Here is a 72,089-nt window from a genome sequence, read left to right as displayed (position 1 = left end):
ACACTAGCCAAACAACAGGCACCCAGAAAAGCTGCTCCCTCACCCTCCCCTGCTACAGCTGGGCAGAGGAGAGGTTCTCACCTCCTCTTCTTCTCTGGCTAGCAAAAACTGTACCCACTTTGTTTTGATTTTTTTTATAAATATGTTATCACAGAGGCATTACCAACATCTCAAATCAGTCCAGCCTTGGCCAGCAGCATGTCCATCATCAGAGGCATCAGGAATTAGTTCTGTCAGACTTGATGGAAGCTTCTGGCATCTTCTGACAGAAGCCGCCTCTGTGGCCCAACTTGCTACCAAAAAACAGGCTGTGCAAAACCAACAGACAGATTTAATGTGTACCTGAATAACTTGGTAGTGTAGAAAGGGAAGGAACACATCATGAGTCATTTCTGCAGAAGTCAGCATGAGGCTTTTATATCATGGTTTCATAAGACTTAAGTGATGCACTGGCTTTGTACTGGTTTTCATGCAGTGGGGACTGTAGGTCAGACTCTTAAAATTATAAATCCCTAGCTAAATATAAATACCTAGCTCTTCACTGGAAGTCAAACAGCTTCTGGGGACTTTAGCATCTTATTTATTTTTATATGTCTTAAACATCTGGTATCATGTGGCTTTCAGATTTGGGATGTTAAGATTATTGTTTTCTTATCTTAAAGCTGAATTAATCCCACTTGAAATCTGGTGAAGGCAGTGGTGGCTATCTAATTTGTAGTTAATTCTTCTGTAGGTCAGTCCTTAAGGGTTCTTTTACTTTCCTGAATTAAGGGCTATTGCACTATGTACCTTCTATGTAACATTTTCTATATGAAAAAAAAATAATGGTTTGTGTTATTAAAGACTATTTTGTTAGAGAAATAAAGGTCACAAATGTGTCAAAAAAAGTGTCACAAATACAGCCTTCAGATAAAAAGTTCTATGTCAGCTACAGATAAATTGCCATGTATCTGCAGCCAATGACATGGGAAGAACTGATGGGTGGTAAAGTTAGTTGCTGCCTCATGTACCAGCTCGGCTTTTAATTCTCTTTATAATTATATATGAGAACACATTATACAAGCAATCAGGCTCAGGGGAACTCCTCTTATTTCTTATCTGAATAAAGTACATTGACATTAAATAACTATCATGAAGAACTAAGTCATTGTCTCCCACAGGAGACCTGTTCTTTTATCTTGTCTCAGAGATTGATCATTTCAGAGCCCACAGACAGGTCTCATCTTCTTTACCATGTTTTTCCATTTACATATGCTAATGGCTACTCTGTAGATGGTACCACTTTCCTAAAGCCATTCTTACAGAAAATTAAATTTCTCTGAATTGATTGATGGCACAGTTAAAAATGTAACTTTATTATAAGGTATAATTACTAATATGTGAGCTAACCTTGACAGAAAAAGTATAGCATAAGGAGTAGACCTAAATAAGTGCTATCACAAAAATAAGCAATACAATACATTTATTTTGATACCTCAGATCCCATACCTGATGAACAAAACAGCTATTCTGCTACTGTAAAGGTTAGCAGTTATTCTCCTCAAGGAAATAAAATTAGTCCTTGATTCTTGTAAGTGGAAACATAACTGCCTACTTCAAGTTTTATAAGGGTATTTTAAGCTTTCTAGTGTAGTAGTCATAGATGCCAATACAATTTATGGTGTTGAATGAGGAGGAAAGAAACATACTATGCAGAAATGCCTCCTTCACTACTATGTAATTTAATGTCATGTTTATTTTCTGTGGAAGGTGCTGTGCATTAGGGTTTAAATTTCTCATATACACATCAAAGAGAAGGGAGAGAAGAAAGTAGTGTCTCTGTGTACAGCTGAATCTTTTACTGAAACTTGTGTGGCACATACATGAATTTCCAGAATCCAAAGAACCTATTGGCAGGGAGAAGATAAAGTCGCACTACACCTTTTCCATCTGTGATGTTTTGCTGTCTATAGTTCCTATGTTCAAAGCTCTCCAGTTGCCCAGCTCTACAGTTGTGCAGAGTTCAGTAACAGATTCAGCAGTGTTTCCCTCTTGACTTTGCCAAATGCCAGCTCAGTGACAAACCGCAATCATGTTTCATTTATGTTCAAAAGCTGAGCTTACATTTAGAAGCAAGATACCACATTACAAGAGGTGGGGAAGAGAATGTCCTTAGGAACATTAATGTCCTTAGGAACAACTGGATAGCATTGTTTAAGAAGTCTGCAGTGGCTAGAAGGAAGAGAAGACAGGTTTTAACTTATGTCTAGGGTTTCTACCTATCTCTCATTACATCTATACATAAATGGCTTAAATATATTTGAATTAATCAATGCTGAAATGGAATTGCTCAGACAAGGTACTTAACTAGGCTGGTCTTCATGCTCCAAAGGAACATGTCAGTAAGTTTTAATCTTAGAATTATAGAATTGTAGAATGGCCTGGGTTGGAAGTGACCTTACGGATCATCTAGTTCTAGCTCCCGTGCCATGAACAAGGAGATGAAGATTGGACTGTTTCCATGGCCCTTCATCTGTTCTGTGATAAGACTGGACAATACTTTCCAGAACTAACCTTTTTTTGTGATTCGTAAAGGCTACACAAAGAAAAAATACACAGCAATTTTCTTATAGAAGATTCTGAAGATCTTAGCAGAGAATTGATAGTATTAGGTCATGAATGCAAAAAAACACCCCATATATATTAAAATTTATTGTCTGTAATGTGACTTGGATTTAACACAAAACTATGGTATCATGCCGTAAAAATTGTGCATAGTTGCTTTAGGCAGATTTACAGTTAAACAATAGGACAAAACAATAAACCTATTATATCCACCATTATCATTAAGTATGTTTTATATGTGAAGGGTACATGTGTATGCAGTTACACAGACATGCACAAGTATATTCTTTATATGAACTTATATACACACACATATAAGTCATGATGAACTGCTTCAGACCAGCAGTTCATCATAACTTGAATGGAGGCACAGAGACGTAGAGACAGAATTTAAGATGAGATGAAAAAAGGGAATATTTGGTGGATTTAACGGTTTTCTAATTTGTAAACTAAATCCTAGTCAATAGTTTGGAATATTGAAAATTGCCTGGAGCTTTGCTAGGCAGAATAGAATACAAGGAAGCAGTTAGGATAGTTTATAGAGCTGGACAGAAAACAAAATGTTTTAAAATTTCCACAGAATGGGGGAAAATGATCTAAGAAATATTTGGCAATTCCTTTCTCTGCCTGCTTTTTTCCCCAGCAAGCTTATTCTTGTCATTACTATGTCTAATATGTAAGTTCATGAGTACACACATACACACTAAGGAGATTAGATCACTCAAACAAGATGATAAATCCCAGATGCAAGCCATGGATGTTCTCTGTTTATACATAAAAGACAACCCCTTGGGGAATCTAGCCACTCTTCAACTGCAAAACATTTAATGGTGCAGGGAGGATGTGGATCTTGATCCTGCAAACACTTAGTGTGCTGCAGTGTAAGCTGTTAAATAGTCTGAAGAAGTCAAGTGTGTAAAAAGCTAAGTACATAATGTAGTTGCAAATTGAAGGTTTTAAAACAAAGCAGAATGTATTGCTTTTAAAACTGCTAATATTTTTTCCTTAGCAATACCACACAAAGAAGGAAGAGATAATTACAGCTTGAAAAATCTTTTAGTAGAATTCTTGTAAAACCAAAGATTACAGTCAGAAGGGGCAACTGTCATAACCTTTATGCTCACAGATGCCAAAAAGATGCTGGTGGTCTAGGGATTATCTTTAAATACACAATGCTAAGACTCCGGTTGAACAGCAGGATGTCTGTTCTTAGCATTGCAGCAACTCTGGAAACAGGGAGGTAAGAACATCACAGAGTCACAGATCTGTAGAAGCAGAATGTGTAGTTCTGCAAAACAGCAAATGTAAAAGCTCTAGATTTACGTCTGTGTCATCAAAGAGGAAAGATGAGAGTAAGGTCTGACTGATTAGATTGCCTTTGCAGAGAGGGCTTAAAGACTGAATGTTTTAACGTCATTAAACATGCTGTTAATGGGTTGTGAAGTTTAAAATGACCCTTCATCCTCAAAATGAGGATGAAGCTGAGCTTCAGATGAGCTGGCTTCTACATATGTAGCAGTATTCTGAAAAGAAAAGCCAAGGAAGTTATTAAGGACTGTGTGGGAAAGAAATGCTACAGAGGACATTTGCTTAAAAATATGTTCTTAGTTCTAAGACTGCCACTCTATGCAAGGCAAATAGCAATCTTTTAGCCTCCACTACATTATATTCCTTCTTCTTGACTGACAGTCCCTTTTTCTGTGAACAAGTAGAGAAAAATGAACACATTTTAAACCCTGTTCCTTTGTAATATGTGTAAGCATAGACCAGTCTAAATACAATTGAATGAAAGGAAATATTTCATTGTATTAATTGCTTTTACTTCTAAACATCATCAATTCTGAGTGATAATCACATTAGGCTAGTAACTAAACAAATCGCATTTGCTTTACGACAGTTAAAGAACAGCATTGCCCAGGGTAATTATTCTCTTCATTGGAATGCAGAGGGCATCAGCTTGGAATAGTCCTGGTGGGACACAGTAGATGTGTTTGAGATACATTTTATCCATCAATCTGTACGTGAAGCTTTAAACTCTGATATTTTACATTCTCACAAGGGACTCATAAGCATTAATTTCCATCACATTTCAGGGCAGGTTACAAAACAAATTTTTAACAGGTGTTTGAGGGCTGTTGAAGATATGGGAACTTTTATTATCCAGTGCTTTTCATTACCTTGTTTTTTGTATTTATATTCACAGACTGTATTTTAAATTCACGATAGTGGATTCTGTGAAAGTACTATATGCAATGGAGAGCTAAAAACACACAAGCAGGACTGAAAGAAAACCCACTTAATGCAAATTATTTTCCTAATTTCTGGAACTGCATAAAAATGAGATAAATCCAGCAGCCAAATTTTATCAGCACAAAGTCATGTAGTTCTGTGGGGCCCACCAGTGTAACAGGGACTATTACAACAACCAACATTTTCCATTCTTTTCAAGCTTTTTCCATCAACTTGCAATCGGACATTTATGCAGTTTAACAGTATAATTTGGCTTTGATTTTTGCAGGTTTTTTTCTGGTATCTTTTATGTTGATTTCATGTGACAGTTTCAGCAATGACATGCTGAAAGTATTCTCCACGCCCCTGGGTGGTCTCTGAGCCATACAGAAAAGGAGTTGAAAACTGAACAGTATTATAGAGCAATAGGCCTAACAGGAGATTATTATTAATAGAGCACATTTATTTAATTTTATATTTTAATAGCTCAGGCCTACAAAGATGAAGATTTAGAATACCAATGGCAGTAGGATACTACAGTAACAGTAATTCTGTCTCTCCTTAAAGCACTTCAGCTCCAACCTCTTCCAGGTGATGAATTTTATTTAACTTTAAATTGAGATATGGCAGGAAATAAGTCTGTTTTTTAGCAGCACTAGCCTTTCCATTGCTGACAGAAGAAACATAAGGGCTTGTGGCTTTGCTCTAGTCACCTATCAAAACCCTCAGGTATTTGTCAAAATCACATTTCCTCATCAGAAAGATCACAAGCTGCTGACATCTTCTGAATATTTTTAAGTTTGAAGAAGTGTTGTATGATACCATGTATATGATACCTTGACATTAGTAATTATGCAACACCTATGAACTCAGGTTAAGAATATTACCTTTTTTAAGGCAAGGGAGGTGAGTTGCTCCAACAGGCTGTAGAAAATCTTTGCTTAAGGAACACAAAGAAGGAGGTCACTCTTAACTCAGCTGCTTATGTGTTTTCTCAAACACAAACAACACTCTACCAAGTGTAACGTCAGCCATGATTTCCCCATGTCAGGACCACACATGTAGCAGCTCTGAAGCCAGACAGGTATGGTACAGAAAGGATGCACTTTTAACTGGAAAAAAACCCAAGAAATTATGTTATGAGCATAGGGTTTGGGGAAGGATTAAATCAAAGACAAATGTCTACACATAGTTTCTGTAGGAGACACGGTTTGGGGGAAGCAGATTCAATATAACCTTGTGCTAGCTGGAGAAACAAAGTAGCTGGTTTGTTGGGTTTTTTAAATAGTGGTAATATCTCAGTCTGGATTTTATTGATAAAGTTATTGTTTTATTCATTCTTGCCCTGTGTAGTCATTGGAAGAAAATTTGTATAATGAAAAAAAAAAAAAGAAGCTATAAGGATTTATTTGTTCCCCCACTGATCATCAAGCTTTCATTCTCAGATCTACTTATAATCTATTGCTAAAATGACAAAACTGAGATAATTAACAATATTAAATGTCAGAATACAGAAGTTAATATTTTATCCTTAAAAATCTGTTTCCATAAGCCATTTAATTACCAGGTTCTGTCCAGTCCCATCTGGGTGCCAGAATAACACTACATTTAATACAGTTCATACCAAAATTCCTAACTATAGACGAAGAAAGCCAGAGAAACAGAATCTTCATGTTACAGTAGCATTGAGAGAGTTGCCGAAAAGACATAAAATTTAAAAAATTACATACCATTACATAGCATTTACCGTAGTTATACTGCCAATAAAATGAGAACTAATATTTTAAACTAACATAATTTTTTTCTGTATCTCTCAGCATAGCTTTCTTTTCATAACATTTCTGTTCCTTCCTATTGTTAGCTTAAGAACCTGAGGTATAGATTCACGAGCCAGCTAAGGTTCCCCATTTAAATCTGACAGTGGTTAGGCAGCTGTTTACCTTGTAATTTTATGTAACTATTTTTTTGCATTTCTACTCCTTACTAAAGATTAAGAGCATAGCAAAAATCAAGCAACGTATTGCTCAATACCAGTGTCTGAGAGAGACCAATACCATCCTGCTTTGAAAAAACAGAACACAAAAGTGGAATAATTCCTTGTCCTGTTCTTACTTTTGTCCAATCTGATGCTTTGGTTTTCCTGGGCCAGACACTGTAGCTGTGTTTAACACTTCTTCATATCTAACACTTCATCAAATTAATAGCCCTCAATTCAGTGTAATTAATTTAGCACCAGCCTTTTAAATCTGGTATACTACTGAATTAATATTTTAGTAGATTTTAAGACTTTCTGATTTTTTAGGAATCAAATTAGCAGCACTACTTTGCATGAATTTGTAAAACAGTTTTTGAACATTTTGTTCACTTCTTTTTTGAAATCAGGTCTGTGCTTTATTCCTGTGTCAATAGACTTCTGTCAGATCAAGTCACGCTCTATTTTTTTAAGCATAATAAAAACCAGTGGTGTTAACCTAGAAATTGAGATGGCCAAACCATTGGAGAGGGAAGTTAACAGGACACCAGGCAGAGATTGTCCTTCCAGTTTCTTCAAACTACAGATGATAAAAAACATTTTCATAACTTGCTGTGCCAAGAAAATTCTATCTGTAGTGAGATATATTACTCCTATCCAAGTGAAAGACTTCATTTTATCTGAAGAACAGACAGGAAATGTATTTTCCATTAGAGTGAGGCAGGGGGATCTGTTTTCCTGAAAATAGTTGTTTAAAGCCTCAACAAAGCCCAGGAGGAGGGGAGGAAAAATCACATCTACTTCTCTCTGTGAGGACACTTCCGTTTTTTCTTACTGTATAAAGATACACATGAAAACAGGCATGCTGGGTGAAATCCTCAGCAAAAAATGGTGGAACGTCACACAGTAAAGATAATCTCTGCTTCTCCTTTAGAGTGCATCTGTTCTTACTGTCCCATCCCATATTAAGTCAATAAATATTGTCTTTCTCTACAATGCAGGAAAGGCTTATAGAAAGTCACAGCTTAGCTCAGTGTAGTAGTTAAGGCCTTTGCATGTGCTTTCTTCCTTTTATGATCTTTAGCTGTGAACTCCTTCCTTCAGACATCACAGAAACCTTTTCATAAAACAAAGGCAAGGAATGTGCTTTTCCTGGCTTGATGAATGCATCTTTTTCTTACCAGAACAGCCACAGGTTGTTTTTATATTTAGGGTTATCAAATAGCCATGGATTGTGTGTAGGATGTGCCCCTTATCAGGGGTGCCATGTCTGTATTTGGACACAGCCAGAGGTGGCTGCTTAGTGACCTTACTGACTCACTACCCAGGAAGCTGTTCCCACATATAAAGTAAAAGCTAGGAGGAGAAATGATAGGCCCAGAAAGAAGGAACACAGCTTTTAGCACCGGGATGTGGGATTTGTGAGATTTTTAATCCCTCTTCTACTTGTGGGATTTTACTAAAACACAGTTTAGTGTCTACATGATCAAAGCTTTTGGTACTAACAAAGGTAATCAAAGAATTTGAGAAAAATATTCTTTGTTTCTCATCTGCATAGGTTACATATTTTAAGAATATTTTTTCTCATCTGCATCTTAGAAGACCACATAACTTAGTCAAGACTTTTACCCAGTAATGTTAATTTTTATTTCACAAATATTAGAAATAGTGGTGCAAATACAAATAGATGGAAGTCAGTAAGACTGAGTATGAAGTACACTGTTAACTACAGGATCAATGTAGTTTTGCACCTTATTCAAGTAGCATTTATTCTATATAGGGTAAAGAATTAATTCTATGGTATCCTGCTTTTTAAAAATTGCTACTAAGTGAGCTGTACACACACAAAGACAAACTGCATGGGAGACAGAAAGAGATGAAATAGTTGTTGAGAATTGTATAATACTCAGCTTATCAATGTAATTACACATGGGTGCTACATTTTAGTATGCGTAAAACAAAGATAATTCCATTAATATTCCACTAGCCAAGGGACTTCCTAGACTTTAAAATATTCTGGAACATTCTGAGTAAATACAGCTGACAGATCATGAATTAAGGATATAAAAATAGTTGAGAAAAATAAAAGAGTAAGTGGTTGATCCAAAGATGATTGAAGTTAATAGAAAGCCTAACACTGATTTTATTTGACTCTTATTAACTCCTGGAGACAGATCTCCCATGATTTACATTAACTGCTTATCAAAGCCAAATTACATCAGATTTTTAAACTAAGTCCTTTACTGGATAAGTCAAATATAGTATATACAAGAGGTCAAATATAAAAGAGAATTAGGGACTTAAACATACTAAAGGTGTCATTACTTCTGAAAGTTAAACAGACTGTCAATGCTGAGTACATTTACATGGCAGATTAAAAAATACCCTCTACAAATTTTAAAAGCATTTTGGAAAACAAATGTCACTCAAAAGTCCCTCAGTTTTCTGAAAACGCCGCCAGCAGAATAAACATGAGTAAAGTTAACCCCCTGTGATGCTGCAATATTAGCCACAGAATGACCAAAATGAATAAATGCACATGACCATTACCTATTCTCTGTTTCTATTTATTTGGTGTCAAAGATAGGAAGGGGGATAGAATCAAATCCCTCATTCTGAACTGGAATAGGCAATGTGTCTTAGTGTGTCTTCCTATGTTTTAGTGATGTTTCAGGACATTAGTTTCAGAGCTGCTAAACCATGTTTTTAAATCAAATGAACCTTAGCTAAGTTAAAAGTCACACAACCTACAATTTGAAGGGAAGATTGGAATTTGACTTTAAGGGCAGAATTGATTAGACAAAGAATGTTAACAATTTATTGCTCTGGAAAGGATGAGTTCACCTACCATTTACATACATGAACTGGCACAAGCAAAAAGAAATTATTTTTACACAAAGAAAGAACTACTAACATTAAGGGGAAAATGCAAGAAAACTCATCCCTCTCTGATACTTTTGGATCTGCCCAGGGCTGCAGGCTATCTATCAGCCATCTGCTCCTTACAGGAGGGGTATTATCTGCTGAAGGCAACTCTTTCCAAACATTCAGCACTTGGCAATACTGCAATAACCCTTTGAAGCTTTGCTGGGAAATTTCTCCCAGCTTCCAAGTTCTGCTCACAGCTTTATTTGGAGTTATCATCCATGCTCTATCTCTGCACAGATAACAAATACAGCAACATAGATTTAAAGGGCTTATTCAGATTTACCTTGCCTTACACTACAGACATGCTTAATGATACAGCATGAAAGATGCATTTAAGAAAGACTTCCATTTGTACTCTTAGCTACACAGTTGGAAAGAAAAGGTTTATAATTAATTAGATATAGTGGGCAATTTTAGCTCAAGCTTAATCAGATTCTTCTCTAAGTGTTTACATGATTTTACAAAACCTGGCTTAGAATTCTGAGTGTCAGACCGAGCAAATCCCAAAGTGTCAGACCTGGGATTCATTGTTCAGGACAGCATCCACCTACCCAGCTGTCTTCAGCTCTCACCCTCTGCTTTCCCCTGCTTGTGCCCTACCATTCACACCAATTACTTATTATTCCAAGGAGCCTACCACAAGTACTGCCTTTCTTGTAGGTGATCCCCTTATTTACCTTCAAGTTGAGGGTTTGGATACAACTGAAAAAAAAAAGAAAAGATTTGTTGCTTTGTCTAGAAACAACTACTTTTAAAACTCAAGGTGATTTTTCCTTTCCAGTTTACACCTGAGCAGCTATGCACACCTATTTGTACACATTCTGGCAAACACTGCTGATTGTTCGTCTTAGCTGAGTTCCAAAAAAAAAATCTTTAATCAACCTGCTGGCTACTTGGCTGCTGCTCACTCTGGACTGTTCCCCTAAATGCAATGTGAGATAATGACATCTTGTTAAATAATGTATAGACATGTACTTTGTATACATTAAGTTAATGATCTGAGGTGTACTGCTACAAACATCCCACTGGCATGTTAGCAATAGAAGTGTCAGATGACAAAGTTGCTATGTTGGCTGTGTTTATGAGAAAATTCCCTTTTTTCCCTTGGACCTTTTTTTCTGGGATTCCTGTTACCCATACACACATGCTGGAGCTGCACAGTCATGAACTTATGCAGATAACCCTTAAACCAGAACAATCTAGTTGCAGATCCAAGAACTTAGCATCACCAGAGCCACCTTCTTTGTTATCTGAATTTTTAAACTCTATTTTCAGCATTGCCCAAGTTGTGTTCCTTGTCATCCAACACGTCTTGTTTCTTCAGTTTGTCACTGTGCTCTTCCCTGCTTTATGAGACAGTCATGAGTCAGCAAAAGCACTTCTGCTCAGGTTTTGTTCAAATAATTAATTTAATTTATTCATAGACAGGACTTCAGAATCCACCTTAAAATAAATATATATTTAAAAGCTTCACCAAACAGGCTGAGATTACTAAACTTTAAGTTAGCTTTGGAATAATTTTCAAAACCAACATTAAATCTTTCTTTCTTCATTGTTAATCATAAAATCCTCTGGGAAATGCTGCTTTGTGCTGCAGAGTCTAAATGCTCTCTAGAATTTATATTTCTTTGTGCCATGTTTTCAGTGGAATATTAAGCAATGACTTGGACTACATAACCATGATAGTATCTTAAATTCTTCATTCAACACTCTTGGTTTTCCTCCCAAACATCCTGCTTTTTAATAATATACACATAGAAAATTGCAGTTTGACTTCATATTCCATTGTAAATGAAAGAGGTGTTTTCAGTAGTGCAACACAATTTTACCTAGCCTATGATTTACTTAATTGAAGCTATGGAAATTACTGACAAACTATCTGAAATTTAACCTGTTGGAAAGCTCTATTCTCCTATTATAAGCCTGAGACTGCCCTAGAATTACTTTAGTTTTCCATAAATTCACTGTCACTGACACAACTCTGTTACCATGAGTACTAGTACATGCCAAGTACTACTTTTGGCAAGTTGTCAGCTCTTTCAGCCACAATATGCTCTGTCTCTGCTGTCACTGTAAGAGGCCACAAGGCTGATAGTAGCAGAGGGAGCTGGCAGAGGAAAACCAGTCTAGAAAAGATGAAAGGTGCCTGTGCTCCAGCAGCCATTATTGCCTCCTCTTTCTATCCCCTGAATGATCCATGATAAAAGGCGTTAATCCTCCTGTAAATACCACTCTATCATGACTAGCAGGGGTCAAAGAAGTAGCACAATGTTTAAATTTTGTTAAAGCTTCTCACATCTCTCTTTCTAGGTCTTGACTTTGTAACTTGTATTGTAAAATATCTCTTTCAATCCTCTTGTTTTCTTTATAAACATGTGGTTTGGAAAAAAGAGAAGTAAAGCCCAAATTAATTTCAGTCATATGCATTATCTCAGGATAAAAGTTTGTTGTATCTGCTGACAAATAACCGAGAGAGTTGAGTAAACAATTAAGAAAACATTGTTAAAATTTCCCTGAATTTTTAGGACAAAAGTAACTTCCTTAGACAACTGAGAGGAATTCAAGACACCAGATTCAATTCTCAGGCTGTGCCAGTGATTTCCTTTTAAAAACTCACTGCCATCATAGAGCTGAACTGTTTCTTGCAATGAAGAAGCTCAGGGTATGTGAGCAAACGATGACTGAGGTTACCCCAACAATGCTGCTCTGCCTTTGCCTTGACTCCAAGCCCTGATACCTCTTCCTGCAGGGAAAGCTGCTCTGCAAAGAGCCATCCAGGGCAGTACCCCACGGAAGCAGTCTTTGTAGCCTGGCAGATGTTCAGTAGATGGCAGTAAGGTGTGATTTAGTGTCATCAACTTTTATTTTTTAGACTTAGGCCTACATATGCTACAGATTGTGAAACATTTCTGTGGACTGATGCATTGCTTGGTTTGTGCAAAGGAGTTCAATGACGGCACAGCCTCAGGCCTACAGTGGAAAATACCTGCACTGACAAATCTTAAATGCTGAGATTTGTCCTCTCTTTGTCCTCTGACAGACATCTCTGAAGAGGAGCATCTCTTAGCAAATCTTGAAGCTTGGGCTCTTGGAACTGTTAAATATTTGCTAAACTCAGTCTGCATTAACGGTAATGAAGATTACATATAGTAAAGGTTCAAGAAATATAAAACACTCTTTGTGGTCTATAGAAGTACCTGGCTCTTCTTTAGCATTTTACCGTACATCAGAAAATAAATACAGTTCTGGGTTGGAGGACAATAGGACATTGCTCACGATGCCAATCTGCTTTGGGTCTGTTTGGACCTCTTTGGGCTATGGGCAAGCATCTTCACAGAACTCCCGACAAGAACCAAGGACGGCTTCGTTCGTTTTCTTGCAGCGAATCACATGAGGGAGCCACAGGGGCAGGGGATGCCTCAGGGGCAGGAGATGCCACAGCTGCCCGGGCACAAACCCCTGGCTGTGGCGGCCCCAGAGCCGGGACGGGGCACGGACGCCCCCCCGGCGACCCCGGCGGGGCCGGGCCGGGTCGGGCAGGGGGCGGGCCGAGGCCCCCGAGGGAGGGGCTGCGCGGAGGAGCGCGGTGGGCGCGGGGAGCGGCCACAGGCACAGGAGCTGCCGGCGGGCCGGGAGCGAGCGCGGCTGGGAGCGGAGCTGAGCGGCGGGGCCATGCCGGGGGCCGCGCCCGCAGCCCCGCGCCTCTGGCTCGGCGCGGCCGTGCTGGGCTGGCTGGCGGCGGCCGGGGCCCGCCGGAGAGGTAAGGGACCCCGGGCACAGGGAACGGCAGGTGAACGCGCCGCAGGGGCGGGGGCGGGCGGCTGCTGCGGCGGGGACAGCGCCCGGCGCTCCCCGGGCCCGCACCGCCTGGCCCGCCCGGCGCGGGGGCTGCGTGCCGCAGGTTTCACTGGAACAGGCTGAACTCTGTACCTGCCGAAGTAGGAACTGCCCTTGTCACAGCGCAGAAAACCTGCCCAGGGGAACTCCGGGAGCGAGGGTGCTCTCTCCTGTGTTCGAGCCCCTGTGTTGGAGGTCTCCCACCCTCTCTCCTTGTTGTGCCTTGGCACATCCTTACCTGGGACCTCTGCTAAACCCGTGCCTGGATAGCTTCTAATTTCGGACGGAAAATCTACATCAAGTAGATACAATAATGTATCACAATGAGAACTACTGGAAAACGTTCTGTAAACATATGTTTTACACTTTCATGAAGGTTATGCGATTATTTACTACCTGTGCAAAGCATCTCATAGGGTGTGAACAGAAGTGGCTGAAAAGTGTTTTAACACCCAGTCTAATGAGGTTATTTATAAAAATGTATTGATTTGTGCATGTTGATTTGATTTTCTTCATTGGTCCATGCATAGGAGTCACCATGTTCCTGTTCCATGGGATTGCAATAGTGTCATTGCTACAGCATTTTTGCTCATGTTCTTTTATAGGTCTCACCAAAGAAAATGGTATTTTTTTACAGTAATTTTTATGTTCTCCTTTAAAAGTATTACTCTAAAAAAGTTGTTCCAGGATAACTTCTTTCAAAAAGTGAACTTTTTAGGTTTTTTTCTATTTTATTCTTTTGGAAGAGTTTAGATCCACAAATACTTTTGTTAAATTCAGTAACAGTTCTAATTTCTACCTTGGGAGGTTGGTATGCTGCATCCTTTGCAGTCAGTAGATGCAAGAAAAAACACATTCATGCTCACAGTGGACACTTACTAAAGACACTTTTAGTTTATCAGTGGTTGCTTTCCAAACCCCAGCCTTTGGGCAGCAGGACATATACGCTTATAAGCTAGTTGTACCTGAGGAACTGGATTGCCAGTGCTGCCACTCTACCCTTGCCTGTCTGTGCTCTGCTGTGACTCCTTTTCCCTTCTCCACTCCAGTTTGTACCCAGCAGTCCTCAATTCCTTACTGTTCCTTTGGGTTGGAAGCATTCTGGACAGGTGGAAAATCATTGACCCCTCTCTGCATGTGGATGGAATAGAGATGTGAACAGGAAGTTGAAAAGCCCTTCCTTTGTGGAACTCATTTTCCACCCCAGTGCCTCAGAGATAGTCATCAGGAGCCACTTCATATCTCTTTGTGGCAAATGAGCTCCTGTGTTTACTTGAAAAACCTCTTTGACTTTTGGTTAAGGTGTTCAGAGGTATTATATGACTCAGTTTACAGCAGCCATGGTAGAAACCTCAACGTGTTTGCAGAGATTTCATCTGTATCTCTCACCAAAGGCTCATCCTCTAGCACAAGGCTATCCATGTGTTTAAGATGTTGCATTTTAGGTTCACATTTCTCAGTGTCCATCAGGACCAAGGAAGTCTGGGATGGATCAAAGCAAAGCTCACTGCACTAATCCTGAAGACAGTCAGGAAGAAGCAAATATAGAATCAAATTCTTCTTGGTGGGCAGAGAGACAAATTGAAGAAAGGTAGAGAGCCATGAGCAGTATATATATAAGGTGTTTTTAGAAAGGAGCACAGAATATGATAAAACAAAGTAAACTCAAATGCTAGGGAATTAGCTGCATATTTTCCCAGGATGGGCTGTTTTTTTTCAGCAGACAGTGTGTAGTGTCTGGATCTCCAAACAGAATGGGAGAGTTACAACTTCATAGAAACAAGTCTCTCCTAATAACCTATTGACAACCTTTTGTGTGTATCTCCTCTAGTTTAAGTGAAAACACAGGTGCACAATCTATAAAGGAGACTGGATATCATGATCTTATTTCTTAAGTATTCATGTACTTTATAATTGGATTTTCACTATTCTATAGCAAATATTTAAAATGAAAGTTGTTAAATCACTAATACATTTAAACATCCACAAAATAATTTTTAAAATATTCCCATATATATGGAAAGGTATTTTGTCAAGAACAATCACGAGTAAATGCTAAATTTCATTAAAACTTAAATGCGTTTTCTGTTTCGTGTCAGAACATGTTAGGTTTTTTTGTTATTGTGGATGAAGTCAAGTCACCAGTAGCACAGAAATCTTCCCCTAATTTAATGTTCCTCACATCCTGGACAGAGCTGGTGGGTAAGCCTGTCCTATAGGTAACCTTCCTTAGCACTTGAAAGCTATCAGAACCTGTTCTCCATTCCATATAATTTTGTCAGATTTGAATCATCAGGATGCCTACAAGAAGGAGGGAGAAAAATTATTTACAAGGGTGTGTAGTAACAGGGCAAGCGGTGGTGATTTCAAACTGGAAGAGAATAGGTTTAAATTAGATACTAGAAAAATATTCTTTACTGTGAGGATGAAACAACTGGAACAAGTTGCTCCGAGAAGTTGTGGCTGCCCCATCCATGTAAATCTAGTGAAAGGTGTCCTTGCTTGTGTCCTGGAAGATGGAACTATATGATCTTTTAAGTCCCTCCCAGCCCAAACTACTCTATGATTCTATAAAATTGCTGGGTGTTAGACACAGGCAAAGCTTTTCTGGAGCATTTCAGCAAAGTCAGTATTCATCATTCTGAGAATAATATTTGAAAGAATGCTTATATCAAAATCTGTTTTTATTTAAGGTATCCAGAGTAAGGAAATCATTATTTCAGTGGAAAACGTAGCTAACTCCCTCTTAAATGCTTCTGGTTGGAGCAGATCTTTTCTACAGGGGTAATGTTTTTGCAGAGAACATGACATTAATTTTTTTTGTGTCTGTCCATAAATATGATAATTTTTTTCTGCTGTTGCTGAAGTTCGACAGCACTTCAGTTACACTTAGGTGTGTAAAAAAGTTGTTTTTATTTGTGTTATTGATGATGACAGTTATTTTCAGTTGTTTTTCAGAATGAAAAAAAAAAAAAGAAAAAAAAATCAACCAGTGTTACACAACATAAGATTTCCAAACAATAACTATGGAAATATTAGCTTACTATACTTCTAGAAAAGAGAAAAGGATATGCTGGATTCATAAGAGCTGGATAGCCTTTTAAAGTGATGTGCATAATAATAAGAAACTTATAATTTGATCTTTAGTAGGATTTATATCCCTATTACAAGTGACTACCGTCAGCTGTTTTAAAGATCTATCAAATTATGATCTAATTAAACTGTAGAGGAAAAGAAAATAAAGACTTGTCTCATGTCTAGCCTGATATATTAATGGAGAAGGTAACAGATATTAATTGTTTCAGGAGTGATTCAGTTACAGGAAAGAAAACTAATGAGGGTGCTGTATGAAAGGGAGAATTCCAGTAAAAAATAGAGGACAGGAAGAAACTTTCATCATGGTTCGTAAACTGCTTGTGCTGTAGCTTGCTTGGAAAACATTTCAATAACACACATGACTGACCTGTGATTCTTCAAGGGCTTTCCTCTAAATTCCAGTGAAGGGTAAGTTCCCTGTAAGGTCAAATTGTATGGACATGAATAGCCCACAGGCTACTACAGGAAACTCAGAACACAGTGGTGGCGCAGTCAATCACACTGACTTCCAGCTGCCCTTAGAGGATAGAAGATAAAGCTATTGTTACCTGCCTGGGTAGCCTAAAGCCATATCTGATTAAATCTTTAGTCTTTGAAAGACTGTAGGATTCTCATACTGTGCAGAGAGAGATAAAGTGTATTCTTTCATTAGGGCATCTTCTCCATTTAAAGGTGGGGAATTACCTGATTTTGAAACTGTTTTATAATTGTGGTTATCTAGAATAACATGAAAAGTGTGGAAGACAGTAAACTATCTTATATTAATAAACCAAAATGTTTCTAATCAGTGACACAATTATACTATGCAAAATATGCAACAAATACAGACAAACCTGGGACCAAAAGCTGGAGCATTCATATTCAAAATGTAACATTAGACAGCTTTGCTTACAGCTGCATCTTTAAATTCAATAGAAGCATAATGAAGGCAAAAATTAAGATTCAGTATAACTCAAAATTCTGTTCACAGTTAGCATCAGTTGGTGTCCATGTTTAAAAGCAAGGTAAATAGATAGGTATACTTTTAATGTCACTTATATATAAATGTTCCCTTACTTTTTTTTTCCATTCTTTCACTTCTCAAGCACATTCCCGAACAAGAATGACTATTCAGTATGTTGCATGTAAATATGCTGTTAGCCAGAATGTTTGTTGTCACTGTCTTGGACAGAAGTCAACTCACCTGCCAGATCAGACTCAGAAATTGTGGCATTCTGCTTTATTTCTAAATGAGTTTGCATTAAAAAAAAAAAAAAACAAACAATAAAACAAGAAAAAAAACCCCAAACAAACAAAAAACTCTGATAAAGACTGCTTCAAATTCTGATCCTTCATTTTATCTATCAGAAAAGTTGAGAAATTTTTCGAGGCCGCAAGGTCACTTAGATGTCAAAAAAGGTATTTGGCAGTTGTGTTTCTTTATTGTAATTTAGTATGTCATTCATGTAAATTGACTTAAAATGTGTAATCAAGTATCTACCCATTTTAATACACACTTTTGCTATGTTCTGCATGTATACATGCAAACTGCATGCAACTATCTCTCATCCATTTGAGGGAATTACTAATTTCATGCAGAGGAGTTCTGTAAAGTGGTAATCTATTCTGAAAAGAGCTTTGGATAAACCTTCTTCCTGAGGTAAGTTTTTTATATTTTTATGTAACTGACACCTCATATGTGTTCAGGTTTCATAAATATCAGTAGAACTAGAAAATCAAAATCCAGATAAAATGTGTATAAACTTATGCCTTCCCACTGGTTTTGCATCCAGGGTAAATGCCTATGTGGTTATTACTGCATTTATTGTCCACTAAAAGAGGGAAAGTTATGACATAATGAATTCTGTTAAATTTCAAGAGTGCTAACGTGCAAAGTTGTTGTTACTAAGACTTGAGTATATTCTTTCATAAAATTAGTTTTGCATAATATTGCAACATATCCTTATTTTCCTTTAAAAATGCTTAGCATCTTTTCTAAAATACTTGTTAGGCATTCCATCTTGATACTCGAAATGCTCTGGCTCCACAGTTCTAGAATGCTCTCCTGGTGGACATCAGATCCTGCAGAACCCTTACCGAAGCGTGGATTTTGATTCATCCCACCTCCAGCAATCAGCTATTCAGGATTTAATCTGTGACCATTCCCTAATACCAGGATGGTATCGCTTCATGATTTTTGATAAGCCTGCTGAGATGCCAACCACGTGCGTGGAGGTATTGTTAGAAATCCTTTCATTCTGAGAAATAGATATTTTGGTGACGACTTTTTCAGTAGGATAGGTATAAAACAGTGTATGATTATGGGGAGTGATGTGGAACAATACAAAGTTTGTATCTTCTCTAAATACTTGAATATAATAAATGTGTTAACTGGAAAATTAAGTCTTAAGCATTGAAAATTTTACACAGAATGGGCAATAGCAGAGGATGATAAATCCCTTTTAGAGCACTCAAAAACTGTAATTTCCACTCAGTGCTAAAGAAATTTTCTCAGTAGCAGCATAGCAGGCCTATCATGTTGTAAAGCTGGAACTATGTGATGATAGTCAGTGTGTTAGGAAGGCCATGTGAGAGCAGTATAAATACTTACAGCCACATGAACCCAGTAATTGTGGACATGATGGCTTTTAAAGTCATCATGTCATAGAAAAGAGATTACTTCTAAAGTCACTTCGTCTAACAGAGCTAATTGAATATTAGTTGCCTTGTCATCTGCAAGCCTCCAAAGACTCAAGAGTTGCTTGAAATATTTAATACTTCAGATGACTAGTTCTTTATTTCAGAGCTTATTTGTAGCTTTATTTTGGAGCTTATTTGTAGCTTTATTCTAAGGAGATACATCTGTTTTAGTTTCCCCTTTTAAAAACATTTCCTTCCTTAAAATACTTAAAAATGTCATTAGAATATTGTAGCCTTGATTTTTCTAATGAATTGAAATTTCCTTGTCACAGTCTCTTAAATCCTATCAATTAAGTTATTTTAAATGAATACATATAAAAGTTCAAACATTCTAATGCATCAGCTGCCCACATCTCTTAGGTTAGTTGAGCCTTCAGTTGATGGCAAAGGGCAGATAAAAGGTGACAGCTTAAACACCTTTAGCTGATACTCAGTGTGCTTCTGATCTACACTGCATTTGCTGTGCTCTGATAGCATCCACACAGTCACTTAGGGTAGGTTAATGGTGCAAAGTAGCTCACTAAGCCATAACACAACTGTGAGCTTTTCTGAGCAAAACACTCAGATGTGGCTTCCAGTTAAGTTCTTTAGGCACTAAATTATAGCCTGTCCTTAGAAACAAATTCACTAGGTTCAGTCAAGGACTTAAGTCTCTTTTGTGTGCATTTGTATTCAACCTTGAGGAGGAAAATCAGCAATCCCTCTGTTACACTGGCTGAACGTTGCTAAAAGCTTGTGCGAGAAATTAATTACATATATACCTCTCATTAAAGCACAGCAAAGTTTGATGTGGCATTAACCATTTCCTGATGTTTTTCTCTGGTGGTGAAGATGAATCACTGTGGGACTCAAGCCCCTGTCTGGTTGTCTCTGAGGGAGTCAGATTCCATGCCTCGACCTGGTGAGATCAAGCAGTTAACAGCTTGTGCTACATGGCAGTTTTTCTTCAGCACTTCAAAAGATTGTTGTCTTTTCCGAATCCCCGTCAGGGTGAGGAACTGTGGAGATTTCTTTGTTTACTTTCTGCAGCCCACCCAAGGATGCATGGGGTATTGTGCAGAAGGTGAGAAAATGCATGCTCTAACTCAGCTAAGTGTGTGTTTATGAGTAAGTGTTTTTCTGATCTATATCTGTCTGCTATCTGGTGGAGTGGAAATGTCAGGGAATAGTTATGCTAAAAATTTCTTGCAGCCCTTGCTTTTAATATTGATATGATAGGAGAAATGATCTGAAATGGTGCGGTGGGTTTTCACTTCACCCCTCTTTAATTTACATGTAGCATTTGACTAATTTTCAAAGACTAGAAACTTAAGAATTGAAATTTTCCATATAATGAGGTGGGGTTATAAGACATATCTAGAAGTCAGAACTCACTGTATCAAAATTCAGTGTAATTCATGGCACTCAGACTGTCCAAATAGCCATTACTGAATATGTGTAGAATTTTGTATCAGAATAAATTTTGTCTTAAGAACTTGAGCAAACTGTGTTTATATCAGTTATTATTTAGCACTGTTAGGAATATTTTTCTTGTTGTAATTCTTATCATCTTTCTGGAGTGTATACATGTTGTTGCTAGAAGAAAATTCAACACAGAAATGCTCTACTGATACACATTTTGTTAGTTCTGTGAGAAAGGAGACCCTTTGCAATGTCTCCTATTGTATTGAGTGCTTGTGCTGCAGAAATATGTTGGTGTTCACAGCTCAAAACTTCAGTATTTCATTATTCATGACAGATTTTTCAGACAAGCAAGCCAGGGTTAAATCCTTACAGTTATAAATACTGTGAAACAGTGACAAATTGGTGTAGTAGGAAATTCTTACTAGCTCATATAACACACCATTATGAAAATACTAGCAGTATTTTCATGCATCGTATGCTGTATTGCTTGGAGTCATATTCACTGAGTTACCGAGTACTTTCAAAAGCTTAGTAGCAAATCTGTCACTGGACTTTCCAGTGCCTTGTTGGCCCATCATTATACCTTTAGATCCAATTGTTGAGACATTCTCCAAGGGTTCAGCAAGCCTGTGTGCCTGAAACAATGAAGAACTCCTGCACAATAGAACTTGAATTTACTTTGGATCCTGGTACAGGGTGAGGAAAGAAGATGTAAAACCACAGCTAGACAGCAAGCTAGCAAAGTTTTACTACCTCAAAATAAAGCACATAAAAAGTTAACACTGTGAATCTGAAACACATTTTGAGTTTAAATGCACATAGTTAAGATGATGTTGTCATGTGAAGTACATTGTACTGTTGTACTGCTTTCTGTATCTAGGTTACCATGTGGCAGGTGTTTTTTCTTTAAGACTTGACAGCTGTAAATACCTGATGCAAATTTTCTATCTGTCCTCTACATGCTAAGGAATTTAAACATTATACCACTGAAGCGTGGAACAGCAAAGTCTTCTCTTCATTCTTTCTAGTGAATGGGATTTCCAGTGTTGCTGCTGCCCTTCTGATGTAGTTTGGGTAGAGTGACTAACTGGCATTTTCACGTTTAAGTCAAGTTACACTTTTTTTTTTTATAGCATTCAAAATACAAAACAATAGCAGTGCACAAGCACTTTTTCTTAGGCTTCTGTAAGAAAGGTGATTTTTTTTCAAAACAGATCTGCACTGAATTTTGCTGTCCAGAGGTACAGTTAAAGAATAAATGGTCAGATGTGAATTTGGAGAGGCAAAATATGTATTAAAGAGAATAGTATAATTCCTTTTTATCCACTAGCAACATGTATAAATATTGGCTGAGCACATCAGCAGTAAAAGTTGTAGAGGTAGTAGAATGTTCCGTACTCTTCCTCCTAGATGATTTTCAGCACAAGACATTGTGCTCACTGCTGTCATAGCTGTACATGGATCAGATTACAAGATTGCTTGTATTCTGAAAATTTGCACTTCAATTAGTGTTTGTGACATTTGGTCTATAATCTAAGAGCACTGCTGTCTGTATGTGTGTGAATATAAAATGTTAAAACACTTTATAGTTATTTCAGATGCAAGGCCACAGACCTGTGATCCTGAGGGAATGGAAATTGAAGGCATCTGTAGCAGTGAGTATTTTGTTTTGATTTTCCAGGTTTTCTGTGCATCTGTGACTCAATAATGTCAGCATTTAGTGATATTCTGATTTGAATAAAAACGTGTTCATGTTATCAACAGTATTGCTTGGTTTGTTGCACAATAAGCAGTTTGGAGGTAATTTCAGACAAACTTGGATTACAAAAGTTCTTTCTCAGAATATTTTGAGTAGGTATCAAAATGTCAGAAAGTAACTGTGATGATGCTGAATGATTCTTCAGGACTAAAATATAAGATGAATCTACAAATCATATTGTTGCTTATTCTGTTCCTTTCTAAATAGCCTTTTTCTTATTCATTTTTTCTTTTCCCCACTTTCTTCATAAATAGTGAAATTATTCTTCTGTAAGGCATATTCCTTTGCATGTTGCTCTCTCCTTCCTGGTAAAATAATTAATTGCATTTTATTCTCTTGTTTATATTTTTGGTTTAGGTTTCTTTGGATTGGTGTTTTCCCCTCTTTAGCACCTTCCTGTTGTCTAGAATGTAATCAAAATGGAGAATTTTTTCTCCATTTAATAATTAGCAGGAAGATACACATTTTTCTTTGATTCTCTTAAGAAATTATGTAGTATTTCCACATATGAAAAAGGCAAATATTATTAGTATATTATTTGGCAAAAAATGCATCAATGGCATTGTATCCAATACTGATTTTGTGCAGAATAAAAATCAGAGATCACACTTCTGTTTGACTAGGTAACCTGGCTCCTACATCATCTCCATCTTTGTCACCACCACTTCCATCTGTTCCTGAAGTTGTAGCAGAGATGATCAAAGGCAGCATCTACCTAAGGTGTACCTTTGGCATTCCTTTTGCCAACAGCTCTGTTGGATTCATTGTAACTTGGTCAAGACTTTCTCCTGAAGGTGTCAAAGAAGAACTTACACATGAAACAGCAGTTCATACCTTCTCACTTCTAGAGCTAGATGGGATAAACATCAGGCTTGGAGACAGAGTATGTTAAAACATTATTGTGATTTCTTTGTATATTTGTAAATATGGCTCAGTAGACACTAACAGTTTTTGGAGAGATCCAGCACCTTCCTGTGTAATTTTTCTTGGCAGAAGCCTACTGCCTCTACTTATTTACATCAGCTGCCCATATGAATATGTAAATATCACAGAAATACAACTACCACTGCCTCTGAGGTTTTGAGACTGATTGTCTCAATACAGTGCAGTGTCCCTCCAGGAAAAGTTTTAATTCAAATAATGTAAGTTAAGAGGATTTTTGGATGCCACTGCATCTCAGTGAGAGGCTGCAAGAGCCAGAGGTTGTAAAAAGCTGTGTTGTTGATTCATTAGATGTCTATTTTTTCTCTGGATGAGCTGCTGCTTACTGGTTTTGTGTCTAGGATTTACATTTTAATATCTGCCATCAAAAGCAGTGTGATGCCTTACCTTCCCTTGTACCAGAATGAAGACTTTGGGTCTCATGGTAACTTTGGGAAGCCGAAGCATTGGAAAATCAATATATCTTTTACCTATATATACCAAAATCCAGGTTAATTTTTCCTGGAGAAAATGAAAAACAAAAAAACACATGGTTGGTATGCATATGATATGTATGTTCAAGCCAAAGCCAGGCTGTGTGGATGGCTTATGGACAGGAATAGCAATTTTTATTCCCCAAAAATCATTTGGCGACTTTGTGAAGACTTGCCTGACAGTGTTGGTTTGGTGACAGTCAAAAGAAAAGGCACAATCATAAGCTGCCTCCTGCTGCTATGAATCACTTGTTTTTTCAGGATCAGAAATACTGCATGTGTGGTCAACACATCTCAAAATGGTTACAGCAAAATAAAAACAAATGCCAAAACAAACACCAAACCAAAGCAAAACCACAGTATCTAGTAGCATGAAACTGGTTCAGTGGAGGGAGGTCACACTGAATTCCTCATCTTGAAAAAGATTATCCAGGTCTATAACATTAGAAAAACATAATCTAAGATCTGATGGTCACTAAACAAAATTAAAAGGCAAAAGCTATGAAACAGAAAAAAAAAAAATAAATAACATGTAATCAAGTGTAAAATACATTTTCATAGATACCATTGGTTGTAGAAATGCTCCAGAAAAGATTTTTAAAGTATTCCTTGAATATGATTTGTATGTACCTTGTGGTGCAACCAGAAGACTGGCCATGATGAATCATTGAACTGACCATGATGGCCAAGTTTTGTCTTCATGTGACCACTTCATACCAAAAATGTATTCTGTTATTCTGGTTTTACCCTACAGGTCTACTGTAGCAGTTCTTCTTTTTTTATGGAGAAGCCAGATGTACAAAGCTCTTCAGTTGAGAGCAAGGAATTTTTTGCTGGAATTAAGGTAACTTTGTAAAAACATAATGTGGTAGGAATTTTTTGAGAATTGCTACAGCAGTCAGTCCTCTGACTAGAAGGCACTTAAAATGTATAAACTGAATTAATAGAGCCCACTGTCGGCTAAGGTGGACTTAAATTTGTCCAAAAGCAAGAGAGTTGCAGTGGTTTGTATGCTCCCCACCTACTCAAGGTGCAGGAAGGCTGAGTCGGCGTTGCACACACAGTGCAGGCCTTGGTTTCCAGCACTGGAGCCAACTGGTGCTGTGCTCATAAAGTTTGAGGGCACAGCCTGAGCCAGCCTGGTCTGGGCTTGGAGGAGGGTAGCTGGGAGGTGGCCTGTGCTCTGCTGCTTGGTCAGAGCCCAAGCACCAAAACTAGTTCTAGTTCCTACTGTGGATAGAGCTATAGGGACCCATTTGCTGGCCAAGAATGGGACCCCAGTCCCAGAAAGACTGCATGTCATTAATTACATATTGGGTATAGTCCTGCTGACTTAGCCTGGTCCTGTAGGATCGGGGCCCAGATTTCTCTCGTGGAAGTGCAGTTCTGCAGTGTACCCTGCAAAGAGACAATGTGCTCTCTTTGTTTCCCTATGAGGCTGCATTCAGGACTCCACCCATCCTACCAAGCTGAGCTGCGGGCCTCTGTTACTATCTCTAACTGAGTTTCTGATTATACATTTTCAGTGATCCATATTGTAAGCTTGCAGAGAAGAGTCCCAGGAGAAATAGGGTGCTTCCAAATTCTTCTGGAATTGTTACCTCTAGGTAGCTTCCCACTTCCTACCTCCCACTCTAGGTAGCTTCCCGCTTCCTTCCACCCTCCCACCCACTGTCCACTTTGACAGTACACAAAGGTGTTTTTATCTTTGCTTCCAAGGGTTACTCATTTTTGTGATGAAAATGTTGTTTGCTAACTCCTTCCTTTCTAGCTAACCCTTTTTCTGGCTGTTTCCTTATCCTTGCCCCTTTACCCACCTCTTCAAGACTACGGCTGCTGTATCTGCATCTTTTCCACAATATCCTGCTGCTCCTTCCTTATTAGGAAGCAGTGCTGCTGTTTACTCACAAAGATTGCATTTTAAGCACAATTTCTTCTGTGCTAGATACATCCAGAAACATATGATGTATCAGAAGATGGGAAGGAATACAGACTGACAATAGAAAGTAGCATTCCTATTCCTTGTCCTGAATTTAGCCAGCTAAAAAGTGACTGCAAAATCTCACTAACATTAAACAGTGTTGATGAAGGTAAGTATTACTCTGATTTTGTTACATTTTGTATATTGTATTATATTTTTGTATATTTTTATAAATACTGTGCAGGTTTCCTTCTTCAGAGAAGTTGTTACACTGTAAAATACTTTCTAAAATGTTAAAGTATTCAGAGCCTGTGTGATGTTGCTGAAAATATGAAAGAATTACTTGTTGAAGTTTGCAGGTGTTTTGGTAGACACTGATATCAGAGCCACATTCTTTAACTTGAATAGACAGAATACTGTAATACTTGTAAAGTTTATAATTAAGGTAAGTTTGTTTACCTGTTGCATTGCAAGTATTACATATACAGTCACAAAGTCATCATTTTTTACTCTTATAACCATTTTCTGTAGTATTTTCTCAAGCACGAATCCTGTGAACCAGAAGGAACCTTACCTATGCAGACAACCATTTTTTTTCACATTGTCAAGCCTATCAAGATTTCCATTTGTCTATCAAACTGGGGGATGCAAAAACATTGTCTCAGCTGTGTATATGAAGAGGTAGAGAGGAGGTTTTCTGCATGACCAAACCAAATCCAAGAAAAATGCATAATTATTTTAATTTTTGAAAGCATGTGTAAATAAGTTAGTATCTATATTAACAGTAGTATGGAGAATGTGGCTTATTTAGAGGAGGAACTCACTAATTATGTATTTTCTTTAAAACAGGTAAAGAGCAGTTAGGTCTAAACTTGGCTCTATCTTCTTGTCATGTGGATCTTCTCCAGAAATCCTGCAATGATGGAATCTGTAGTCAAGCTGTAATTTATTTCAGTGCTGTGACAGACTTCATGCAGGATGGAGACAGGATCACCAGAATTGCAGTTGAACCTATATCCAGTGAGAATTTCCTGTGGAATGGCTATGTCCCAGAAAGCATACAGGTTGAAAATCTTTGTGTTAAGATCTGTAAACTGTCCAGAAGTGTGGCTAGTGTTAGTGAAGCTTTCATTTCAGTTGTGACTTGCTGATTCACACCAAAATTTCTAAGTGGTTGATTTTAGTTGCTTTGTTTTTTTCTTGAAATTCCGTGTTCTCATTTGAATTTTTTGTCTTACATTTTAATATTGAAGTAACTACTAAGATTGATTAAAAGTATAATATACTTATTAGAATGTAAGCTACTATCACAAATAATGTAGCTGAGTGTATTTATTTCCTAACCTGACATGTTTTACATTTTTTTTTTCTTTGTTTTGAAGATTACAGTTAAGGATCTACCTACTGCCTACTGTTACTCATTTACTGACCCTCATATAATTACTTTTGATGGAAGGTAACTACTGGCTTGCTGCTCTTAAGTGTGTTGGGGGTTTTTCTGGGTGGATTTTGGGGATTGTGTTTTATTTCTTTAATTATTTCTATATTTATTCTGAAATCTGTGGTAGTGATACAAGTAAGCTGTAGTTTCCTGCAATTGCACTGACCGACAATTTTTTTTTTTACACTAAGGATTAATGTGCTTTAGTTGGTAAAAGCTTGCCAGTCATGATGAGGTTTGTAATATTTGCATTTCTAAAGGCAAGTTTTGGGGTTGTGGCAAGAGAATGAAGCAAATGGATAGGAGGAGTGGTAGCTGTGAAATCTCTTGACTGCAAAAAATAGAAATGTTCATATATTAAATATGAACCATGATAAAATGATTGCGTAAACAAAACTTTTCATGCAAAGATGTTACCAAATAAAGCATAATTTCCCTATTTCTGTGTGTCAGTATCTGAATCCTTGCAAGGATCAAATTACTAGAAGCTGTCTGCTGTCTGTGTAGCATTTTGCTGCATATATTAGTGGCTTTGAAAGCAACTTACTGACTGCTGTCACTTGCACATCACGGCCAAAAATATTTTTGAAGTGAAAACAGCTTTCATAGCCAGAGCTGGTTTTGGTGTGCTTCTTTCTTACAAGGTATTTCTGATTCACAAAGGATGTCTGAACAAACACAGGCTTCACACCTGGGAGTTTTATATTCTTTGTTCAGCAGAAACGCATTTCAAGCAGCAGGGTGAGAAGACTAGGATATGTTGCCTCCAAAAAGGATGTTCAACCCACACATGATAACAGAAGGGGAAATAAAAGTTGTGATTGGTTCTCTGATAGAACTTTGACTACTACTACTAATAAAGTCAATGGGCTTATCCTTATCTTGCAGTTTCTCCTTCAGTGGAAGTTTTAGAGATGCCTTAACTGGGCATTGTAACCATGGATGCATTGTGATCAAGCTTTCTCATGAAGCAGTGTTTTACTGTTTCTCTGCAGCATCTGTAAGCATGATGCTGCAGAGAAAGAACTTTTTTAAGGATAAATTATGTTGCTACTTTATTTTACAAACTGAGGAAACAAATTATCTACTGAATTATGGACAATGCGATGCAGTCCCAGTAGCGCAGCCATCTGCAGTTTGTCTGCTGCCCCATTATACACAAAGCAAATTGACAGTCTACAATCAACTGTCAAATGCCATTTATAGCCAAGAGGCTATTAAACTTACAGCAAAAGTTTGGGGTTTTCTTTCTTTTTTTTTTTTTTTTTTTCCTATTTTTTTCTTGCTGCCGAATCATTAAATTGGCTATTTTAACCTTGCTTCAGGGGACAGATGGCTAACCCTAAGGAAAAAAAGCAAGTTGCTATTTATGGTTTTCATCTTAAATGATCATTGGGAATAAGCACTCCCCATCTCCACCTTAATAAAGCAGACCTTTTTAAAAGGAATTTCTAAATAATTTTGTCAAAAGTACTTGTGCAGTTTTCAGCAGCTGCCCCCACATGCACACTGCTATGCATCTTACTGCTCTCACTGCATAGGTGTACCGTTGTAGAAACACAAAGTCTGAGAAGTACCTTCCACATGCACTGTTAGAATCAAAGAATGACAATAGCTTCATGCTTATGTTTCCATTCACAGCCATTGTCTACATATATTCCACTCATGATCCTGTTTTTCTGCTGAAAAAATAAGATTTTGGTTTTTTTTAATTTAGAGCTGCTCAGAGGAAGATATGATGGCATTTGCTCAGGATAAAGCTGTGTTTTGCTCTGTGAGCTGTAGTGTTTTTTCTGACTTGGGAAAATGAGTTTCAGTATCAATGTTCACCAAATAGTAGAAATCTGCTTGAAAATAAAGTTGCTGACATGTAGTGATACAGTTATTTCACAACTAAAGTGATATCACATGCTATACTTTTGATTCCAGAGTCTATGACAATTTTAAAACAGGAACATTTGTTCTCTATAAGAGTACATCTCGAGATTTTGAAGTTCATGTTCGCCAGTGGGACTGTGGAAGTCTTCACTACCCAGCATCCTGCAACTGTGGCTTTGTTGCTAAGGAAGGAAGTGATGTAATTGCATTTGACATGTGCAGTGGTCAGCTCCATGAATCACAACCACACTTATCTGTAATAAACAGAGACACAACAGGAAGCAATGTCAGAATCACTGAATCCTACCTAGGAAGAAAAGTAACAGTAAGTGGTAAATAATTGCTTACAGAATAGGTAAAATAAAAGCTCATGTTTTTCATGAGGCTGTCTTCAATCTCTTTTTAGGTTTTGTTTTCTTCTGGAGCTTTCGTTCGTGCTGATGTGAGTGAATGGGGTATGAGCCTAACACTTAGGGCACCCAGTTCAGATTACAGACATACAGTGGGACTCTGTGGCACCTTTGATGGAAATGCAGAGAATGACTATCACACTGCGAGTGGCATGGAAATCCCAAACCATGCTAATGGTTCTTTTTCTTTTATTAAGGAATGGAGGTAACAAAATGCTTCTGTTGATAAATCAGTCATCATTTTTGGTTCTACCTTTCCTTCACACTTTTAAAAACTTGTCAGAATAATAAAAAGAAAAATCTCTTTAAGTTTTTAAGTTTATATTAGAATGCCATAATTACATTACATAATTAACTTAAGAGAAAATTTAAACTGAATTTCCAAATAAGTATTTAAGCACTATGATGTAAAATTAGTTTGATTAGGTTTGGAACAAAGTACCAAAGTATACAGAAAATATCTACTCATCTCAATTATTTTATAAGTTACTCTTGAGGTTTTGTGTTTTAACTGTTGTTTAAATATCACTGTGTGCTGCAGACTTATGCTGTAGAAGTATGAAACAACAAAGAACAAAAAAAAATTAGTATTTTAGTAACACAAAGAAAATAGTTCAGATGATACAGTTTCACCTTTTCCTTTCCTCACTAGAATTTTACCAGGAGAGAGCTTGTTTGACAAGACACCTGCTTCATTAACATCTTCTAGAAAAATGTTATTCTGTGACTGTGCACTTGAAGATGCCAGATTTTATCAGCCAGCAAACAATCTGGAGACAGTTATTCAGTCAGAACCTCCTCTGTCTTGTAAAGAAAGTGAAAATGGTAGATTTCTTTCTTTGATACCAGGACTGGACGTCACTGCTGAGTATCTTGGTCCTGCTGATCTTGTCAGGGGCTTAAAGAAACGTTCATCTACACATGAAATGGATTCATCTACACTTCTGCAGAGGCAGAGTAATCAAACCAAACTTCACAAAACATCACTATTAAACTCACATCTCTCTGCCACCTCAGAGGGAAATACTGATACAGAAAGAGAAGGAAGTTCAAACCTAGACATTAGGAGAAATTCTCACCATTACAGCAGTCATTTTCACAAAAGTCAATCTGCTACAAGTAGAGGGAAGCGCCAAAATTATTTTGAATACCATCCGGTATTCATCTTCCAAAGTCTTAGCCAAACAGATTTAGAGGGATATAGTTACTTTTTCCCAGAGGACCATGCCACTGACACAGATGAGAAGCTCCTTCCTTCTTGGCCCACACCTTCAGGCCTTACTGAATCGAGTGCTTTGTTCCTGTGCCAGCAGGCAATAGCTAATTCCAGCATAGGAAGGTCCTGTGGTGCCCTCCTTGGCCGGCGAACAGGGGATGCCATCGGTATGTGTGTTAAAGATCTGCTGCTGAAAGATGACCTCGGTTGGGCAGAAGCTTCCTTAGCTCTGCTGGAGAATGAATGTGAGAAAAGAATTTTAGAAGAAATAAATTACAGCCCACAGGAACTTGAAGAGTCAGTTGAGAGCCTACTTACTGCTTTGAAGTGTCCCAGTCTCTGCAGTGGTAATGGAGAATGTACAGAATGGGGCTGTGCATGTTTTCAAGGCTACAGCTCGTATGACTGCAGCATACTGTCTGGTAAGTGGGGGGAAATGAGATCTTCTTCAGTAATGTTTTCCGTGTTTGTGCAAAGTGCCTTTCTCTCCTGCTTTTGTACATAGGCAAGGGTTCTCAATTATTTAATTACAGTTTACTACAACTATAATTATTTTGCATTCAGCTTTCTTGTTTCCAAGGCCAAAACATAGTTTCTAATAGGTCAGATTGAAAAAGTCACTTTGCAATGCAGAGTGTAGCCCCAAGAGACTGTCAATGTTTCCACATGCTGTCTCCTTCAGGGAAAATGTGCCACATTCATCCCTCCCCTAGTTTTTTATAGTTTATGTGATCCTGTTTATTAAATCTCAGTGGGATGTTTTTGTCTTTGGTGATGTTACATCTCTGTAAGCTAACTGTTAGATGGGATGGGAGCAGAATTGGTAGTGAAGCAAAAAGAGCTGTAACAAATAGTGCTGGGCAGGGTTTTTTTTCATTTTCAGTAGGTAAGATATTCACTAAAAATTCAGTTGAACAATTACACTGGAAAAATATGAACAGTACTACCAAAGTCAAAACTATTTCAAAATAAAACCTGTTAATGTTTTGGTTTGCAATCATGTTTTTGTTTTAATGACTTACTTAAGAGCAAATAGAGAAAGAGGCAATAGAATAATAAGAAATATTTGACTTCAAGAGGAATAAAATAAGCTGGTTTTGCCTCAAAAACTGTTTTTGAGTGTTCTGATCTGTCAATTTACTTCCTGAAATAACTTCTGAGATTTTTTTTTTTTTTTTTAATAAAAAATAATCCCTATATATATTAGTGCATAACTGCCTCCTTTCCAGTTCCTATTTCTAAGGTCTTAGTTTCATTTCAATTTTATTCTGGAAGTCTGATGTAAAGAACCATAGTTGAGAAAGCAAAACATATATTCACAAGTGTTAACTGTTATCAGCTGAAATTTCTCTGCTTCCTAATACTGAGGTTCCAAGAGAAGACAGAAGCCTAGCTTTCAATTTAAAGTTTTAATGTAACAATGTAAAGTCTTTCTGTTTATGCTTCCCTTCAGCTGGTCCCAGATTTTCTTGTTTACATGGTTTTCATGGTTGGATAGAAAAATAAACATACTGCATAACGTAAACGCATATGAATGAGTTCTCATACTTGCATTTTTTGTCTAATCTCTGCTTCCAAGACCAGGCTCCAGAAATTACAGAGCTGGAGAATGGTGGGCTGTGCGACATTCGACAGTATGACTGCACATCTGTGAGAGTGTTTGGACATGGCTTCAGGGACTCATTGAACCTGAAATGTGAAATCATCAAATTGCAAGTAGGTCTCCCTGAATAGTGACAATTACATTTTAAACTTCTTAGAGAACAAGGGACAAAATGTCAAACGTATTATTCATTGACGTGGGCACAGCCCAGTGGTTTCGTGGAAGCTAAAAGCAAAGGCACTCAGCACTTTGCAGCAAACACTCAAGACTTTGCAAGATTGCTATTTCCTCCATGATAAGAGAAATACAAAGCATAATGGGAATGTTCAGCAGCTGGGTTGGAGATAACAGCACGCAGCAGCTATCCATCAGAAGAGGGCAAGGGCATTCCTATTAGTAACAACCAGCACATCGTTGTATTTTTAAGTGCTTATGGAGAGAAATTGAAGTACCACTTCTTTGAAAAAGGACAGCAAGGTTAAAGCCATTACTACATTTCTGTCTCATATCTAATGCTTGAAATAGCCTTTTACAAACATAATAAATCTATTAGGAAAAGATAAAGGCGTTTTTGAAACGTTGACCATTTCCCAGAGGTAGAATACCATGGCTATTTAATGATATATGTCAGGTTTGAACAGGAGATTAAAAAATGTTTCACTGTAAACTTAAGGGGAATTTGTGTAGAGAGACTGTTGTTGCTCATTCTTAAAAAGAGTTTTCAAGGCAAATATATAAGCAGTTTACAAGTTGTAGCCTGGAATAAATTATCAGCATGCAAGTTTTTATGTCATGTTAGACATGAGAACAAAAAAAATAGAAGTAAAACTGTATTTTATTGGTGTGATGATGGAGGGGGTGAGAGCTGGCAAAAGGGGAACCATTCAATGGGAAATTTTCTTCCTGAGACAGTAGTTTTCCTTAGCTATTTCCAGCAGATGCTGAAATTATTTTGACAGATTAGGCAATTCTGACTATAGATTTTTCTTAAACTCAACATGTATCCACTCAAATTGGCTTGAAATGATTGTTGAGAGTAAGTTTACACTCCCCTTATAATAAAAGACTTTTAGACTAAGCTTGCAGTAAGACAATTATTGGGAGTTCATTATCACAGTTTGAAATGTCTCAGTTTTAACTCATGGCATGGCAAGATATTCTGAAATCTCTCTTGGTGCTGTATTTGGCTCTCAACACAAAAACTTCCTAATTAGTCACTTTTAATAATGATGTTCTCACTGACAAGAGCCATTTTACTGCTGTTAGCTGCAGTTGAGGAGAAAGCTGTGAATTTTTTCCTTGAGAATACAAAAGAAAGGAAGTGTGGGGTACTGGTTTTTTGTTTAGTTTTTCAGGCTGGAGAAATAGTGAATTTAAGGAAATGTCAATGGACTTGCAACAATATAGAACTGCACATATTTTGAGATTGAATTTAAATGATCAAAATTTTGTAGAAGAGGCATTTTGACAGAATTTAGAATTTCTTTTCAATATTTTCACTTTTGAAATGTTAAATCAAACCTATTATTCATGGGCTGTCTTACCCAGTTTAGGGTAGATGCTTGATAGAGGTTTGGGTAGGAAATGCCCAGGAGCCTATGATTACAGAGATAGAGAATTTAAATGTAAAGGATGAGAGTATGTTTAATCTCTGCAAAATAAAAATATAGTTTTATTTCCTTCTGTTTTACACTGAACTCCAATTCCCATGAACCTTATGAGCTGGAATGCTTACAGATCTGAAGGCTTTTTAATTGGTTTTTGAAAGGTTAAACTGTTTCTGAAAAAATTATCTGAACTTGCCTCCAGCTAGTAACAAAAGGTTTCTGAAGAAGTAGACTGTATCGTATTTAAAAGGTTACAGTACTAAATGCACTCAAAATTACATATTTAGAAATATTTAGCTTTTATATTTACCTTTGCTGTGAATTTCTTAAATGAGTATAGGGTGAAAAAAAAAAGAGTGGTTGGAAGAGAAGCAGCATATATGTCTTTTTAGCAAAAGTGTTTCTTTTTCTGTTTAAAAAAAAAGGCAAGGCCTTTATTGCTGATGACTCTCCATGTGAAGATTGGGATGGAATAAATGTTTTGATTGGCTCCAATAACTAAAAAAAAATGCAAGCTCAGTAAAAACTACTCAAGCTCAAAATCCTTTTTACTTGCTATTCTCTTGATTCTTAATCTGCCTGGATTCTTAGTTCCATCTCATTTTATTTATTTTCCATATGCTTAACCCTGCTTCCACATCAATGCTTCAGTCAAATAATATTATCATCCTTATTCTGTTATCTTGAACTCTCAAGATGGATCTTTGGATGCCCTGTCCTCACAGCAGTTTAGAAGAAAGGTTTGCGGGTCAATGGTGTCTTGTTCCATTGAACAACCTATTGGCTTGTACAAGGGCTAAATGGCCCACTGCCAGTATTGCCCTGGCACTCAGAATGATTCCTGAGCCCTGTCCTGGCATGGGAGCAGAGATGGAGTGGAGCAGAGGCACTTGCACGTCAGATCAGTGGTGTTTGGGAATCACCCACTGCTTCACCCTCCTGTTCCCTTCCAGCTGGAAGGACTGTTTGTCCTTGGCAATGCAGTGCCAGAGGGCCGTGCATCAGGAAAGGCTTCTCTGCCTGCTCCTCTGCAGTAGCAGGCTTAGGTAAAAATCTGTGTGTGCAAATACTGTCATCTAATATTTGCCACTGCATTCCAATCCAGACACATTAGACTGGTTCAAACACTGTGCAATGGGAAGTTTTTCTCTGGTAAAAACGTTTTTGTTTTTGTGAAAAACAAATTTTCTGTCTTAACATTCAGTATAGTGATAGACAATGGATTCCTGGAGAACCTCTAACTATGCCAGCTGCCTTCCAAAATGCCAGGACTGTTGACTGCCAGTTACCAAGTGATGGCCAGCAGTCTGATGTCATGGATATGGTTGATGACAAACCCATTGCCAGATGGCAAATAAAGGTACTCTCAGAAATTTCAAATATTCACTTACAAATGTTCCTATTAAGATGAAAATGTGTCGCGTAGATATTATCCTTTATTTAATGGTACTAAAGGGAGAAGTCAACTTGCTTAACTTGGAGTCTCAGTCTTGTTGCCTAAGCTGAAGTGTCAAGTGTCGTTTGACAGTGTTCTCCTGCAAGGGGACTGGTAGATACAACCTAGGTCCTGCAGAGACACACATTCTTCAAGAGTAGAACTTAAAGGCCAAGTAGTTACCCTAGAGTATTTCAAATGACCTTGGATCCATCTTTGGTAGAACTGAGTTGAGCTCAGCCACATGTACAAATCCCTGTGAGCAGATGTCTGAGCTCTCATACAGATGGAGTCAATAAGGTCAATAGAGCCTACACAGAATTCAATTTACCTTACACACTGACATGTGGTTGGTCAAAATCTGCCTAGACTCCTTGGCAGGTTTGATTAGATTTCTGATGACTTTTGTGAGGGTTTAGACACCTGCACGTGGGTGTCTATTAATTAGTGGAAGCTCGTGCTAGCAGACCAGCTGGATCTATCAATACCTATATCAGTTAATCCATTTTTACTGCTCACCTTTCAGATTTCTAATGATGGATTTGTTTATAGCAACTCTAAAACAATGATATTATATGATGGAGCCTGTCAGATGTGTGAACCTCAAGAATCTGGGTTATGTACATTAAAGGTATGTGTTTTACTACTCTCTGTTATAAAAATATGCATTTTTTTAGGCTGAAAAAGAATCTAGAAAAATTAGCAGAACATACCTGTTCTTGTTTCCAGCAGGGATTTTCAATCACAGAAAGAGAAGCTGAGATGAGGCAATTTTAAATGTAAAAAATCAAACCAAAAGTTTTTCATATAATTACCAAGTAAAACCAAACTTGCTATTAGTTGTTTAGATTTAAAAGCAAGCTTAGTTGTTTAATAGAACTGCAGAATGATTAGATTTTATTTGATACTTAAAAATTCATAACCAGTTTGATAACCAAAACCATTAATGAATGAATCACATTTTCATTTCTCTAAAAGGAGAAAACATGCAACATAGATGGACTCTGTTATGGTGAAGGAGACACAAATCCTACCAGCCCTTGCTTACTGTGCAGACCTGACTTATCAAAGTTAACTTGGTCAGTTGTTGAAAGTAAGTTCTAAATAGTATTTTTAATGCCAAGTAGTTGAAAGTCTGCAAAGTTTTTAAATTTATGATAATAGTGATGTTTTAAGTTTAACTAGGTAAGTGTTTTGGCATTTGTATTAGTTTCTGAAAATTATATTGTTGTTTCCAGACTATATATGTAATATTTTAATTTACTTTCCCTGACTCTCCTGCTGTAGCAATTACAAATAACTAATGAAGATTAACAACTTTCAGTCTAATTAGTACTTTGGAGTCTTGATATTTAGCACAGCTACATCCACATATGTTTGTCCTCAACATATAGGTTTAACAGGTGTTTTTCAATAAATTGTTCTGATTACAAACAAGTGGAGATCACAAATTAATTTAAAAGAGGTCATATTTATTAGACACTTAATATCTGGGCATCATTTACATTGATTGCATATATATATGGCCTAAATACTTGAAAGTACATCTAAGACTGCTGTACTCCAGTCCAGTTAGAAACCATACTATGAAGGGAAAACAAGTCTAAATTTTTCATTTTCCTTCTCTGTAGAACAAAGTTACAACATAGAAGATGTAGCTATTTTGGTGCAGATTTTAGTCTTTGGATATACACATCACCTTGCTCCCTTCACCAAACAGAATGTTTCTTGGAGCTGTCATATTAGCCATCCTGCCTGTCCTGCCAACTCCAGTCTATAACATCACAAATACAAGTGTCATATCAGTGTCTTCATGAGTGAAAGACTCATGAAATCAAGACTCTGCCTTGATTAAGAAAGGTCCTGTCTGAATGGGACTTTTGATGCCTGTCTTGGTGAATCCTGTCCCACTTCAAACTTATATTGAAATGAAATGAAACTCATACAGCAGACAGAGAGTCAAGGAATTTCCATGTTATAGCCATGTTATGGACTGGAATTTAATACAACCAAAGTCAGAAGTGAGAGAAGAACGAAAATCAGAGGCAACGCTCCAAACCTAAGGAGAACAACCTCTTCCTCACGAGGATGATGTTAGAAATGAGAGAGTTTAGCAGCTGAGACACTGATGACACCTTCTTCTTCCTTCATGGTTTTTGCCACAGTGGGTGGATTCCTGCTTGCAGCAGTCACTAGCTAGCATTGAAAATATCAAGTATTTTTCCTGTGCCATTCAAATGACATTAGAATTTAAGAGAAATAAGTATGTGGGATTTCTTTAGTAGAAAGATACATTCCTTTTAATTTTTTTAAGTATGTTGTAACTTTTCCTTAGAGGAGGAAAATATCTCTTTTGTTACAGGTAACCAGCCTCCAGTGCTTGAAACTTTTCAGGGTATGCTCCAGACATTTTATGGAGAAGATTTTTTATATCAGTTTTTGGCTTCAGATCCAGAGGGCTCTGCTATTCATTTCACATTGGATTCTGGTCCAGAAGGTGCCAGTCTTTCCCCATCAGGTCTCCTTTTGTGGAAAGCTGCGTCAATGAATGTCCATAAATTAACATTTTCTTTGACAGATGACTGCAATGCAACAACCAAGGTAGAAATAGAGGTAATGAATATTACAGTAAAATGACACTTACTAATAAGATAGCTAAATTATCTATTTACAGAACTCATTGCTAGTTCGTTAAAAAAAAGAAAATTGTCTTATTGGGCATGTCTTGTAGGTCAGTGTAAAATCATGTGATTGCCTAAATAATGGCTCATGTGTGACAAACATTAATTTCCCACCTGGAAGTGGAAGATATCTTTGTGTGTGTGTGGCTGGATTTGAAGGTGATCTCTGTCAAGTGAATACTGATGACTGTAAACTTAACCAGTGTGGTATTGGCAGATGTGTGGATGGAATAAACAGCTATTACTGTGAATGTCCACATGAACTTCAAGGTAAATTGCTGCTTTATTTCCATGCATTTATCATGTTTAGTGATAAATAGGAGAATTTAATTTTATGTCTACAATTTTCTTTTTAAATTTTTCGCTGTAAATAACTTACTGTTGTATTATGAGGAATCTTTATGGTCTTGTGGTACAAATATACAATATACTTCAAGATTTTTCTTGCATGACTATAATAGTTGTTTATTTTAGTTCATTATGAAAGCTAATTTGCATTGTTTCCCTCTGCAAAGGTAAATTCATCAACACAAGGAAACACAGGAGATTCCTCCTCCAGATAAGCATGTAGTGCCCACAGCCCATCTTCTCCATATTCTACAATAAGCAAGATACTTGATATGAGATGAAAAAAATATGAATAGCAAACCTTATCAGCTGTTCTTATTATATGTACTGAAATAAATGGTTGCACTTTTTTTTTCTCAGCACTTGCATACATTGTACTTTTATAAATGCACCATCAAAGTCTAGTGACACAATATTATAAAAAAAAAAAATCTGTATTTCAATACAGGTAAAAATTGTCAAGAGGATGTAGATGAATGCGCATCCAGTCCTTGCTTCCCTGGAGTATTTTGCTTCAATACTTTTGGTTCTTACTATTGTGGTCCATGCCCAAATAATCTGCAAGGAGATGGGAAGTCATGTCATGGTAAAATAATTTGATTTTCAGAAGAATGGTATTGTCTTATTGTCATTCAGATAAAATATCTTTTATTGTGCTTCATGTTTCTAACAATAGCTTAGAACTCTTTTCAGTAGTCACCAAAGCAGGGCTGTGTCTCTGCTGGTGGCAATATTAGACTGTACTGGGTCAACACAACTGTAAAACACCTTTTCTAGAGTAGCAAAAAACAGGTACAAAACACATCCCTAGTGTTTTACATCAAAGTAGAATAATACAGAGGAATATTTTTGGCATTTTTTCTTCATTATTTTATAATATGACAAATTATTAATAAATTATTGAAAAAATATATTTCTATTAGATTAACATAGAACTGTTTACCCAAGCCAAGGCAGCTGCCAAACATTTATTTACATGCAATTTCTGAATAATTTGTATTTTTAAAATACTCTGTTAAAAAACTTTTAAGAAATGTTTTTTAACTTTTATTTACTTTCTGAATTTTGAGGGTTTTTTATGTAATACAATTTTAACTCTGTTTGTAATTTATTTAAATTTTTAAAAATGTAGCTACTTCTGTGCACTGCTAATATGCCTTCACATCTTTTCAGAAAGCTTTGATGACACTGATGTTGAAAGGAAGGATTCCACAGGAGAAGTTGGAGGGAATAAAGGTGATTTTTTCCTGAAGAAAATGGAATTTCTGATTCAGATACAGATAAGAATATAGCTGGCAGACAAAGGTTCTAGTCAGTTTTATGCTATTCGCTTTATTTTTCAGTTTGACACAATTTATTAATTACTGGGGTTGTATTCTGACATGAAAAATTAGACTGAAATGTCAATATCAAAAATCCCTTGGGTCAGCCAAGCGATTTTATTAACAGTGTGATGTATGACACTCTTCCAGTTGCCTTTTGTTTTAGTGACCAACCACTGACATAAAATAGGTAACATGGGGATAGGGACATCTGTTATATGAGACAAACAAAAGTTTATGGCATTATGTTGAATGCCATTTTCCTACTTCAACTCAAAGGAGAGGTGAAGGATATGGCAAGTGAATGTCTTTATTCTGAAACTCTGAAATGCTGCTGCTGGCATTTCCAGGTCTGTGCCTGCAGGGGATTTCTTTGTAGGAAAGTCTCATGTGTCTTTTCCCTTTAGCTCTGAATTGTTGGTGGGGAGGAGGAAGACACTCTCACTGCACTGCTAGTGCTGGCTAATTCTTCATCAGCTGCAAAATGGTTTGCTTTTCAGCAGTGGGACACCACACTTTATTACAATTCAGTAAAGTTTAACCTTTTGTAAACCATTTTCTAGTTATAAATAGGTTAGGGTTTCATTCCTCCATTGCCCCATAATGCTAAAACCCCATATACAGTATTCTACCAGTCTGGGATTACAGTGCTGTGCTTCTTGCCACAAACCACACACTTTCCCTGGGCAGAATATGAAGAAGATATCATTCATTTTGTGCTCTCTTGAATGAGCAGACTGAGTCAGTCTCTGATGTTTATTAAACAGTTGAAACATCCCACTACTAAAACCCATGCAGAAAGTTTAATAAAGTTGATTAAAAAGTTTGAAGAATAAAACATGGTAATACTTGTGCTACAAGTTGGTGGCTTGTTCCCCTAGAATACTCTTCTGGTGCATCAGTATGTATAAACTTCTGCATACATGTGATTTTATCTCTGCTTCTAGTGCTTAGACACACTGATGAGCCATATGTAATATCTTTTTTTGAATTCTTTCATCTATCCAGTTGAAAGCAATATATGGAGTTGATAATCTGCTGACAGTAAATCTGTTTATTGACCTAATATGGGAAAATCTCTGTTCCTATAAATCATGCCTCCTATAAATCATATTTTATCCTTATCTTCCAGCTAAGAAAAGGCTGGAAGATAAGGGCAGGAGAGGTTGTAATCAGAATACCTTGATCTTCTCTAATTCTCCCAGTTAGGTTCTACTGCATACTTATATTGTGACATAGCACAAGGAGAGATTTCCTGAAGCACAGAATGAATGGGCTGTATGTTTATCTGTTCAGAAAACATTCCCCACCCTCAAATGGAAATACAGTCAGATGGTATTCACATATTTCTCCCTCCTTTCTTTCTAACATACTGTAGGTTTTCAACCATCATCCTTTGAGAAGGTTTTAAGCATGTCAGGTTATATTCCCAGTTCTACACATGTCCCAGAGAGATTTATTTCTACAGAAATGGTCGGTAGCAGCACACCACCAGCCTCCACAGTAAAAACAATCACTGCCTCGAAGACACCTGACTCTCAGAGAAGTGTTTCTGTACAACCTGTGGTTACTGGAAGCATTGCTCATGCTCTAGGCACCATTAGTGGTCACCTTGCTGATGTGGAAAACAGTTCTTTGGTACATGTTGTAAAGGCTGCATCTTCAAGGAGCCATGCTGTGTCACCTGAGAAGAAAACAAGGGCACAAGTTGACGCCTTCAGCTATTTAGAGAGCAGCAGGAAGACTTCCTCTAGCAGCAGAGCAAGTATAAACAAAGGACATTCTTTGCCAAACAAAACATTCAAAGGTGGAAATGCTCAAAGAGTTCTGCACCTATTAGCTAAGCATCAAGGGAGTCATTTACCTTTTACCCTTGTGGAAGTCACTGTCCCACCAAAAATGCTTCCTGAAGAATTGAGTGAAACAGTGATTCCTAAAGCAGTGACCTGTTCTGATTTACCCTGTTTTCCTGGCGTACCCTGTGAGCCAAGGCAGGATGGAAGTGTCAAGTGCGGTCGTTGTCCTTATGGTTATTATGGAGATGGCTTCGCTTGCAGAGGTATTGCAAATTATTGCACTTAAATGCTTTGAAGAAAAGAATCTTGAGATGTCTTTATAACTTGCAGGTATATTGTTACTGTATTATCAGTGGAAAGTGTGGTGTGTTGAATGTTCTTATTTTCATTATTAATATTGGCATAGCCTACAGTCTTTTAGTTGTATGGATGCACTTAAAATACTTTCCTGATGCATCTTAGACTCTGCATTTATGAGCAGTGACATAATGGATTCTCTCTGATCTGTTCACTACATTAGGCAAGACACGATGTGCTGATATGCCACTTTCATTTTCCTTATTCCTTTCTTTGTTTTCTTCATTGCCTTTCAGCAAGATGTAGACAACCCTGTGGCAAAAATATGGAGTGTGTGGCACCCAATATTTGTAAATGCAAGCCTGGTTATGCTGGTCATAACTGTCAGGCTGGTGAGTATGGCATATTTATTTTGCCTGTGGTAACTCTTATGCACAAATTAATGATTTGCAGAGTGCTGTTGGTTTTTTTTTACAGCTCTATGCAGACCTGAATGCAAAAACCATGGGAAGTGCATTAAGCCCAACATCTGTGAGTGTTTACCTGGATACAGTGGCTCCACCTGTGAGGAAGGTAGACGTAGCAGTCTTTGCTTTTAAATCCATAACTACCCAAAGGATGCTGTGAACAACTCCCATGACTGTTTGTTCTGACAGCATGAAGATGTGTTCATTTTACTGTCACTTCAACAGAATTCTTGAGTTACGTTTTGGTGTATGTCCTGATTTTCTTGATACACACTGTAAATGTTGCTTATGATGGGATATTCCTAAATTTAGCTTTCACATTAAGTAGAGCAGTTCACCAGTGAACGTAGTTGCCTCTAAGCTAAACACTCCTGAAGAGTGGGAAGCACAGTCTGGAAATTGTGTCAGCTTTCTTTTTTTCAGGATGACCACCACTGTTGGGACTCTGTACTATTGAAGTGAGGTTGTACTTATTACTTAGTCTTGTCAAAAGGCATATATAAAAGGCATTGCATATATTTCCTTATTTTATTTCCAGTTTATTGCTCACTGACGGTTTTTAGCATTTCATTTTTTTATAAAGCAAAACCAGTCCATGCAACTTTCTAGAGGTAATTTCTTGAACATAATTCTGTATCTGCAGCACATTGTAAACCACCGTGTCAAAATGGAGGCACATGCTTGGCCAGAAATCTCTGCACCTGCCCATATGGTTTTGTGGGACCAAGATGTGATACAAGTAAGAAAAAGAGAATAAGAGAAAAATACATAGCATTTTTCCTGTTTTTCAGGAGCCAGAAAGCAAATTATGGTTTAAATTTTTTATACCTTCTGTCTAATGCTAGCAAATTACATAATACCTGTGCCTCTTTGAAGGTTCCCATACCTGGGCTTTTTGAACATTAAGTAATATTTGCACATAACTGTGAAAACATAATGCACTATAAAAGCTGCAAATAGTTTATATTTTATTATTCACAGACATGGAAAAATTGAGTACATTGTGTATGTGGTATTACCTTTAGAAAAACATGCAGATGTTTCATATGTCCTGACAGTTTTTTAACTTATTTATTAGCTCAGATTGATTAGATACTAGGATACATTCAGAAGCTGGTGTCAGTGAATGGTGTGTCAGAAAGACTGGGATACAGGAAAATTGAATTCAGAACCTCATTATGATATCTTTTCTCCTTTTACCTGGCCTGAAAATTGAAACATTTGCTGTGATCATAGCTGAAAGACTGGAATTACATTGTCTCATATAAATTGTCTTTTACATATCAAATCATGCATGCTGCAATTCAGCAACTCCAAATTTTGGATAGATTTTATATGGGTAATTTGTATCCTTCAGAGAATCCAAATTTAGACATGCTGTTTGTATATTGTTCACCTGAATGTACCATTGCATTATTGACCCTGAATTCAGAAAATCCTTAGTCTCCTTCTCAAATCCCAGGACTTTTGGTTTTCAGTTTTTCCTGTTCTAATTTCAATTCTGACAAAAAAATGCTGCTCTTTGTGAAGGAGTACTAAAGAGAATGAGATGTTTTCCTGAAGAAGTGATTAATGGTTTTCCCCAGATGTGATATTTTAATGTCTTTGCTTGTCAGTCTCATGTTCCTGTGTGCATGCATCTGTACTTGTATCACATAACACATTTGTCTCTTAGTATTGCATTTCTCATTTGGTTTAGAATTTTTACCTAAAGTCTACATTTTTAACACTACATATAACCAGACCATGGATATTTGCATGGAAAGACATTTTATTTACCTTTGTCATCTGTGCTTGCTGTTATGGGTTTGAGACTAGATTACTCTGTTCAGCAATTCTTCTTCAGATAGGAATTGTTTGTTACTTCCAGTGTTAATTTCTGGGAAAGAACTGAAAACCAAATCAAGAATAATTTGTGATGTGTCTCTTTCTTGTTCTCCCACCCCCTGTCTCCTCCCCTACCTTATGTTTTTGCCCACCTTCTTGGATGGTAGTGGTTTGCAACAGGCACTGTGAAAATGGTGGTGAATGTCTCACTCCGGACACCTGCCAGTGTAAACCTGGCTGGTATGGACCTACCTGCAGCACAGGTAACACCCCTGCAGCTTCCTTGTTCCTGGGAGAGCATCCATAGGACCTCCCATTGTTTGACATTTGGAACTGCATGGCTCAGGTGGCAGCAGTGGGCAGCTACTCTCTGCTGCAGAGCCTCCACACTCCCCTGAGTCTCTGCAGGTTAGTTCTGCTGCCAGCAGCACCTCTGGGGATGTCTTCTGCTGATCCTTTAATTTGGGGTAAAGATTCTATGGGAATGACATTACCTGCAGTTATCTTAGGTGTTTAATTCCTGTTCTTGGAACACATATTTTATAGACTTTATTTGGATGTCATGCTTCCTTCCCACTCTTCCTGACCCTATTTCTGCAGCAATGTGTAATCCTGTGTGTCTCAATGGTGGTTCCTGTACTAAGCCAGATGTTTGCCTGTGTCCACATGGATTCTTTGGTGCCCACTGTCAGAATGGTAATATTTTCTTTTTTTCTTCTCCCCACTCCTTAGTTGCCATTAGTTGAGGAAATCTGTGAGAAAACATTAAGACATAAAATTAACAGTCAAGTCATGTGGCTGAGTGTGGCATTCACATTCTCAGGATAGAGAGACATAATTCTGTCTCACAGGAAAAGCACTGGGAGAAGAAGAGAAAACAGTCTTTTTGTCTGCTCCTTTTTTTTTTTTCTCCATGTGGAATTTGGTATGGAGATTGTTTACCTGAAGTGATTGCTTGATTGCATTCTGGTGAAGGTTTTTGGGTTCAATGACCAATCAGATCCAGCTGGGTCTCAGGCTCTCAGTAGGTAGCCACAAGTTAGTTAGTTGATAGGTAAGAAGTATGTATGTAGAATAGGATACTCTCTCTTTAAATAGGATATTAATGTCATATAGTATAGTTTTAATAAAGCTATCCTTCAGCCTTCTGATCTGGAGCAAGACATCATAATTTCTTCCCTGAGTCGGGGTTGTTTTTTTTACTATACCAGAGAAGTGGTGTAAAACAGAGATGACATTATTTTTTAGATTTTATGGCTGATTCAACAGCTGTCCAAGGAGAATAAAGACTCAAAATTAGTCTTGTATTCCACTCAACATTTAAGCAGATTTCATCCAGTTCCATTGTATGTTATGTGTACTCTGGTTGCTTTTGTACACATACAGTTGCCAGCCTTGACTCCTTTTTATCTGATTTTGTCTTTACTATTGATTTTTACACCAAACCACATTAATATAATTTTTGCAAGGCTTGATAGTGTTGAATGTCCATACAAGCTGTCAGAATCTTACTGTTGCATTCTTGTTTTCCAAAAATTAAAATGCTAACTATAGCCTTTTCCTCCTATTTGTGTCTTTTAGCTGTCTGCAGCCCTCCTTGTAAAAATGGTGGTCATTGCATGAGAAATAATGTCTGTACTTGTCCTGATGGATACACAGGCAGAAGATGTGAAAAAAGTAAGGCAGTGTTAAAATCTTCCTGTGATCCAAAAATAACCAATAAATTATTCTGTAATCAGTTAAATGTGTTAAACAGCAGATGTTTTTGATTTTAAGGTGTCTGTGAGCCAAGGTGTATAAATGGAGGAAGATGTGTAGGCCCAAACATTTGCTCTTGTCCTTCAGGATGGAGAGGAAAAAGATGTAACAGTCGTAAGTACCTTGTAGTTACCAGGAGAACCATACCTTAAAAGTAATATGAGACTCAGGGCAATTCTGCCCATGCATGTAAGACAAAGTTAGTGCCGAAGAACTTAAGAATGTGTATACATTGAAAAACAGTTGTCTATATCTTGGCAGCAAAATTTAGGATGGAGAACTAATACCATGCAGTTCTTAGGCTAAATCATGGGACCAAAATATCTGTGAAATCCTTGTATAGCAAATATTATTTGTTTCTTTCTGGATTCTTGTCTAAATAAAAACGTCTGCATATCTGCAAAGAGATGAGTCAAAAAAGTGAAAGAAATCCAATTTGTGCTGTAGAATATAAAACCAGATATAATAGAAAAAGAAGTTCAGTGAAATATTGGAAAACTGGAAACATTTGGACATGATGTGTATAAATGAGGCAGTGGGCACAAGTTCTTTAGGACAGGTAGAAATTGGACTGTGATGGTTGCACATCTGTGGGTCGCATTGTATCTTAATAAAGATATTGATGGTGCATAAATAAATTGTGTCAGCATGGATAAAAGCACAGTCTGCATGAAAATCAGCATGAGGATGACTAAAGTGTTAGTGTCTGTCAGAGTACCCACCTGAGGCTTGAGAACTGATGTGGGCAATAAGTTCTCTAATGGCATGGAGGAAAAATAAATTTCCCTGTATTACTTTCTGTAATTATTGGAAAGGGGTTGTTTTTTGAAAAAAAAATTGCCAGTATTTACAGGGGTGAGATATTCTTGGACACTGTGGAGGAGAGATTTGATTATCAAATAATCAGCTATGAATGAATGGAAATAATTGTGAGTTAGATCATGGCTTAATAAGCAGAGACAAATGTGCAGACAAATGGGTCATAGAAAATAACTTTGGATCAAATATTCTTGAATTGATTCACTGGGTGCTCAGTTGAATAATAGACAAAAGATCTCTCACCAAGAGACAAGGTTTGTCCTTTAGAAAGGTAAATTTGGAAAAAATAAAGCTCTTTAATGGTCCTCTCTTTATTCAGTATTTCAGGCTTTTGTAGAAATCTGTGACACAGCAGAACCTTTGAATGTGGGTTTTGGTTGTAGGGCTTTTTGTTTCCAGTTGCCTCTCTTTAATATCTTGTTGGCCTTAGACACATAGAGTGAAGATGTAACTCTTGTGTGTGAAAAGCACTCCATCCTGAAATCTGAATAATAACTCATTGTAATCACTTGGGATATAACCATACTTTTTGATGATATTTGTGCAGCAATCTGTCTTCAGGAATGTAAGAATGGTGGGGAGTGTATTGGACCAAGTACCTGTCATTGTCCTCCACAGTGGGAAGGATTCCAGTGTCAAACAGGTAAGAATGATGCAACCTGAAACCTCGTGCTTCTGCACAGCTCAGAATGTTTCAGCCATGCGCAGTGCAGAGAAGTCCTCCTATACCTTGGATGTAGTTTATCCACATCTGTGTCAAAGGCAGGATAAAGAGTAGAGATGGCTCTGCCTGTTCTGAAGCCCTCCAGGATCTGGTGGCACACTGGGAGCATGGCAGTATGTTTTGGTTTGCTCCAGTGCTATCTGCTGCTGCACAAGTCCTGAGAGGCCATTGTGATAGCTTGAAATAGCAAGATGTGCCAAAAAACACCTTACTCATGTTCTTTGCTCAGTCTCATTCATGCCCTCAACATGTTCTGACATTAAATCTGCATCAAAGCAAAAGAGGGATGGGATAGACACAAGTACACTGTTGGCTCCACGTGACCTTTAAGTCTCCTTACACCAAGGGGTGTTACCCTGTGAAAATACCTTCCAAGGTCTTGGTTCGGATAACAAACAAAATAGGTATCTAGAGATAGCATCTGTTTTTCCTTCACCAATATGTGTCCCTCATATGTACCTCTCTTGTTTTAGCTGTGTGCAACCAGAAGTGTCTGTTTGGAGGCAAATGTGTATTGCCCAACGTGTGCTCTTGTCGTCCAGGTTATACTGGAGTCCTCTGTGGGAAGAAAATTCAGGTACAGGTAGAGCCAAATTACCATCACAATACAGTGATTTGGGAGTTAATTAACTAGTCTGCCCATGTCCAGTGAAGCAGCATGATATATACCAAATGTGTATTTTGTCTGATTTCTTCCTTTCACTCTGCAGTGAGGGAAAATTAATGGAATTCCTAAGAGCTTTTCCAGTATTAGAAAAAGCCTTATTAGGTTCTTATACTTACAGAATTGTTCTCAGCACCAAATGTAAACTTCCTTTGTTTCAAATTAGGCTGATTGTCTCTTGTCATGCAGTAGGAATTGGTAACTATCCTCTTCACAACAACCACTATTTTTTTTCCAGAATCTGGCCTCATTTTAGGCAAGAGTATCCTACTGATGACTTTCTTAGCTTGCATCAGGTCAAGCCCTGATCTTTTCCCAACTAACTACACTGCTAGTCAGTTCATCAAGTGTAATTTGGGAATAACTTTACTTTTTTGTATCAGAGGGAATGATGACCATTTCTGTATTTTGTCATGCAATTTTCTGTTGGATTCCCTTTCTTGAGTGCTGATGCTCACTCACTGAAGTAATTTGATTAAACATTTTGTTAAAACTAACTGGTTTGTGATGTCTGAAGTAAAAGCATTCTGCTCCTCTTGCATCATCTATGATGTTTCTCTTCTTTTAATTTCAGTGTATTTAGACACATTTGTGCTGCCAGCAGAATTGAGAGATGGAGTAGATTTGTTTCAGAAATTGAAACAAATAAATGCTCATACATATTTTGAAAGTAGGCAACTAATCATTCTATATCAATAAGACTGTAATGTTTGTAATATGAATTTCCAAAACATGACCCAAAGAGCGAAATAATTTTGATTTAAAGGTTTCTATAAATATGTTCTGCATAGAGTTAGTCTATTTTTTGTCTAAAAAATATATATATTGTCAGTCAGTCAGACACTACTGTATCATACATTGATCAAAATGGCTCATTTTCTTAATGAAACAAAAAAACTATAAGCCCAAGTTTCACTTAATATTTCCATTCTGCATATCAGGCAAGCAGAGATTCCTTAAAATTGTTTAATAAACTTAATCATAATAATGGGTTGCCTCAATAAAGTCTGGTTTTAATATTTGTTTTCTCTCTCCAAGGTACAAAGACATCATGGTTGAAGAAGTGTGGCAATTCAATTGCAATGCTGCATGGATGCATGAGACTTGAAAATAGCAAAAGGGTTGAAGGCAATTACAGAGTCATTTAAATGAAAGGAATATTCAGAAGCCTTATTTTAAAAGATTCATATTAATCACAAATGTTGGTGAGCTTCAAAACAACAATCTTATAGTCATTAAAACATATGTATATTCCTATAATTTTTTGCTACCTCATGTACAAACCCCACAGCCTCTGATATTTTCATTGAATTCCCAGATCGGATGATTGAGCCTAAAATTCTGCAGTTTATTCAACTGGATTATGAAATCTCTGTTGAGGGAACAACACTGTAGCAGCTGTTGAGTGACTCTAGCAAGGAAGGCAGCACTTCTGCACTTGTTAATGGTACCTCCTGTTTACAAACACTGTTGATATACATATTATTTGGCTGTGGACAGAAGAAAAAGCAGAACTCATTTTTCTTGTTTTGTATTTACATCGGTCTTGTTGTAATGATAAGCCAGTAGCAAGGAAGGAGGGGAAACCAAAACTGAGGCTGGGCTACTACCAATGAAGGCAAGACCTCCTGTCCTGTTAACAGTCAGCCAGATGCAGAATGACTCTGATTTATCTATGACAAGCCTTTGCAGCCAGAAGTCAGATCCCAACTTTTCTGTTTTGACTTTATTACTTACAGTCATGAAGAGCCAGCTACTGAATTCCTGTGTCTGTAAGACTTTTATGCTCCTGTCTGAGATGGCAGTCAGTAATATGAGGAAATTTTGTTCCCAGTACTCTTAGAGAAATTTAACAATGCTTTCAGCAATGCTGAACCTTAAAATAGGAATAGTAAGAGGAGAAATTTGTTGTACATCATGCCATCCATACTCATCATGTCAGAAAGCATTTGCAAAGACTTCACAGAGGATTTTTTTCCATTACCAATTGCTTCAATGAACTGTTAGCACCTGCCAGCTGCCAGATAGTTTTTAAAAAAATAAAATTTCAGTTTTTCTGAAGCTTCCTGCAGAGGACTGCTGTCTTCTCCTAGAGCTGTGAAAGACATGCAGTTCCTGCCATAACAACATGAGCTCTGATAATAGACACAAACATCCCTTTAGCTAAGCCATTGAAGTTTACTGCTTTGGTTTTTTAAGCCAAAAATAAACATCATGACTTCCAGTTCTCCTGAGCAATATTCAGTTTACATACCCTAATTTTAAACAGGAAGAAAAGAGAGGTAATTTTGCCATTTACTGCCATTCTGGGATGCTGATTACCAAATCATAGCTGTTACCAGCTCTGTGCCTAGATTTCTCCTCACCTTTTGATAGTTTCTTAAGTCATCTTGCAAAGTAAGCTGGCATTTTGAGAGCTTAGCATCATTCCAGAATGATACCTCATGGATTTCCAAATGCCTGACTGGTGTATTTAAAAAATGTCCGATTTCCCACTTGCATTTAAAATTTCAGCGTTTCCATAGTTTCTTTCAGTCATGCATCCATGTGGCTGATAGCCTGATGGTCTGGGAACCATTGCTTTATTTAAAACCTATTCCTCTTGGACATTTCCTTTATCACATCTCACAAAGATTTCGATGAACAAAATCTGATTAGCTCTTGGAACTGTTTTGGATACACAAGGTACTGAAGAAGTTTTTAGAGTACAAACACACCAATATCACACAATCTCATTGTAATCACCGCTGTTCCATGTGTCAGTTAAAGAGATATTGTGCAAAAAAAAGAAAGATAACATCTATCTGGAGCACTGCTAATAGTACTTTGGTTAATGAGTTTGTGCAATCCTTCATTCACAAAACTTCTAGAAACTCACAAAATTTCTAGAAACCTAGAAATGTGCATTTCTAGGATTTCAGGCTCAATAAAGGGTTTTTTAAATTATAATTGTTAGTTAGCTTGCTGTTTATTTTCAATTATTTTAAAGAAAATTAAAGAAATTATTTCTTTTACATTTTCCAAATGCAAGCTGTGTGAACAAAAGCACATCCAGAGTTTTGCTACAGTAGCTAAAAATGCTCAGTGCTAAGCTGCACTATTTTTGCTGTTTTCCAGCAAGCACATGATGCAGAAAAATTATTATTACTTCAAAACTGCCCAGTAATTATGTGATTAGTTGAAACTGTTTTGTTACTACATTGTCCATCATACACATGATGGACAGAATTCACTGTAATTAGAAAGCACATGGCAACAATACAGTAAAATTGCTCAGTGTAACAAGATGCAGATTTATAGAGAGGGTTTGTGTACAGAGGTTAACAGAACTGCTGAAATTGTAACCTGCAATTAGGCCCAAAAGAGTTAGGGGATGTGGGATGGGGAGAAGGGTTGGAGTTGACACAGTTCCACTCTGAAGGAATGAAGGGCAACTGTATCAAACTGAAGATTTTGCAGTGATTCTTACTATGTTATGCACAACATCAGTATCTTAGTTGAATTTTCTTGGATGACTTTTTTAGATACTAAAGAGTGCTAGAAGGTACCTGTGTCCATCATCTATTTATTACCTGGTTGTACTACAGTTGCTTTGCAGGCCAGCAGAAATTCTCCCAAGTGCACATTGGTTTTTGCCCCTGATCTTGAAAAGATCTTTTAAAATGTGACAGTGAATATTCTCTGAAGGAAGGGCTTGTATCACAGAAGGTACCACAGATAGTCATGTTGGCTATAATTTAAAAATAAAACCACAAGTGGACCCTATGGGAAAGGCTCTTTCTTTTTACGGAAGTTAATTATATATTTTCATAGCTGAGAAGAGAAAGCAAGTTAACACTTCTGTTTACCAAAAGCAACTCGTGAAGAAGTATGAACACAAGCCCTAAAGTAAATAGGTATAAAAACTGAAGTTACTTCACAAATTTGGTACACCCACTCCATTATTTGTCCAAATGGAAAAACCCAAAGCTTAAATTCTCAAAACATAACCTTGGGGTACATATACAAACCCAATGTAGAGGTTAGAAAGTTTTGCTAATAACTAAATAACTAAAGTTGTTTATGCAATTTCTGTCATTTAAAGGTGTCACATGCTGGTATCAGGTCACTTCTGCCCACAGCTCAGCTTAGCTAGCAAATGGTGTTTTACAGCTGAACCAAGTAAATCCATTCTTGCCAGAAGCACTTAGAGCAGAAGAGAAAACATTAATAAAAATGTGCATGTAAGTAAACTAAAAAGAAGAAACACCTTACCTTTCCATGCTCACTCTAGAAAGACAAAGTATCAAAAATGCAACCACTGCAATACCCCTAAAATTTTTACAGTTGTTTTAGTGAAAACCAGCATCTATCTAAGGTGTTAAACAGTTAGCTCTAATGAATAAGGGAGCGAGCATGTTCTGTGTTGCTTTTCTTGACCTTTGAACTGCATGCATGACTTATCTCCCCACAGGAAGACATAGTTATCACCAAAAATTACATGCTCTAACTAGTATGTTCAATCCTCCAGTGAGCAGAAAACAAACAAAAGACAAGAATTACTGACAGTTCTTTTAGTCTTTTTAGTATGTTTAACTGTAGAAATAATAATCTGGGGACACAGACTGTCATTAATAATTAATAATTAATAATACATTCTAAGATTGTTCGACTCTAACTAGAAAAATCACTTTTAAACTCAAAGTTTAACTGAATGAAACTGAATGATAAGAAGAAATATTTCTTAAAATCAAAACAAAGCAAAAAAAAAAAAAAACAAAAAAAACCAAACAAACAAACAAAAAAAAAAAAAAAAAAAAAAAAAAAAAAAAAAAAAACACCAAAACCATGAAGAACACTGTAGCCAGTAGATGGTGCTATGTTCAAGCAGTACTTCTGAAATATGCCATTGCATTCTGTGTGGCATCAAATTACTGCTTACTTCAATCATTTCTAAACAGGAAACTAAATTAGCATTTGTTTTGACCCGTTCAGAAACACCAATTACAGATCTTTCATCGACTGCTTCTGGTCTTTTGCTCTTGACAATGCCAATATCTCTTCCAGCTTCTAGTCACTATTACTGTCACTTTTGGCTTTATTAGTAGAAGTCAGTCTTTTTGGGAACAATACTGAGATACTATGCCTCTTTGTATTTACATAGTACTAATTATTTATTCTAAATTTTGGGTCTGATGCAAGTAGCTTTTTTCCCATTCATTCTGCAGCAAACAGTATGTCACCTAAGGTATTCAACCTAACTCCTGAATTTCTAAATTATGGCATGATGTAGTGGACTGTGACACAGAATTACATCATAATCATTATAAAACTTCAGAACCATTAATGAAATCATCTTTTTCCATACTTGAGAATCAAATTTTCACCAGCAGGTCTGAAATAGCCAGTGTATCCCAGCAAAAGCAGCACCAAAAGATGTGCATTCCTCTTATGTTGTGCCCTGTCCCTACAGGAAATCCTTCACAACATTTCTGCAGCAGGTTTCCTCTGAGTTTTGTTACTGCAAAGCAAGCACAGGAGAAAGCTCAACTATACAATTGCTCATAACAGGAAACAGGAGTCTCAGGAACTAAACCATTGCCTTTCAATTGCCCTCTGCACGCTTGGGCATCCTCTTGTAGAGAAGACTGGTAACTGAAAAGACCCCATTACCTTTGCCTCTTTGCTCAGTGGCTTGCAATTCCGGGAGAAACAGGTCCACCTGAGTCACTGCCCATGAGAGCTACATGTTCTGGTATTAAACACAGTTAAAATGTTGTTCCAACAAATGGGCTAAAGTAATGCATAACTAAAATTCTCACACACACACAAAAAAATATTCCAGTTTAATCTAGAAGACAATGAAAATCAATCCCCCTCCTCCCCGCAAAAAAAAAAAAAATGATCTGAGTATCATTCGGAAAGTTTACTGATTCAGTTTGCATGTTTTGGCAAAACCTTCCTCCACAGTGCCATACAAAAAACAGCACAAATGAGACACGGAACAATGAACATAGGAGACTCAATCCATTCTGCAGCCCATTCAAAAGGCTGCAAAACCTAAATGAAGCCAAACAGGAACATCTCCAGAAGACAACGTCAACATCCCCCACACATGTGATTTGTGACAGGCACGGCTTTTCCTCACTGCTAGTCTGCAGCCTCCCCTGATACTGCTCCCATAAAAACACAGTCTTGAAAAGCATAGAATTATCAATGTCTCCAGAAGAAAAATTCATTTCCCTGTTTCACTGGGGTAAGGAAAAGAAATAATTGGATGTTGAGAGATGATCAGCTAATATGACCTTAGAAGTAGTCAAGATAAGGACTTTTAGAGTATCAGCGCGGATTAAGCTTTTAGAAAGTAACAGCAGAATTGACTGAACAAGTATTGGTGGGGGAGTGCTAGTTGTTGGGGTTTTTTTTAATACTGTTTAGCTGATTGAGATCCAGATCAGATTGGAGGGGGAGGGACAGGAAGCAGACATAAAGTGATAACCACGATTTAAATAAGATGCTTTGCAGTTTGATAATGCAAAAGATGCAAACTCTGCAGGTTTCCTCTTGCAACTGTTTAATCTCAAGGCAAATTATATTTGAACTAACATTCACTTCTGGTTATGTGAATTGAGGGCTTTTTGTTTCATGTGCTTTTAAAAAATATAGTTTTATAACACAGTAAGTCTGGTCAAAGGGGAAAAAAATCAAAAAGAAGAGCATAGATCTATTCTGACTTGATTTGAGGAAAATTTTATTTCAAGGTCAGCTGTATCAACCAAGCATAATACTTTTGCTTATAAAGAAAAAATGAGGAGAAAAGGTGTCATACACTGTGCACAGTTGGATATTTGTAACAACTTTCTTACAATCAGCAATACCTTCCTTTCATATAGAAAAGCATGCACTTAGTATAGTGAGGACAAAAAGCTGTCTGAAATCAAGTTACCATGTTTATTTCCCCCACTGCTGCAGACTTCCTCTCTGTATAGTCACATAAAAAAAATGCAGCTTATCTTGGCTGAAGTTGCTTCATTCCTTCCTTTTTTTTGTACACTGTGGCCCAGAATATGGCAGTCGACATCTACACACATTTGGAGCGATGCATTTCCCTCCGTGCTGGCAGGGCAGTTTACATACAGCTGAAATGAGACACCAGATACACAGCATGTCTTGAGCACAACACAGCATCATTTTTCTTTTTGTCTCACTGCGGTACCAGAATTGTTCCCTGGTGACTGCACTGGGGCAGTATAAATAAAAGCATAATAGAAGAATTGAAAAGCAGTGTCTCTCAATTTATGGCATTGTGCCTTCACTGGAATACAGGCACAGTACGTCTAGTCTTATTCATGCTCCATTTGCCTTTTAAAATACTATAATTTCTGTTCTTTAAGGCACAGGCTTTTTTTGAGATGGATGCCCCCATAAAAGTGGGAAAACAGTAAACATTCCTGCTGAAACTTATTCAAGCCAGTGCTTGGATCCACACCCATGAGGAAACAGTCACCTCATCCTAGCAGTATCTCATATACTGCACTCCTCTTCCCCCACAAGAGCAGAGGAGGGCTGACTGGGCACAGCTTCAGCTACACACCAGCTCAGCTGACAAGCCAGGGGCTGCAATTTATGTATGAATATGTACACCAGAAGAAGTCAAACTTGATGCAGATCTAGTTAGTTTGGGAACTGATTATTTTGTCATTAAGAACCTGAACATTTCTGCCATTACTGCAGCTGCAGGGAGCTAAGCATTCTATAAGTTCTCTGCAACTCCCACACTTGGCTTTTAATATCACCCTCTATCTCAATACACTGATGAATATAAACCCATTTTGATGGTCAGTGGGAATATCAAAATATGACTTGTTAATGTTTGCTTGACCATATATATTGTAGAAGAACTAACACTAGCTGATTTAGTGCCACAGCCATGCCCACAGCCATGAGAAAATATCTGATGCAGTGGACTTAATCCGGGGACCCTGCACCCACAATATCCACTTCAAAACCAATGTTTGCACGAGGGTGTTTTCAGACTCCCAGAGAGCAAGAAAATAAACCCTTGCCTTTTGTAGTCTCAGGATTATTGCCTTTAGCATCAGGGCAGTGCTGTTACAAGCATACAAGGCCCAAGAAGCAAAGATTAAAGACTTTATAATCACCTGCTTTTGTGAATCAAAAGTTTGTGAAAATGGAAGTGGTTGTTCAGCAAGAGTGTCAGTACTAATCCTGATTACAGGCAGCTTTCAGAGTTCTAAGAACACATGGAGTTGATTCTATCAATTTATCCTCAAAGTGAGAAGCAAATTTCAATTATACATGTCTGTAAAATTTAATGAAGCTTCTAACCCACACCATTAGCAACAGTACTTCTGTAATTTTCAGTTCCTTATACTGGGGTCTCAGTTTACAGACGTTTCAGAAATACCAATGAAACACACCAAGTAATTAATTTGGTGACAACCAAAATCTGAATCTCTTTCAAAGTGAAAAAGTTATGTGTTTCTGACCGAATTGAACAGCCATCTACTCCCTATACATACTTGTAAGAGCCCCAGTTTGTGGAAGCAGCGCTCAGTTACTATTCTAAGATACTTTCCCTGGAAGCGTTGTTAGGCCCTGAAGATTTGAACACTTTGATTGGTAAATCAAACAAGCAGAGGAAAGGATAAATGAAAAATGTCAGAAGTCATTTACCTAAGTGACATGCTCTACCGACCCATCCAGCTGGACAGCTACAAATCCCAGGAGCCACACAAGCTCCATTATTTCGACAACCTTGAGGACAAATTGCTACAAGAAAAAGAATGGGTAAGTCAGCAGGATTTATAAAACTGATGTAAAAGAATCCTGACAGAATGAAAGATTCAGGATGATACAAGTCAAAATGGCAAAGCACATTTTCTTCTAGGCCAGATATTCAACTGGTATAACTCCAAAAACATTTCCAGGACCATGGAAATGGAAAAAAATATAGGTACTGTGTTATGAATCTTGGTTTAAGTGTGAAAAGTTGTACACTTGGATGCAAAATATTTTCACACTATTTTATCTGTGTAAGTATCCATAATATTTACTAGGTCACTCATTTCTGTAGTAATGCAATGACATTTTCATACTTATTAGCCCCTTAATATATTTTAAATGGTTTCGTGACTGTAGTTTTAGAATTAATATAAATAGTTGCATGAACGTAGACACGCACCTTCCTGGCATCTTGACCCTGTCCAGCCAGAAGCACACAGGCACTTCACGACTCCATTGACAGAGATGCATTCCCCACCATTCTGACAGCCTCCTTCACAGCTTACTGTGGAAAACAGCATACACCAGGCATTTCAGAAGCAGCATAAGACTTCAAATAATTGTCTTTAAACAGGTCATCTGGCATCAATTACTTGTTTTACCATATCTGCAAAAACTAAAATTTCCACTGTTCAGGGCAAGGCAGTGCTCTACTTCTCACCAGTAACACCACTGTTTATCAGCTACACCACAGGAACTACTAAAATGCATATTCGCATCAAACTTGCCAAATCACAGTTGGTAAGCTAATAATATATGGTGAAGGATTCACATATTTCCTTACCTGACAGGACCTACATGTAACAAGATGAAGAGAAGAGGATATTGCTTTGACAAATGAAAGTATGACTATAGTCAAGTTAAGCAGTGCCTTCCCAAAGGCCAAGTACTTGAGTTAGTCTCCTCATTTCAGAATTGTTCTAAACATCAAAGCCCTGAACACCGCATTAATGAAGTGTTATTTATGCCAGACAAATGATTGGCATCAACTGTGGAGAGCACAATCACTGTTCTGTACAATCAAATGCTTCCTTTCACAAGCATGAATGTATTTTCTATACCACCTTCACTGTATTGAAGAAAAACAACTATCCTTCACTGTAAAGATGGATAGTTTGGATGTCTGCTTGATAATTTGTAGGTAAAATATCCAAATCTCTTGTTCAACCACAAGTATTGAGCACAATTTCAGCTAACAGATTTTTGGCACAAATACTGAACATGCAAGGACATGCAAGTGTCCTTGCATGCTGTGTCCATGCACAGCTGGAAAAGCTTTTCAATGTTTGTTTGCATATTACTTTGTCACACAATGTAAGTTAATGTATTTAATATTGATTGCATTTGATACATCATGGTGACAGAGAGAAGTGTATGAGGACTGTATGAAAGCAAATATTACTTCAGTCTTCTAGAAGGGCAAGATGGACCCAGGGAACTACAGGCTGATCTGCCTCACCTCAGCTCCTAGAGAGGTAATACAAGGACTGACTCTGGAAACCCAATCCAGCCACATTAAGGACATGAAAATCATCAGCAGGTCTTCACAGAGAGGGTGACCATTAGCTGGTACAGATTGCCCTGGGAATTGTTGAGTCTCTGTCCTTGAAGATATTCAAAAGCCATGAAGACATGGCCTTCAGCAGCTGGCTCTAGGTAGCCCTGCTTGAGCAGGGAGCTTGGAAATCATGACCTGCAGAGGTCCCTTCCCATCTCGCCCAGTCTGCGATTTTGTGAGATTCTGTAATTGCCCCACACCACACACAAATTTGTACATGTACAGCAGTGTTTTCTTGGATTGCCTTTTCCAGTCCATGCATGTATTCAATAGACTTCACAAACCCACCAAATTGGTCTTTGCTACTCCTTCTCTGTCATCTCCCATTACCTCTCAACAATACATTGCCACACACATCCTCAGTGACTGGCCCTCAATCTTACCATCTTGCAGATACTACATAAAAGTTTCAACCACTTAATGCAGAAATATGTATCTATATATCTCAATAAATTATTTAGAAAGAATCTGTTATAGAGCTAAATGGAATATTTACATAGCACATAAAAAGGGTATTTTCCAAGGCAAAAAACTCACTCAGATTCTCACAACACGTTTCAGTACGTGTACTCCATCCAATCCTCCTGCAAGCATGCAGATCCTCTAAGCCATGCATGTCTTGATAGTAAGGTCAAAGATTTACAGAATTAAGGTCATTATTTCAAAGTGTGTTAGAACCAGGACTTGAGGCATCCTAAATTAATTTAGTCTGTTTCCAAACTCCTTGTCTTTCCAAGCTACCACTTCCTTGGGTCTTACCTTTATGACAATATCTACCCCCATATCCAGGAGGACATCTGCATTTTCCAGGTCGGAGGCACTCTCCCCCATTTTTGCATTTTGGATAACATGTAGCTGTAAGACAGACAACAAAGAAAGGATGGATAAATATTGGTGAATCTTACTAAAGTTTCTACTTAAATACATAAGAAATTTGCACATTATTACATTTTCATCAGTTTGTCTTAATATTTTCTAAGATATATCTGCCATGTCACCTTACATTGTTGATAAGGTGAAATAATTTCCCTGCATGGGGAGCACTCCACCACACTAAGCTTTTAAGCACTCAAAACTAAGGAATGTTTTGGGCCTGGACAGAATAGGAAGAAGAAAGACCCATATTAAACAGGAACACAGCTGGACTGCCAAAAAAGCTTTTGATAACTGGAGAAATAACAGAGAACAGGTGAAAAGAAGAAATTTTTCAATAAAAAGATGTTGCAACTTGAGAGGCATCACGTGATTCTTAAGATGAAATATCAGACTTTTTACTGGATTCCTATGTTCATCTTCAGAAAAACAACATGCTCTGTTCCTTATACCTCTTCTCTAAAATGTCTCCAGAAGTAAGTCAGGATTTCTTTCTCCCCCACACTCTTTTTTTCCCTTTTTTTGTTTCAGCTGGCTTTTCAGAAACCTTTCTGAAATATACAGTGTTTGTTTAGCAAGCATCCAAGATAAATGTAACTTTTCTTACAATTCTAATAATCTGTTGGGAGAAAAGCATCTATGATCATCACAAATTCTGCAACTTTTTCATTGCTGACAGCTTGGACAAGTTTGATAAGGTATGAATAAAAATCTCAATTTTCCAAAATTCTGAATAAATCCATTCACATTGCAAATGAATTACCTATCATGTAGACTCTTTGCTACTTTGAATCAGCCCTTCTATCTAAGAAAACATTTGCTTATTCACACACAGGTTTTAGAAACCCATCTGTTTCTGGGAGTCTCATCTGAGTTAGCTGCTGGTGTGAGATGAGCTCTCTAATTATTCTTTGACTGGATGGGTAAAAAGTATGAAAAAGATGAACAATGAGTAACACCATCCTGATTTTGTCCTTATAGACTTATTGCACTTTCAAGAAACCCAATTGAAGAATAGAAGACTTTTCACATTAGTACCCACAGAGTGAGTACTAGCAGGCAAAGGAAGGACAGAGGTGTATGAATGAGCCAGTGCTCAGCTCTCTGTAACTTCTACCAGATGCTCTCATTTCTTTGGAAGTGCCATGCAAGAGCTCCCAATTTAAGAAAAATTCTGTTTCTGTGTTATTTCACATAGTTTTCAGTTTGGCTTTTTTGACAGAACAAGGGATGAAGTTCAATTTATCCATTTTTTTTTTCTACATTGATGACCTTACGAGCACAAGGATTCAGTGGTTTTCTTAACAATTCCAGACAGTTTGCCTCTCTAGTTGAAGAACTGATCTGCCTCTCCACCAATATTTCACCCCTAAACCCCAAAATGTCTAGAAACCAACAGTTTTTGAAACAATTCATACAGCATAGTTTTTAATCTACACTACTCAGCTCATTAGCTATACATCATTTGTCACCACCTGCTAGCCTCAGCCTTAAAATGAAACAACACTCCATGAACAATTACAGTGCTGAATGAAATTTTCAGCATCTCATTTCAGAGTTTAAAAAAAGTAAAACAATCATGTTTCAAATGAAGAACATTGAGAATTAGAACAAATATTGTACAATTTTATCACCTCTTCACATAGGACAACTTGCAAAGCAAAGGAACTCCTGACACTGAGTGATTTTTCAGCATTTAATAGCCACAGGCTCTACAATTAAACTTTTAAACAAGAAAATTAGAAGTTTAATGTGTAACATTGAACAGGGTTTAAACTAAAACTCCTCTTCACAATGTTTACTTTTGCATATTAGGTGGCATTTTCAAAAAATACTTTGTCTCTCCATGGAAACCAACAGGAACAGACTCTACCCTAGCTTTACACCTCCTACTGTGGAAATGAGATGTACAAATGACTCTGTGCATCAGGTAACATCCAGGCAGGAAACAACAGTACTTTTACAAGCATAGTGCATTCCAAATAAAAAGAAATCCAGAAAATAACCTACTTTCTACACACTCTTTTGATGTTTTTGTCAGTGACTAGTCCTGGCTAATTGCATCTAGAGATATTAATGAAATGTTGCTGTGGCTTAGAATGCATTCAAGAACCACTTGGATGCAATCCTGTGCATTGCACTCTAGGATGACTCTGCTTGGGCAGGGATGCTGGACCAGATGACCTTCTGGTCCCTTCCAACCTGACTGATTCTGTGATTCCTTAAATACTTCCAGGGAAGTATTTAAGTGTGCAGTTAAAACAGTAGGAGGAATAAAACACCAAAGCCTGTCCAGCGAGTGGCCTCTTACCCAACATACAAATGGCAAAAAGCTCTCTCCACAGAGAGAGATGACCCACAGCCATTTCTGACAGCAGGGTCGGCTTACTATCGTGAGGTCTTCATGCTGGCTTTTGGCTGCGCTCCATCAGTGTGCTATCACTGCCTCACCTTACCAAAGGGTGCCTTAACGTTACCTCTTCTTCCACCTCTCCATCTTTAGGTCCTCCCCGGCACCCCACCACCCGCCTCTCACACCAGATCCAAACCCGATCTCCTCAGCCCTTCCCGCAGGGATTTCTCGCCGGAGGGCTGGCACGAGAGAGAGCGAACGCAGCGCTTGTGCCCATCCCGCCGGCGCTCGGAGCGCCCGGGACCGGCGCGTCCCGCCCCGCGTTACCGTGCTGGCAGCGCTCGCCCTCGTAGCCCTTGGAGCAGAGGCAGGAGCCGTCGGCGAGGCAGAGCCCGCCGTGCCGGCAGCGCGGGCTGCAGGCGGCGGCCGGGCCGGGGCACAGCGCGCACAGCCACAGCCACAGCAGCAGCCGCAGCCCCGGCCCGCCGCCGGCCCGCCGCGCCATGGCCCGGCAGGGCAGCCCCGGCTCGGGCAGCTCGTCCCGCTCCGCTCCCGCTCCTCTCCGCTTGCTGCCCTTTCAGCCCTGCTCCTTCACGCTCCTCTCGCTTTTACCCTCTCAGTCCGTTCCCACTCCTCCTCCTCCTCCTCCTCCTCCTCCTCAGCGCCGGCCTCCCCCGTCCCGCCGCCCCCCGTGCCGTGTCACGGCGGGTGGGAGCCCCCCGACCGTCCGTGACCCCAGCGGGTCACCGTGCGCCGGCAGGGCCGGGGGTGCGGGAAAAGGAGGCTCAGGGGTGACCTTATCACCCTCTACAACTCCTTGAAAGGAGTTTGGAGCCAGGTGGGGGCGTCGGCCTCTTCTCCCAGCGACAGGAGAGGACAAGACAACATACTCTCAAGCTGCACGGGGGGAGGTTTAGGTTGGACATTAGGAGGAATTTTCATCCCTCGGTGTTTGAGGAAAGACTGGATGTGGCACATAGTGACATAGGCCTCCAACAGCAGAGGACCAGCCACCAGATCGTCACACGGTGTGTTGGACAAGGAGCCCACCTTAGCACCCGGTCTGCTGGCACACCCAACATCTGCTGGCCCTGCCACCGCTTCCAGGACAGCACAGCTCTGAGCTCCCACCCCTTTTGAGACCCTACAGACTCTGATTTCCATACACTTCTATCTTTAAAGGTGCCATATGTGAATATCACGACACAATATTCAAAGGATGATTTCAGAGAGAGGACTGAGGGACTGAACTCACTGCCACCTGTCAGAGAGGAATACGGTCTCATAGAATGGCTTGGTTTGGAAGGGGCCTTAAAAATCATCTGGTTCCAACACCCCTGTCATGAACAGGCACATCTTCCACTTCAAAGCCTTATCCGGCCTGGCCTTGAACACTTTCAGGGATGTGACATCCACAGCTTCTCTGGGCAACCTGTGTTAGTCACCACCCTCACAGTAAAGCATTTCTTCTTTATATCTGATCTAAATTTATTCTCAGTTTGAAGACATTTACTCATATCTTGTCAAAAGTTCCTCTCCAGCTCTTCTGTGGTCCCTTTGGGTACTGGAAGGTGCTCTAAATTCTTCCCAGAACATTCTTTTCTTCAGCATGAATAGCCACAGCTCTCAGCCTGGCTTTATAGAAAAGGTACCCCAGCCCTTTGAGCATATTGACTGCTCTTCTCTGGACTTGCTCCTTGCCATGCTCTTTCTGGGAAAGGCTTGAGTAAAATTCTGTGACAAAATAGCAGTATCTTTCAATTTAATAATGAAAATATTTCTGTTGCAAAGAACATAAACATAGATGATCAGAAAACATTTTTTCTCTCATAATTTCCAATATTTCACAAACATTTCCTATAATTTCAAAAGTTTCCCAGAGAAAACACACACTTTCAACACCAAGACTCAGCCCAATGAAGCATTTTCAGATGACTTGGAATGACCAATAATGAAAAAGTGACATTATAAGCACCTATACAGGGTGTCTACAGAAAAGTGAAATAAACCTCATGTCTTTTGAAATACTAAGGGAAAACCAAGTCTTGTTGTCTACTGTGAGGGCTGACTTTGAATTACTTTTGCAAGTGGCATAAAGCAGCTCAATTTGTTTTCCAAATGAAGGAGTATGATTTGGTAACTGCTTTCACTTTGATTGGAAATTAAAGGTACTTCTGTTGTAAAACTGATTTTGATCCCTTTTCACACCTACAGAGCATGCAACATAAAATTCATAGCAGGAGTAGAATACAAGGCAAATCTACTGCCAATAGCATGAGGTGCTGTCTGGCTTCTTGCAAAGGTTAAGGCACATATAATAGTATCTTTGCAAGACTGCATTTAGACTTTCAAGTAGCAAAATACCATTAAATGATTAAACAAGAGTAACCTGAAAGTACAACACTGAATAGTTGCCTAAAACATGCACAATGCCCTTTTGCTCGTGCCTAGGCAGCCAAAGCAACATTTAGAGGATACATACATACAATTACATTTGTCCTGTGCAAATCCACATAGCAAATATCCTTTCAAGTAGTAATGATGAAGCAAAAAGCCCTGGTGATTTAATTACTCATGCACAAATTGCCATAGCGTGTTGATTTGCTACCTAGAATAAGAACATCCAAACCCCATTCCTATTTGCAGTTCCAGTTGTGGTGAGGAGAACAGGGTCTCCTGTTTTCACAGGCAGTATTCCTTCTTGCAAGGACAGGAGTAATAGTATTATGCAGTGATACCACTTTTAGTAAAATTACTTGCCAGAAATATATTGTGGAATAAATTCTTCCCAAAAGAAATAGCTTTCTTTATGCCATCTCCACAAGAGCAAAATGAGAAAAGAACTGAAGACACTGACTCTGGGCTGTATGATTCTCTGAGTATATTATAATTTTGCACCTCCTTGACTTCTGCCAATAATTTTGTGCATATTGATTTCTTCACAGAAATATTTTTTTCCATTACTATCTTTCCTCTATAAGACAGTTTTATGTGGAAGTGTGCCTTTCTGATATTAATGCCTAGCAACAACTCCTTCATATAGAATTCTTTTCAGATTTTAAGAGCTATTCTTCATTATTCATGCTTTTTAAAGCACTATTTATTTTCAGTTCCATATCCCATCTTCTCTATTTCAGCAAGATCACTTTTGGTGGATCAGGTTAATTAAGACCCCCTTTTTATTTCACTCCTGGTTTCCTTTGAGGATCTTAAAATAATTAATACCAAGGAAAATAATCATATTTTGAAATATGGCGAGTGCCCCATCAGAGGGGATAATTGAATGCAAAGACTATATTAAATAAGCTTGCCCAGGTGTTTCATTGAATGAAGTAAATTTGTTTAAACATTATCTTCTGTAGGAAGGATTAGGCTGTTTCACCATTTTTGTGCATCTAAATTCATCTCTGGGCTTATCAAATTTGCTGACTGCATGTCTACATTTACAAATGATTGAATCATGTTAACAGAGGTTCTCACTGAAAACAGAAATGCTTCCAGGCATCCAACATGCTTTAGCCTTAGAAACACAATCTATTTAAAAACAAACAAACAAACAAACAAAAAACCCCCCCCCAAAAAAAAAAACAGCTAACAAAACCCAGCAGGTAGTTTGAAAAAATGAAGTTTTTAAGTAGAAAGTTAGACAAAGAGAATTAAGATTAATTCACTATTGTCATAATGGTCATATTTAATACTTCTTTTCAAAATAAAACCAAAATAAGGCAGTTTTAGCAGTAGGACATTCACAGGTTCATTTTTGTGTCAACATCCTCCTGATACATGGTATCATAGCAATATTTAATAGCCTCATGAGGGATGCTGCCGTCCAGTCCAAAGAAGAAGAGAAGGAAGAAATTAATTCTCCATTATAATCAGAGTTAAGGTACTCTGTAGAGTGGTATATTATGAGAATAAGGATGCTCACCTGGGATTCTGCTCCATGTAAGTCAAAGCAGGTACAAAACTGGGGTCCCCAACAACCCTGTGGGAAGACACCACTTCTGGCCAGCTTAGAGCATGTGCACGTGTCTCTTGCCTATTTCAAAGACTTTTATTTTGTTGTAGTGTGAAAAACATTTGGGAAGTGCAAGCTCAGATCTTCACATGCCATGGGAATTTATGAGCCAGCCAGTTGTAATACAGCACAACCTCCTCTCAGTAGTAATAACTTATAAGAAAACAATAAGCTTAGAAATTGGGATACAAAACCTTAGAGGGTGCTTGTGCAGAGGTGATACACAACCATCTAATAAAATGTCAGTATCTCAATAATCAACTGGAATTGCTGGGATGACAGGTAATGTTAGAAGGTGTATTACACAGCTGCCTCTTTACTAGCCATGTGCAGTTCTAAGCTCTGGCACAATCATCACTGCACTGTTACAGCTGCACTGGGTGCTGTACTTAAAGTACATCTAACAAATGTGTCATCCAGAGATGATGCTTTGTTTATCAGTGTCACATCACAGGTAGCAACCCCATTTATAAGTGCTTTTCAGCATAATTTGGTCTCTATTCTACCACGTGTGGATGAGCCATCAGGTAATGGTACAGCTAAGTAGCATTGATCACAGCTGTATCTCAACTCAAGCCCACATCAAGGCTGTCAGATAATAGGACTTATGACCAACATCAGTCTTTTTGTTGACAGCTTGCATACTGATCTGTCTGCCAGTGAAATTGGGCTTCAGTGGCATTTCAATGCAAGTCACTTTAGTTCTGCTAAATGAAGGAAAATGATATATGAGTTTGTTTTCAAACATGCCCATGTGTGAATTAGGTGAGCAGAAAAATTATACATGCACAGGCTATGTACATTCATCCACAACTGCCAGGAACATCTCTTCTTGGTGTCCAAAATTAGGAGCCTCTCTGGATTGCATGTACAGATTTGCATGTACAGATTGTTAGTGCATCTAACGTTGTTTCCGTAATATTAAACCCTATTTTAATTTATATTAAATTAATGCATTAATCCAAATGATGCCATCCCTGTATGCAACTTCAAAACCATTATTCTAATAACTAATTTTCCTCACATAACAAACTCTTGATACATGAGCTTTAGTCAACAAGACTGATATGCACTGAAGTTCCTGTTCACAGATTCATCTTGCTTACTAGATAGAAACATGAAAAAGGTATATGTTAGTGAGATACTTCAGAATTAACACTTCAATCATTGCAATTAGTTATAAATCTCTCAGATTGCCACCTTATGTAGGCATTTGCAATTAGAGTGCAGAATAAATCTGTGCCTGTGGACTCTGGGTAACCCAAAGCACTACAAGAGTATTTTCAAAAGACCAGCCAGGCTCACTTGGAACAGTTTAACTCTGTTTGAAGCTTTGTTCTATGCAAGTCAAGGTCACCCAGTCACTACTCCCTCTTTTGAATCTTGGATGTAAATTGCCTGACAGGAAAAGAAACAACATTTCTTCTGCCCATTAAAAGAGTACTGAGAAAAAAGATGGAGGCTCATCTTGCTGCTTGGCAAACAGCGCAGCTTTCAGCAGTAACCTTAATTTGTTGTTGGATCTGGTTCTATCTTTCAGGATAGTTTGGTGGTGTCTAAGCTAAGAAACCTTCCATTTCTACAGAGCCAGTACACCAGTGATTCTTTATCTTATTTCACAAACATAAAGCATTACTTCAAAATTGCAATTTTATAAAAGAAGACCCTGATACTCCAGTGCAGGCCACCTTGGTTAGTCACTGCAACCAGGAGAGACCAAATGTCTGCACAAATATAACACCCAATTTAACTTGAAAGCTAAGGCCAGTATCACCTTAATTAAGGGATTTTCTGCTCATGCTAAAGGTATTGAGATCAGCCCCATTCTGTAGATGCACCATCTGAAACATGCTGAGCAGACACCCATCAGTGGAACCCCAAACCTATGATTAATATTCAAAATTTACTCTTAAGGACCAAAATCCAGCTAAAGCAAGACTGCAAGACATTTAAGTATCACATCCAGCTTCTTTTAGAGCCATCTGGAAACCTTCTTATTTTTGTCAGTACTATAATATCAGACCCTATATTCTGGCAAATAAAAGGGCATAATACTGCAAGGCTATTTCCAAGGTTATCTTGAATTTCTATTCAGCCTGGGGTTTAGAGGACTCAGCATCTCAGAATACCATCAAAGCCAAACTGAAATGGTCCTCTTCTCACCTGCTTTTCTTTCTGCATTGCATGAAGTTGGCTTGCAAGTAAATGAAAATAATTCAATTTTCTCACCACTCATGGGCTCTTAGCCATGTCCCTCAGAAATAAATATGGAGGTTTTTTGGTCCTGGAATCTTATATTTTTCCCTCAAATAAATTTGGCATAATATTCAGTGAAAAAAGTTATTGAATAGTACTTGATGTAACTGTTGAGTATAATTCAGACACCACTGCTGTACACAGTATAAATACCTAAGGTTCTGTAAATTAGTTTAAGTGGAAAGTCCATATTCACAATTCATCCTGATTAACTTGACAAAAAAAAAAGAAAGAGGCAAAATACTAATTCTAAGATAGGGTTTTTTTTAATATTGAGTAGTGAATTTTACATAATTCAGCTTTATATCTATCAACTTCCTGCAGTATGAAGTACAATTGATGATTTGGTATTTATATAGTTGTTATTGTATCATAATTCCCATACATACTTACACTGCTGTAAGTCAGAGCAGACACTACTGAAGCTGTCCCAGAGTAAAACTAGTGTGAGTGGAAGCATTCAGAGAATCATCCTTAAGAAATAAAGATATCACTTTGTCTGCCACAGAAACAATGCCAACTTTAGGGTGAATGTAGCTACTGTTCAGCAGGGCACAGCAACATTATCCACCAGTGTGAAACAGGAAATGAACAAAAAAAAACCCCACATCTAATTGATATTTAAATATGGTAGGATGTAATTACTCATGCTGGAATTCAGTCAAAGAATCAGCACTTTCAATGCTCCCTTATTTAAAAAAAGAAAAAAGTACAATCACTTCTTTACTGTCTGCCAACAGAGAAGACTTAGGTTTGGCAGCTGTTTGTTAAAAAATTGGTTCAAAACATATTTCTCTGTTTTTCATGTCATCATTATGTTTATTATGCTTCAAATCTACATCTGAACAAAGAAAGTGGTAGCTCAGTTAAACAGTACTTAGAAGTTTAGGCCCTTTCTTTACAAGTTTAAAATCCATTGTAAATGTTTCCAGCTTGTATTCATTTTCACAGCACTTCTGAGGGGAAATTAAACAGCAGAACCACTTTACAAATGGTGAGACAACAACAAGTGTTTTGGCAACTCATATTTAGAGCTAACAGCAAAGCTGAAGTATACATGGTATTGTTTGGACCACAACTGAAACATGACAGCATGACTAATGGAAATGTGTCCTCATGTGATGTGGGGTTGTCTGGCCAGGATATGAATATATGAAAAGAAGGAAGTCAGACAGTAATTTATTTCTAAAGAGCTATGTCATTCATCTTAAACTGCTGGCAAGCATCATCTTTCCTAACGGCAGAGGTATGAGCATGTCAAGGCAGCACACCTCTAACTGAAACAGAGCTGGAATCTGAGCCCTAGAAATTTAGAAAGTGAGAATTCCTAAACATAAATCCTTAATGACTACAGAGCAAACAGGTTGATATTGAATTAAAATTCATGTTAGCCAACAAACAAAAAAAGGGAAAATGATCATTAATACCATTGAAAACGTCTCAAATCTACTCTGACTCATATATGTGTAGGTAACAGGGGGAAGAAATTAGTATATCCAGAAAATTTTAACATTTGTAGGAAAAAACTCCATATTTGTCATTGTCCCTCTTTAAACATCACATTACATAGGTGATCTCCAGTTATTCGGCTCAGCTCTCTCTGCCATTGATACACCACTATGCTCCAATTAAACCCAACCCCTTGATGGACTCTAACTCTGATGGACACTTTTGTCTGCACTGATTGAATTTTAAAACTTGTGACAAAGAGTTAAGAATGTAATCCTAGAAAACTCAAGCAGATAAATGCAATTTTTACACTATGATTTCAGTTTGTTTATTTTATTTATTTATTTGTGTGTGTATATCTTTTGAACTCCTAGGGTATGTAACAATATTCCTAATTTCACTTTTTAGAAATGTAAAATAGCAACTTTGTACATATATGCACAGCTGGGAACACATGTCCATGAAACAGAGCCTGAGGTTGCCTGGCATTCTAACACAGTCCGAGTCCAAAAATCCTGAAAATCAGACTTCCAAGACATAAGATTCTCCGTTTGCTGGTTTAGACATCCCATCTACAAGCAATAGCAGTGAAATCCCTTGCATTATCTTAGGTGATTTTGACATTTGACATTTCTTTAAACCAATTTCTTAGGCTGTATCTCTTCTGGGAAGCTTCCTTCTCTTTGTTACAAAATTGCAATTGCACATGATATGAGAATCTCCAATGTGGAGGCAGGACAATTCTCATTTTATCACGTGATCCTTTCACAACTTCTCATTTTATTAATGATTATTCTTAAGTGGTTTAAATCCAGCACCGACATAATTGGCAGATACCAAAGTCTGGGATCCTGGTCCCCACAAGTGGTAATTCAATGTAAAAAAAAGAGATCTTTCTGCACCTAATTGCCATCCATTGGGAGACTCAGAAGTCCTTGGGTGAAATGTGCCCCATGGGCACAAAATGATCACATATCTCTGTGCTGATCCTACCCAGAGCTGTATAATGGAAGCTGCACCACATATATAAAACTTAGATGCCGAACAGAAGAGTGCAGAGCTGTGGCAAACACAGCTCTGGCTTGGAACACAGTAGAAGAAAGCTCAGCAAAAATGTTTCAGACAATTTAAACCAAAACACTGACTGTACAAATTTAACTGAGTACACTTGATGAAGATGAGACTAATAAAAGCCCAGCTGCTTAGCACTTTTGACTTTCAGCTCACACTGCTCGTATGCAAGATGATTTTGGTTCCAAACTGAATGTTGCTGTCTGGAGATTAATAGGTAGGCTGAACATATGCTTGCTTTCTTGTTTTAGGAGAAAAGAATAATCAAAGTTTAAAATGTGAAGTCTGAAAACCAGCCTCAATAATGCAAACAGATCTTAAGGCAGTGTCTTCCTCTCTGCAATGATCAATATTAATGTCAAAATCTTTCATTTTTACTGATTTCAGTAATGAAAAAGTCCAGTCCTGCATTACTCTTCTGTGCCTTAAGCAAGACAACTAGACAATACCAAACAGACCTTCTCCTTTTTAGGTTTTTTAACATACTTTCATTAAGGGCCTTAGCAATTTTTCTAAGGCAAAACAGAATAAAACCCTATAAAAACAATTTAGTTAATATTATTAGATTATGATATTTCCATCCTCTCTTTAGAGTGTTGCCCAGTAGCAGCAGTTTTAATTTCTAAAAATAATTTCATACCTATAATTTTATTTTGCCACTATTAAAGCTAGTAAGAAACATGTCACCAATAGTATTTGCCAGCAAAATCTTTCAAAAGGTAGCATATCTGCATTTAAAAAAATTGTGTAACATTCTCATACATATTTGCTCATTTTTGGAGATATGCTCTTCTGTTTTAAGACCCTATATTGGTGACTACAGAGGCTGACAAAAATACTACAGTGAAGGATGTCAAATGTTGCTCTGTGAAGTTATTTTAAGAGCCTGTTAAGGTGGATTGCAGAATTAATGTAGGTTGCAGGACCCTGTTTTAAGACAAATTATTATTAGAAGGTGCTTGACTTAATTTTTACGGGGTTGATATTTTCACGCTTTATACTGTATTAGCTTATGGGCTAAATATTTTTTCTGCCTGGTAGAATTTCTAGAGTTGGTCACTTGCTTTGAGCAAGTTGGTGTCCTGCTGCCCTGGCACCTTAAATTAAGATGGTCCTGCATGTGCAAATCAATACATATACTTGCAAGGAAGAAAGCGACGAAAGAGGCATGCTCTTTTCTAGAAATCGTACATCCTCCAGTTCCCTTTCTTTATAATGGCACTCAGAGGAGCACACGGGCTTCAGATCACAAATGGGGAGCCATCACTTCCCTCCCCAGCCAACTTAAGGGTGGCATTCAAGTGTTCCAGATGCAATTCAAACTGGCCTTTACACTTGGTAATCAATATGAAACATCCCTAATGTCTGACTCACCGTTAGAAATGCTTTTTGCACTTCAAAAGTGTTTTTTACATTTCAAAAGAAGATAAGGCTAATGGGAACCTGCACTATCCCAGGTTCCAAGCACCCTGGGTCACTGCACCCCTTCTTAGCCCTCTGAGCCACCCAGTACCAGCATCCTACGCAAACAAAAACTCCCAGTATATAAAATGATCTTAGTGAAAAATTAGAGAAGCCAAATAGCCCAAA

The 72,089-nt window shown here is 37.8% G+C and overlaps 2 protein-coding genes across 2 annotated transcripts; one reads left to right on the top strand and one right to left on the bottom strand.

Moving 5' to 3' along the window:
- Positions 1-13,405: 13,405 nt before the first annotated feature.
- On the top strand, positions 13,406-49,422 carry VWDE (von Willebrand factor D and EGF domains). The gene is made up of 31 exons (XM_053979591.1): positions 13,406-13,493; positions 18,696-18,880; positions 20,177-20,408; positions 22,339-22,404; positions 23,132-23,391; positions 24,678-24,767; positions 25,869-26,013; positions 26,694-26,908; positions 27,227-27,300; positions 29,215-29,488; positions 29,570-29,778; positions 30,226-31,211; positions 32,369-32,505; positions 35,204-35,359; positions 35,961-36,065; positions 36,413-36,527; positions 37,797-38,047; positions 38,166-38,385; positions 38,912-39,049; positions 39,637-39,699; positions 41,164-41,844; positions 42,175-42,270; positions 42,356-42,451; positions 42,989-43,084; positions 44,340-44,435; positions 44,773-44,868; positions 45,754-45,849; positions 45,949-46,044; positions 47,297-47,392; positions 47,947-48,050; positions 49,176-49,422. Exons 1-31 carry the CDS (start codon positions 13,406-13,408, stop codon positions 49,194-49,196), a joined length of 5,583 nt encoding a protein of 1,860 aa, XP_053835566.1. The 3' UTR covers positions 49,197-49,422.
- Positions 49,423-54,850: 5,428 nt separating this feature from the next.
- LOC128813601 (von Willebrand factor D and EGF domain-containing protein-like) lies at positions 54,851-62,226 on the bottom strand. Its single transcript, XM_053988870.1, has 5 exons — positions 62,033-62,226; positions 59,239-59,334; positions 57,322-57,426; positions 56,814-56,909; positions 54,851-55,255 (listed from the first exon to the last, which is right to left on the bottom strand). The coding sequence occupies exons 1-5, from the start codon at positions 62,208-62,210 to the stop codon at positions 55,146-55,148; spliced, it is 585 nt and encodes a 194-aa protein (XP_053844845.1). The 5' UTR covers positions 62,211-62,226; the 3' UTR covers positions 54,851-55,145.
- Between the last annotated feature and the right edge of the window lie 9,863 nt (positions 62,227-72,089).

The sequence above is a fragment of the Vidua macroura genome, chromosome 1 (assembly GCF_024509145.1).
Source record: "Vidua macroura isolate BioBank_ID:100142 chromosome 1, ASM2450914v1, whole genome shotgun sequence".
NCBI lineage: Eukaryota > Metazoa > Chordata > Aves > Passeriformes > Viduidae > Vidua > Vidua macroura.
Note: the sequence above shows the minus strand (reverse complement) of the source record. Positions and strands in the feature narration are given on the sequence as shown.

Excerpts from the sequence above, each read along its gene's own strand:
- VWDE (XM_053979591.1), top strand. The coding sequence starts at position 13,406 with ATGCCGGGGGCCGCGCCCGCAGCCCCGCGCCTCTGGCTCGGCGCGGCC. Across the intron at positions 29,779-30,225 it reads TCTTTTATTAAGGAATGGAG|AATTTTACCAGGAGAGAGCT; the intron begins GTAACAAAATGC and ends TTTCCTCACTAG. Across the intron at positions 31,212-32,368 it reads TGACTGCAGCATACTGTCTG|ACCAGGCTCCAGAAATTACA; the intron begins GTAAGTGGGGGG and ends TCTGCTTCCAAG.
- LOC128813601 (XM_053988870.1), bottom strand. The coding sequence starts at position 62,210 with ATGGCGCGGCGGGCCGGCGGCGGGCCGGGGCTGCGGCTGCTGCTGTGG. Across the intron at positions 59,335-62,032 it reads GGGCGAGCGCTGCCAGCACG|CTACATGTTATCCAAAATGC; the intron begins GTAACGCGGGGC and ends TCTGTCTTACAG. Across the intron at positions 55,256-56,813 it reads CGGTAGAGCATGTCACTTAG|CTGTATGTAAACTGCCCTGC; the intron begins GTAAATGACTTC and ends GTCTCATTTCAG.